Source organism: Parus major, chromosome 6 (assembly GCF_001522545.3).
Source record: "Parus major isolate Abel chromosome 6, Parus_major1.1, whole genome shotgun sequence".
In the NCBI taxonomy this organism is placed as follows: Eukaryota; Metazoa; Chordata; class Aves; order Passeriformes; family Paridae; genus Parus; species Parus major.
The window spans coordinates 7,905,404-7,977,492 of record NC_031775.1 but is presented as its reverse complement, the minus strand read 5'-3'; the positions used below and the strand labels follow the sequence as shown (position 1 = coordinate 7,977,492).

General features: G+C 39.7%; 3 protein-coding genes across 3 annotated transcripts in view; 2 read left to right on the top strand and 1 right to left on the bottom strand.

Moving 5' to 3' along the window:
- The window catches only part of CHAT (choline O-acetyltransferase), a 34,086-nt gene extending 31,800 nt beyond the window's left edge, over positions 1-2,286 (top strand). Inside the window, exon 17 of the mRNA XM_033515700.1 lies at positions 127-2,286. Within this exon, the coding sequence (XP_033371591.1) occupies positions 127-396 (270 nt within the window). The 3' untranslated portion in view covers positions 397-2,286. The remainder of the gene's footprint in view (positions 1-126) is intronic.
- A 3,828-nt stretch (positions 2,287-6,114) lies between these two features.
- Positions 6,115-7,817, top strand: C6H10orf53 (chromosome 6 C10orf53 homolog). Its single transcript, XM_033515699.1, has 3 exons — positions 6,115-6,195; positions 7,122-7,281; positions 7,756-7,817. The coding sequence occupies exons 1-3, from the start codon at positions 6,115-6,117 to the stop codon at positions 7,815-7,817; spliced, it is 303 nt and encodes a 100-aa protein (XP_033371590.1).
- An 8,882-nt stretch (positions 7,818-16,699) lies between these two features.
- On the bottom strand, positions 16,700-66,379 carry OGDHL (oxoglutarate dehydrogenase like). The gene is made up of 23 exons (XM_015633683.3): positions 66,272-66,379; positions 61,747-61,981; positions 55,189-55,362; positions 51,950-52,052; positions 48,561-48,676; positions 46,660-46,814; positions 43,908-44,054; positions 43,247-43,337; positions 42,567-42,746; positions 42,056-42,184; positions 41,511-41,690; positions 41,088-41,240; positions 39,641-39,743; positions 38,930-39,058; positions 36,777-36,927; positions 34,588-34,715; positions 28,189-28,367; positions 24,600-24,671; positions 23,662-23,787; positions 22,974-23,046; positions 20,780-20,943; positions 20,110-20,264; positions 16,700-19,392 (listed from the first exon to the last, which is right to left on the bottom strand). Exons 2-23 carry the CDS (start codon positions 61,951-61,953, stop codon positions 19,269-19,271), a joined length of 3,039 nt encoding a protein of 1,012 aa, XP_015489169.1. The 5' UTR covers positions 61,954-61,981; positions 66,272-66,379; the 3' UTR covers positions 16,700-19,268.
- Between the last annotated feature and the right edge of the window lie 5,710 nt (positions 66,380-72,089).

The window sequence follows — 72,089 nt, the reverse complement described above, 5'->3', positions numbered from 1 at the left end:
AGACAGCAATACTCCACAAGGCTGGACTCACCACATTACCAATATTTGTAGCTTTTTTTTCTCTTTTTCCTAATTCCTAAGCCCTGATTAATCAGAGATCACTCCTTTCCTTCTCCCTGCCACCAGGTTCCTACTACTATGGAAATGTTCTGTTGTTATGGGCCTGTGGTGCCCAATGGATATGGGGCATGTTACAACCCTCAGCCAGAGCATATATTATTCTGCATCTCAAGCTTTAAAGAATGTAATGAAACCTCCTCAGACAGGTTTGCAAAAGCTGTGGAAGAAAGTCTCCTAGCAATGAGAGATCTGTGCAAGAAATGCAGTCCCACTACAGCAAAGCCACCTGCTAAACAAGATGCAGCCACACAGCCACAGAGTGACCGCCAGCGCTAAGGGGCTGTGGCAATTACTCTCCCAAATCCACCTTATGAAGAAACATGACATAGCTGTTCAAAGGCAAGATAATACTAGTAATATAATAGTGTAGAACCAAAGTGTCATTTGTTTCTCATTGTTGCCAACATATACAACTCTGTATACTAAATCTACCATTTCTTGCTTACAAGTCAGCAAAAAAGATTTGGTCTCACTGGCTGAAATGAAGGAGGAAGTCATAAAAGTATGTGTTGTACCACCATTTCTAACCATAATTAACTTGTGCCATTTTACTATCTGAAAAATTGAGTAAGTTTGTATATGACATAAATTAGATACTAAGGCACACCAAATAATTAATATCCCCTGCAAGTAGTTCTAAAATATTCACATCTATTACTACGAGATTTGCATGTAAAGAAAAAGATGTAAAGATAAGATGTAAAGAAAAAGAAGAAATTTCCAATATTGGTAATTTCAAGAGTAACACTGTAAATAATAGGCTGATGCCATTACATCTTGAACTTTTGCATGAAGAGTATTTAATACCACCAGTCTATTTACCATATAAGAAAAACTGATTATTTTTAAAGGAATGGCCCCTGTGCATTTCCACAGAGTTTAAGAACATACCACGAGTGTTTGCATGTTTCCCCCAATTCAAAAATTCTGCAGAAATAATTTAGCTTTTATTCTGGTCTGCTCTGGTCACAAGCACCGTCCTGTTCTGAAAGCAGCATATTGGAGACATGATCCATCACAGAGAACTGGCAGAATTTTGTCCCTAATGAATTGACTTAATTATTTCTTTCTATCAGTGAGCAAAATCCAGCCTGACAGAGAGGCAAAGCACAAAACAGAAGTACTATTCAATCCTACTTAAGACCTTTTCTGTTTGCATTGGAATTAATTTAGTCACTGTGACTGGCAGGAGAGTGAATGCAACCACACAAAATCAAAGAGCAATAACTAGAATGAAGAGGTAAATTTGCAATATAAGTAAGTCTTCAAACTAGAGTTATACATACCAGTACTGGTACTCATATCAGCTTTGCAACATCCCGCTTGGAGGGACTTACATTTTTTATTTTTTAATAGCAGATGTAAGGTATCACATTCTGCAATATACAGTAAATTCAACCAGGAAAGTGGTAATATATAGTGTCTGGTAATTCCCATTTTATGTGAGTGTTATCCTGAGGTTTCTCTCATTATCTCTTTGATTCTCTGTGAATCCTTCCAGGGACTGATATTTTCAGTTACTTTCTCATGAGGTGAAACATGCTGCCTTACAGTTCAGTACTGTTGTTAGAACACAACTTGCTGACTGAAGACACTTAATTCCAAACTCCAGCGCAGATCCTGTGCTGCACAAGCTGGAGCACACTCTGGGGCCTGGCCAGGGATTGCTTCCTTGCCTATGGAGCGGTGGAGATGTTCTCTCTTCCTTTGTAGACCGAACAATCATACGTTTCAGCACTCTGAAACATAAAAGCAGAATAGATTTATTGCAATAACCTAGAGATGCAGATATGTTTCTGTCTAAGAACTCTAGATACAAATTCAGCAGATTCTATATGTCCATGGTTATTTTCCTGCCTCTTTGGAGTTGCAATTTAGCAGTCTGCTGGATAAAGGATATCCACAACCCCATGTATGAAAGCACAGCAGGCCTGATAATCAATTAGAGCAAGTAGCTATGTTGAAGTAAATCAACTATGATGATTTTCAAACATTAAGAGCTGGACTCATTTTTTTTTAAAGTTATTATATTTCACTGAACAATATGTATGTTTTATTATTCCATGAGCTGTGGTTCAAATAAAAGATGAAATATGTTTTTAGATTACATAAATAATATAATAGCATAAAAGCTGCCCCAAAGTTATCATAGAATGGTTTAGGTTGGAAGGGATCTTAAAGATCATCTTGTTCCCACTCCCCTGCCATGGGCAGGGACACCTTCCACTAGACCAGGTTGTTCCAAGCCCCATCCATCCTGGCCTTGAAAACTTCCAGGGATGGGGCATCCATGACTTCTCTGGGCAACCTGTTCCAGTGCCTCACTGCTCTGACAGTAAAGAACTTCTTCCTAACATCTAATCTAATTTAAAAGTTAAAATATAAAAATACATAAGCAAAACCCAAAGAAAACAGCCAGAGCAAAAGTTTGCTCAAAGAATACACAGTTCAAAATAAAACTTTAAATTGTTCCTATACTATAATTATAAAAGATTACTTTGAAATATTCCCAGTAATTTTACTTTGTCTCATTTCACTACAAAAGCATTCTGCATTTCTAACATAAATGTAGCACTACATATTTTTGTAGAATTATAGGTTTAAAATTGTACTAATATCTTAAGTGTATAAAAATACTGTGAATAGTTATTTGATAATTTATTCATTTTCTTCTAATTAAATATATACCTCTATTTTGCAATCCTAGCCATATAAGTACCAATAGTTATTTGCAAATATTACCTGTTTCTCATTTTACTTCTTTGCCTGGAATCTTAAAAGAAGCTCACTGTGCTCAACACAGTCACTGAGAACCCAGGGTGCATCTACACCCACATCTAATATTTTATACCAATTTATCATTAAGAGTCTACATTTAGACTCTTAATTTATCATTTAGTTGTCTACAGCTGCTGTAATGGGTGTTTTGCATTCTCCAGCTCTGGAAACTACTGGTGGTGGAAAATACTGATGCTATTTTTAGTTGAGGACCAGTGACCACCCATACTTCCTATTTATTTAACTAACCATTCTGTGCTTGCATCTTACTGATCTGGTTTTAGTGTTCAGCCTGAATACATGAAAGGAGCAGCTTTGATGAGCTCAGTCCCTGCAAGGGAAGTCCTTTGTGTACATGGTTTACCTTTGCCACTACCTGTGCTAAAAGCACTATCTGCAAGGTACCTGACTTTGTGCAGGAAGCTTCAAGCTCAGTTCAGGTCTGTTTAAATTGGAGGGTTCTGGTTGAATTACAGATGGATAAAATTTACAGGCATTACAAACTTCTCTGACAGCAGGAGCTTCACAAGGGACTGTACTGCTTCTCAGTTAACACAATTACCTACATGTATGTGCTGTGGTCCCCATGCTGCATCTGTGAAAGATTTCAGGAAATAGGTTTTCTTAAGTTCTTATTTAAAATTATTTGTGTTATACCGATCAAGTTCCTTTAAGAAGTTTAAAAATACACACTTTTATGCACTTACGGAAACCAAACATGAAGCTTTTAAAATGTTTCTAGCCAGAATACTATGGAAGAGATTGTTCAGTATAAAAAGAGAGAAAATGTTGATTGACAAGCTAAGTGTAATTACCTTAATGTAACAAGTGGCTATGATTTAATGAGCCCTCTTGGTGAGACCCGGGGCACACAACCTCCTGCAAGAGAACTTCCAGAAGGTAATTGTTTCGCTCTCCCCGTGGGTGTACATCAACGCACACGCAGTGCTGGGGTGTAGAAATGAAAAAGCAAATTTTTAAATGAAATTCCGTGGTGACAGCGATCAAAAGTAAAAGACGTTCGACTTCAAAACAGGGGTGTTTCAAGGGTGTGCGAGCCCGGCCTCGCTCCTTTGACAGGAGTTCTGCCAGAGCCCCTGTGCCACGGGTAACTTGGCAGGACACGGCTGTGTCAACACAGCGTGAGTTGCAGAAGACAGAGAAATATTTTAGTGATACTTTTATTTTTATAAGAAAGTATATATTTATAAATATATGTAAATGTAAATGTGTATTTATAGCACTTGTTGTTCCTGTTACGTTTTGTCTCTATTGAAATATATTTATCTGTCTATATCGATATATCCGCCCTGAAATGTACGCTAGTAACGCGCATCCAGCTCGGTCACGGACGGAGCTCCGCACGGCAAATAAAAGCCTCCAGAGGAAAGACCTTGTCGCCTTTTTGTGCCTGGCAGCCCCGGTCCGCTGAGCCCATCTGGCCCCGCCGCTCGGAGCCTCGGGGCGTCTCAGCGTGCGAGCCCCGCGGGGAGGGAGCCGGAGCCCGGCCTGCAGCTGCCGGGGCCCTGTCCGGGCTCCCCCCGGTGCCCGGCCCGGCCCGCCGGGCGGTGTGAGGCCGGACCCTGCCCCCGGCCCGCCGGGCGGTGTGAGGCCCTGTGAGGCCCGGCCCTGCCCCGGCCCGGCGGGCGGAGTGAGGCCGGACCCTGCTCCGGCCCGGCGGGCGGTGTGAGCCCCGGCCCGCCCGGGCGGTGTGAGGCCCAGCCCTGCCCCAGCCCCCCCTGCCCGCGGCAGGAGGCTCGGCCGGAGCGGGGGGGACTCTGCCCGCAGCGCTCCCGCCGTAGGATCGTGCGATGTAGCGAGTCGGAAGGGAGGCACAAGGATCACCGACTCCTGGCCCTGCTCAGGACAGCCCCAAGCATCCCAGCAGGTGCCTGAGAGCACTGTCCATACGCTTCTTCAGCTCTGTCGGGCCGGGGCTCTGACCACTGCCTTGGGGAGACTGTCCCCGTGCCCAGCCACCCTCTGGGTGAAGAGCCTTTTCCCGGTACCCAAGTCTAAATCTCCCCCGAAGCAGCTTCAGGCCTGTGGTCCGTGCTCAGGTTCCCCGTGGCCGCGCCGTTCCGGAGGCTCTCTCTCGGTGTTGCAAGGCTGGCAGGCTGCGAAGGGGCTCCAGCAGCTGTCACCGGTGAGAGAGGGGAAAAGGCCGCTCCTTAAACGCGCCTCAGAAAGCACAAACACCTCCAGATGTTCTGTTTTCTAAAATAAGCTTCCCAGTGTCTGTACATTTTCCATTTACACAAACCTCATTAAATACACAGACTGAAATAAACACATAAACCGAGGATGAAAACATTTAAACCCAAATGTAACTGTAAAGAGAAGTATTTGGGAGCAGAGTTACATCTGACGCTCACAGCTCAGCTATTATTTCCAGCAGCCAGCGCAGAGCAGGCAGCAGGTACCCCCAGGGTGGGGGCAGCTGTGCCACGTTTTGGAGCAGAGCTGCTCCGACCTCCCTCATCCGCAGGTGAGGGACCGAGCCAGCTGTGCGGCTCGGGGCGCTGCTGCAGGGTTTGAAATGGCTCCACGGCAGCTCTGACAGAAGAGCAGTGCCTCGGGGCTTTACAGAGTTTGCAGGTGCTGCAGAACTTCACTATTCAACTAAAGTTGCGGTGGTGTATAGCCCACAGAGAAGGGTTGTAGCTATTTTTTTCTCATTCATCTCATTAAGGACTGGTGTAGTCTATTTCCTGTTTATGAGGGAATAAGCGACACTTTTCCTCTGCTCCGATGCTCTCCAGCTGTAATAACTTTTCTGCCTAGCAAAATTAATCTAAGGTTACAAGACAAATCAAATTGCATTCATGTGAACACAAGTATTCAAATAAGTACAAATTTTTGTGAATTCGTAGGCTTTAGGTAACATAGAGGCACCCCCATACACACACACATACACAGATAAACTTGGTATCAGAAAAATCCCTATTTGCTTGACACTGAAAATTTACAAAGAACATGAGTCAATGCAGTAAGTGGGCTACTGGCAACTCATTCCAATTTTTTTCCCTGGGGTTGGTAGATGATTGCAATGTACCTGTCACGGCCCTAACCTTGGGAAACTAGTCAGGTGGGCTTTTTAATTTAGAGACCACAGTATAGAGATGCCATCTCTCTCACCTATTTTATAAGTGTGAATTAATTGTCTGAGATTACCATCAAAGCTTCCTAGAAAGCAGCAAGAGCTGTCTGATGAGAATGGCAGAACAGCAGCAGAAGCTGAAAGCACGGTGCTTCATGAAACAGACTCTGTCCTCAGCCACTTCTCCTGCTTTTTCAGTAAGTTGAATTAAAATACTGCAAACAGCTCTCACAGGTGGACACCATTAGGTTAAATTTTTGAGAGATGCTGACCCTTGTAAGTCGTACAGCTACAGTGGAACCGGGACAGATGAAGTACCTCCACCTGCCAGAATAACTGAGGTGTCAGCACAGCCTTAACATAGCTGATAGAAACCTGGAAAGGTGAGACCCTGAATGTTTGACTATACAGGAATCTGCTTCTGCCTTGTAAAACAACTCAATAGAAAGTGATTAATAAAAACAAATTTAGATCGGGGTAGTGCCCAGGCAAGTACTTAGCACTTCTGTGTTCCTGGAACTGCATTATTAGCCAGTTTTCTTATTTCCCCAGTTCTGATTAATATTATACAATGCACCATAATAAACCTGAAAAGCACCTAATTCATCTAAAAAATTATGTGGATCAAGAGATTATTTTGTCCATTCTGATTTGACTCTCAGCTTCACAAAAATCTCAAATCTTGAATGTCCTGAGAAATTACTCTTTCAATAGAAGATGAATTATGCGTCAATGAACAATTGGGTTATCAAGGTTGTTCAGTTAATGTTCCAGCTGTTCTATAACACCATCTTAATGCTTATTGGAGAATTCTTTTGAATTTAGTCTTATTCTGTGGTACTTACAAAAAAATGCATTGTGTTCCTTACAGCTGCTCTGCCAGTTAATAGCAAATACAAGCACAAAATTAATTTCTTGCCTTTTATCCCTAGACCTAGAAATGACAGAGGGTGGAGGCTTCATTCAAAGGAGATCCATTAATGTAATAATAGTGAAGATAGAGACTAGAGCTGGTAGGCTTTGTGGGGAGTTTTGTACAGCACTTAACTACATTAACACTGGGGTTTTCTCCTCTTCATAAGGGCTAAAACTTAGGTATACTCAAAATTCACTGTGAACCAAGCAAATACAGTACTGGGCACTGCTGCTTTGCCCTTTTCCAGCTGGTCTGAAGACAGATGGACATCAGCTTATTCTGGAAGTGGTGACAGGCTGGAATGCTGTAGACCTGGAGGTCAACAGGGAGATTGTATTTCATTGCAACATCTATGACTTGGATTTTGGTAACTCCTGAATTTTATTATTTGCAGCTTTAAAAGCACATGCATTTTGAAATGAACACTTCCTAAGGCATAAACAGTCCAGGTGCTATCAACATTTACACTCTTAAGCTCTGTACTGCATTATATCCAAGGTGGTTTGAAAGGCACAGTCAGGAACAGAGTATGGCTTGGGAGTTAAGGCCATGCTTGGGGAGCACTGTCTGGGGCCATCCCACATGCACACAAACACAAGAAAACCTGCTAGGTTTCACAGAGGTATTAGGGCTTCCCTGTGCTCTCAAAATAGCAATTTTTATTTTTTGCTTGAGCTGAATCCATCTCAGGTTACAGAATTAACCACAGCAGAGGCAAACGGGGTCCAAATACTGCGAGGGAGGGCACAAAAGGACAATAGGTGCTGGGGTAAGAAGTAGAAATGCAAAATGCAAATATACTTCTTGCATTTATTTTCTAAGTTGTAGTTTTCTCCTTTAGAGGGTGATGGCAAGCTGGATCCACTTTGTGAAGAAGCCAGAAAAGCAGTGTTAAATGCTTAACAATTTACAGAGACACTTTCCCTTTAATCTTGGGTTTCTGTAAGGCAGTTTACTTGCATCACAAAGATACAACCAATTGGTTCTTTTCACTTCTAGGTCTCAGTGAAGAGGATAATCTGGTTACACCCCCATGTCAACCAAATAAGAATAGAACACCTTTTCCAGAACCAGCTGTATATTACTACCCTAAATATTGCAAATTTGGGCACATAGAACTGAGTTGTATGGCATTTTAATAATTTGAATTAAATTAAAAGAAGAGTGAAATTCTGGGTATCTTTCATTCTTTCAACTCTATAAAGTTTCTTATGTCAAAGATAGTTTCAAAATCATTCATATCTGATAATACTTATTTTTACAGATAATAATTATTTTTATTTTATTTTATTTTATACCAGTTTACAGTTCTGCTCTTCTCTTGGCAACAAGTATCTCAGAGAACATTTGTGCATCACTAGGGAGCCCAAAAGAAGAGAGAAAGAAGTTGGCATAGCCATAAGGACAGGATTAAAACTGACTGGGTGTTATCACAGCTGATATTCCATGTACCCTAAAAGTAACTACAGTACAAAGCTTCCTTTTTGCTCTTATTTATCAATACACATTCAACTTCAATTCTATTTTAAAAACAATTTACACTTAGGTAAAACCGGCTGTTGGAGAATAATCATATGGCAGAATGCTGGTACCCTGAGCAATATTCAATTTGGCCCATAATTAGATATGAAAGAAGGGAGTGGTTAATCTCTGCATCCTAGCAGAGCCAAGGAACACGAGGATTTGCTGAGGCCCAGGAACAGCAGGCTGCAGTTCCCAGCAGGGCTGCAGGAGAGGAGGCTGCCCAGCACTAAACTAAAACCCAAAGAAAACCCATCACTCAGGATCTCCTACCAGCTGAAATCTGCAAACCACAGATAGCAAACCACATTTACAGTAACACTGATCCAACACAAAGGTGTGTCAAAATAACACTATCACTATTTCCCTAGAGGTGACAGAGCCATTAAACCAATATTACTTAGTAAGAAAAACAATACTCAAAGCTGAACAAAGCAAGACTTGTATTTCCCCTTTAATCCACTGAAAGTTTTCCTTTCTACCACTCTGATACAACGAGATCAGAAAAGTGAGAACATTCAAACTAAGCTGGATTGAGAAGATCAGTACAGTTAAGTTTGGCACAGCTGGCCAGGGGCACTTTTTGCAGGAAGCATTCACACAGACAGCAAACTGGGTTTTCAGCACTTGCCCTGGACAGAGGGAGTTTGTTCCCACCTTGCTGTCACCCTGACCCTCCCTGCCACTACTGAGCAGATTGTCCTGCCCATAAACCAGCTCCAGTGCAGCTCTCAGCAGAGGCAGGGCTTTCTCAAACACACCTACTGCATTCATCACTGGGACACCAACAAATAGGCTTTCTGCTCTGGCAGTAAATTGCTTATTGGCTTCTTAGGTAAATGCAATTTAATTAGACTAAATTATTTTAAATAATTCTAGTTCTGGGCAGGCTTTACTCCCTAAAATAGCAGAATAAACTCCCCAGATCTCTTAAGCACGGAAAGCTGTGAACATCACTGGAAACAATGCAAGCTGATGAGCTCACTAGTGTGACTAGACTTGGGATAGATTTGTTTGTTTGTTATTTTGTTTGTTGGGTGGGTTAATTTTTCTGTATTTGGTGCCCTCTTTAACTTCACTCTGAGGACATATCTGACATACCTCCAAGTCAGAATAACAGCAGTTTTGTAGGGAGATATTAGGCCTTAATAAATCAACATGTTTATCTGGAGTAAATACAAACAAGTTTTGAGGAACACAAAACTGCAGGTTTGAAAAAGCAAGCTTTCAAGACAAGCATGGGTTGAAGATAACTGCTCTGACTTCGCTTTAGAGTAATATTATGACCAAATTGTGAGAGTGAGACAAAAAAATCAGCTGTACCTAAAAGAGATCTCATAGCTCCACATGGAGAACTCAGGCCCTGTTACTGTGTTTTTGTTACAGAAGGACGAAATAAACACAAATTTGCAGTTGCCCTTTGAGTCTGGTACCTACCCCCAAACCAAACCAAACCCTACCTGCAGTTAGTTGCCACAGCACTAGCAGGCAGCTGGATATTGAAAGGCACTACAGTAGCCATGTGGACAACGACGTGTAATTTTCTTATAATGAAATATCCACTTTTTCCCCCTCATTTTTAAGGGGATTATCTGTCCTGTGGATAATCATGGCTGTTCAAAACTGAATTTAGCCTCCAAGTCTTCTCAACAGCAACTTTCAGCCAGACTATTGTGATAAAGTCAAAGCAGGAAAAAAGAAAGCAGCCGCAGCAAATTATTCCAGTAGTAACACCAGCTAAATTGCTGTGCAGCTTTTATGGTTTGACTAATTGTCTCATTAAGGCACATTTCTGATCACTGAAATGGATCTCAAGTATTATTAATCACTGAAAAAACAGTACCACTAAGAGCCTCTCTGCCTGCTATCCTTGGCACTCTTTGCAATGGAAAAGGCTCAGGGACTCCTGTTGATTGGAGCCCCACTGCTGCACAGTTGGCAGCCAAACGGTACTAATGGCACAATAACCCAATATAACTAAAATAGTTATGCCTTTCACAGTAACAATCTCTTATAACATGATTAAGCTCCATCATGTGCCTTTCCTTGTGTTTTGCAAATGGCTCAAAAAAATCTGACAATTTTTCCAGTAATTTCTTCAAAAGAGAGGGAAAATATATATAAAATTTATTAGCTATCAAGAAACAAATTAAAAATATTTGATAATTTTTTTTTAAATGAATACTGCAGCAAGCACAGGCTGCATGGCAGCATGGTTGTGTGGCACCCAGGGCACTCCCCCTTGCAGAACACACCTCCAAAGAATGGCTTTGGCTCAGTTATTTGCAGGCACTTCAATGAACCTGTGATTAGGAGCTGGTTTGCCCTGGGCTACCTCTCTGTACCTGATGGAGAGAGACACCTCCAAAAGGCGGTTCAGATCTCTATGACGTACACACTGCAGCATCTCTGGGCTCCTAATCCAGGTACTTCATTGGTGTTTGGCTTGAAACAACTTTAGGAAAGATGAAGCTTCTTCCTCATATAAGGAGCACATTTAAAAAGGAGCAAACCGGCATTATCCAAGACACCACTGATCTCTTCATTCTCAGCAAACAGGAGGACTTTGCTCTTGGCCAGCACTTCCAGTGGCTGCACAAGCCATACACTGCAACAGGACAGTTCCCTTTACCAGAGAGGCCTGTAGGTGTTTATCCCATGCATTGTCATATTAAAGACAGTGGGCATTTGAGTTCCAAGCAGCTAATTTTCAGAAGCCTAATGCAAAAGCAGCACAGTTCTTGCTGCAAGACATATGGACTTTTATGGTTACCAGTTCGATCAAGCAGAAAAATTGACCTGCAAAGGTCTGGGAGCTCTTCTGTGGAGATGGAAGTGGTGCATGGGAAGGAAATTACAATGGTATTCCTCAGTATAGGCTCCTTCAAGTGAGAGACAAGATACATCACTAATTTTAAATTCATTTACGATTGATTTGAAATGCAGTCATTGTTTGCTGCAGGTTTCAGTTTTGATCAGTTTTGCAAGGCAGTTTTAAGAAAAGACAGGGTTGTTCTGCACCAACACACAGGCACTTTTCAGGCACATAAACATTTGCTCACATATAGGTATATATGCAAATGTGTCCAGGAATGACCCACCCAGGTCCTATGAAGTATAGCCAGAAACATTGCAAACAAGTGGTCTTTGTTGTAGGCTTTGGAATTATTCTGGACAACAGAATGTGGCTACAGAGATCTCCTTCCCTTTGGGCTTTGTTACAGAGACAGGTGCCACAAAGCTGAAATCTGCATAAATCTATTGAGCTCCTGAGCTGTGCAATATTATGCTCACCATGACAAATTTTACTAATGAGTCTAATGAGGGACTTCAGGGTTGTGATAAAGGCCTAATGAAATAAAAATAGAAGTAAAAAAAAAATAATCACACTTCACATAGCATGTCCCTCATTTTTTAATGTGCATAAATATCAGAACAGTAATGCTGAAAAGAAGGAAAAACACTAGGGTTTTCTTTCCTGGCAGTCCCTTCAGAAGCTATTTATGAGCAGTCATAAAATAACATGCACCCTCAGATATATTTTCCTGAAGACTGTAGAGTTTTGTCTAAGCAAAAGCTTCAGAATATGTGTGTGCAAATAAATTAAAGACTGTCTGGTTTATAATGAGAAGGGTGTATTGTGGTATAAATATTGCAGAGCACATTAAATAAACATGGTCACATATGACCAGGTATCTATTAAATGAGCACATCACAGGAGAAGTTAATTATCTAAGAGTGTAACTAGGAACCGTTTAGAATCACTGGAGATTAAGTTGCTTTATTTGTGTTTATCTTTCCTTCTGAATAGGCAGTAGGCTGTTGCAGTGAAGAGTCCCTAAGCAACTCAGAGCTTCAGCTCTTCATCAACTCAAAGATGACAGTTTTGTCAACACCAGTTTGAAGTCAGGATAAGCCCAAAATTTTAATCAATGTAATTTTGTGCAAAATGGGTTGGCACAAAACAATATTTTAAGATGTAAAACTGCAAAATATTTACCTTATGCTGTTCAAGGGAAAAAAAAACTTTAATGCTAAGTATGTATTTGCCTCACATATTGCAGCTTTAAAAAGTATATAAGGACTTCTTCAAACTGATCTGTAGTGTCAGAGACTAGTATCCTGAGAGTAACATACAACTGTACCATAGCAATAAGATTTTTCTAGACTTGACAAGCTATTGTGTTTCAGTCCACATGCAAAAGCATCAGTGTTGATGGAATTTGGTTTTTCTTGGGTCATGAAACTCACAAAGAAACTGTCCACTATTCCTCATATACAAAATAGCCAACATTGCAAACACAGACTAATTAAGGATATGTTTGGGCAAACTGCTGTAACACAAAGAAAGACTGATGAAGAAGGATTTAATCACATAAAATTATTGAAAACTAGATAAAGCCAATCCCCTTAAGTTACTTAAGTACTGCTTAAACCCTGTAATTAACATATAATAATAAATATTTCATCTTTAACAAGCCTACTGGGAGCAGTTTGTTAAACATTTATTGCTAGTCATGGGAAAGTATATACAGTCATTTTGTCATGTTCTATATTAGACATTTTTATTTTATCCTCTTTATTTTACCCCCAGCAGTGGGCACACTAATTTGGGGAAATAAAATCGTTCTTCTAATGTGTATGAAACATACTCTTCCTTCATATGTCTTTTGGCTTTTACTAATTAAGTTTACCCTTGCAAAGTCTTGGCCAGCACACAGTGGCTGCTCACGTTTCCTCCCCAGCCTCTCCTGGGGGAACTGACTCACTCCAGATAGGGGAGCTTTAGTGGGAACCCCAGCAAAACAACCCAGGATAGACATGACTGCAGAACTGACCTCAGCCTGGGCAAGGTCACTGGGGCAGCAGAAAGAACCAGGTGTCCTCTGTGGCACAGACACAGGGTGCCAGGGGTGTGTTTCCAGGCAGCTTTGAGCACTGACCTGCACTTTTTCCTTCAGCCCAGGTAGCATCACAGGTGCATGGGGAGTTCTGTGAGAGCACTAAACATCACTGCCCTTCAACCAAGTCTATGTGCAGACATACTGCAGGTGGAATTCCAAGTGAAATGCAGTCACTTAAACCAGTACTAGAACAAACCCATTACAGGGATAATCTTAAACCTCCCAAGGAAAATAATCAAGAGCCAAGCTGAGCTCTCACACAAACCCCCTCCTCTTGTGGCAGGCTGAATGCATCCTCTCCTGAAGCAGAGGAGAATTTCACATTGTCTGTGTATGGCATGGGCAGAAAGTGTGTGCTTTTTTCATAAGAGTATCAGTATCAGAATTTATGGGCTACTGAACAGGAAGTAAAGATTTCTGAAATTATAATTCAGGGTTTCACACAGTATCTTTAATGATGACTACAACTGTTTTCCCCTCTAAACAAATTAGGTTTCCATTTGCCATTAATGACTGAATCACTTAAGTATCACAAAGGAACTGCCTGGTGCACTTATTAATAATTGAAAACTTTGAGGAAATCCGTGAAACATTTTCAATCAAAGCTAATAATTCTCTAAAATATTCTTTTTCCTGAATAATTACTCCTTTTGTTCTTTTGTTCCTTTTGGATAATAGCTTATATTTTAAATAACGGCATTAAAAAAACCTGAAGTAACTCTTAAGAGGCTTCTAAAACCAGAAGCAGTTTCAATGTTACAAAGCATGAATTAGAAAAGAAAAAAATATTCGTGTTTCCTTTCAGCAAGTATGCTGAATTTCTATTTTAGACTGCATGTTGTTCCCTGATATCTTACACCAATGATTAAGAAAATGTACTCACTCAATCTCTGCCCTCTTTCTGTATAAATATGAAGAAAAACTTTCAATTATCTTTTTAATCAGTAGAGTCCATGAAATCAAGACTCCTATTGCTACACAATTGGACTTTGCAGAACTACTCAACAGCCAACAAGAACAAAGAAATAAAAAACTCAGAAAACTTTTTAATCAGACCTCATAGGAATCTTGAACACCATATTGCATTTATTCTACTCAGTAACCTTTACTACTCAAGAATAAGGGCAGAAAAATATATGCAAAATTACCCACATCTGCAGGGATTTTTTTGGTGCCTAAAATGATGTATTTTCATCAGCACAGAAAGGTTGGATGACAGGTACTGAAAAAATCTCCAAGACCTGCAATTTTGTCCACAGGACATGGAAGGAGGGAGAAGTAGAGGTTCAGTGTCTGTCCATCCCAGCAGGTCTCACCTGAGGATGATGGCTGCAGCCTGGAAAAATCCAGGTTATTCTATTCCTCTCCCTAGGAAAGGATTTTTAATTTTTTTAAGTGTTTACCTTGTTGGGTTGTTTTGGGGTTTTTTTGCAAAAAGAAGAGAATGCATTTCTTTACCACTAACAGGTCCCCTCATGTTTCCCAAAGCAGCCCCACTGCACTCACACTGCAATATTTTACACTGCAAGTATTTTATAGCCTGAGCAGCTTTTGCCACTGGCTCACCTCAGAAATCCACAGTCACAATCCAAAGGTGTGTGTGCTTTACTCCAGGGCTGACAGTCCTCAGCAGCTCTGGCAATAATTCGAAGAACAGTGTTCTCTTCACCCCAGGGACAAGGTTTCCCCACCCAGTTCCCATCTCTTACCTGCCCATACTCAGCCCAAGTATCTGGGAGCCTCAGTCCTCTTTTCCCTCCTGAGCCTTTCCCAGCAGCCATCCTCAGCCTTGCTCCCTGCACCATAACTCCATAAAACAAAGTGAAATGCTTGAGGTATTTAGGGGAGGACAGCAAATTAGAGAGATGGGCCAGCTGCCAGCACAGGCTGGGCTTTAACCCCCACAGCACGAAGACCAGTGCCATCAGCAGTAATTAATTATCCCCACTGCACTGGGCTGCTCCTTAGACTGGCAGGGCCCTGATGCCCCCCATCACATCCCAGAGCCCAGCACCAATCCAAGGAGCTGCCTGGAAAATCAAAACATTCTGAATTCACTGCACCAATATAAAAGACAACAGTGACTCTTTTCTTCTGTCGTTGACCAGACTTGTTAACTTTACAAATCTATTCTATCTGCTTTTAGGGCTATTCCAGCTTTATGTGAGTACTGAGTGTGCCTCTATTTCATGTTTTAAACAATGTTTGATTGGTTGTCATCTATACCAGCAGCAATTGAAAGATAAAGATATAGATATATTTATACACACATACACACACCTATATATATATATATACATACACATATATATATACATACATATATATATCTGTGAAATAATAGAGTAGAGGTTCCCGAGCTTTCATTTTGTTGTTATCCTTAGCAGCAGTGGGAATTCCCAGCTCTGTATCAGAGGCAGCACATCTGCTGGTTGTGCACCCAGGTAAGAGCTACCCAGAGCTCTTGGAAAGGCAGCCAGGGAGTCTAGCAAGGGATACTTAAAACAAAACAAAGAAACAGACAACAGACCCCAAGGCACACATTTTCATCTATTCAGTTCAAACAATGCACACACATTCCTGTTTTTTTGTCTAGTCTCATACATTAACTTTTACCTCCTGGAACAAACAGAATGGTTTCTTTACTGGAGAGCAGGTTACTCCTCTGCTCTGTCACAGACTCTGACTGTACCATGGGCAGAGCAAGGGTTTCCATCAAGCACACTCCTGCTGGAATGAAGAACAGTGACAGAAGCTGATTGTCTTAGCAAGTCTTGCTGCTGGGGGCATGCACAGCATGGTGTGTCCCCAAGTAGATGAGGTGAACTCACTCTCACATTTGCTGTTTCTTCCAAATCACAAAGCTGTCATTTGAATTTCAGTGCCAACTTTTTTCACAAGAGGTTTATACAATCCTTCAGTCCTTGTCAAACATTATACAAAGATTAATCTTTTAATAATTTACCATCTCAAAGCTGAAGACACAAACTGTTTAGAGAAATTATTTCCAATGTTTAAAAATTAGAGACGTTAATTCCAGTCTAGCTCCAGTATTTTTATTAAAAACTCTCCTTGAAATAAAAATGCATTAATGTGTTATGTCAAAAAATTAGCAAATAATAAAACAAAATGTTCTAATATAACCTCAGTGTTATTGTCAATTTTGACTCAATGATTTTGAATAATTATCTTTTGCTAGTCCAAGTGCTGTCTATGTCACTGCTTCTACATTTAAATAAGCCACCACTGAGGAAACAAACAGAAAACAGAAAAATGAGCTGTCCTAGCACTCTTACAAATGGAATGTTAATACCCCCACTCAAAGGAGAAATCGTCAAAAAGAACAGCCATAACAGAGAATTTTCTTCTTATGTACTTTTATTTTATTGCATTTTTTTACATCTTTGATGGAATTTTTATGCAACTATTATGCCACAATCTATGATACACAATGAGAATGAAAATCTATCATTTACCATTTACATTCCTATGTTAATTTTGTTTTCTACCTCTGCATATACTGTGGCAAAAGTGCATTTATCATATTTCATGCAGCACTGACTGCCTTATGCAAACTGAGAATACAGCAATATTTAGCTGCACTCAAGTCTTGCTAAAGAAACAAGCATTTATAAAAGCATTAAAATACTTTGGGTGATGGTTACTCTCTATCAGCTTAATGTTTTGAGCTATAGAAATGGACAGGAGATGTTATTTGTGGCTGTCAACTGCAGTACTTTCCAAGTTTATTAGGTTTTCAAAGACTGAATTAGCTGTTTCAGTGAGAGAAACATTGAGTTAGAGAAACAAGCCCAGGGCAAGCAGCCTGATTTAAAAGGATGCTACAGAGTTTCACAAACATTAGACTAAGTTCAGTTCTGGATGCCATGGTAAGTACCTTATCACATCAATTCTATGCTCTGACAGGATTATTTCTTCACCATCGTGGCCTATCCAAGCAAAATAAAAGGACAATACAAGGCACACAGGCCTATTTGGAAACCTGCCTGGGTATGTAGTACCTGATCATAGCTAAAGTTTTTAATTGCAGCTTTTTATTTTGATGAGACAAGAAGCTTTCCAGCATCACCCAACTCTCTGAATCAGACATAAACTACCATGCTTCCTTATGTCACAGTCCATACAGCAGCAGCAGGACAAAACAGACTCCCAGAGCAAAAGCATGTCCAAGGAGCATGCTCAGGACAGGGAAGTGGAGATGAGGTGAAGCCTCATGGCCGTGTTTTCCAGTCACTTGTTATGCTGTCTCCAGGTGGCTGCTCAGGACATCCAGCCTGACCCTCAGGGCACTGCTGGGACACAGGGCCTTTGTGCAGCTCCTTCCAGCTCCCTGCCCCAGCACGGGCATAGCCATCCCTCTGCACCCCACTGACACTGCTCACCTCACCATTCCTTCTGCCAGCCAGTACAAAGAGGGGAAAAATCCTCCTGCCACTGCATAGGTTAGTGCTGCAGAAACCTGCAGTCACAAGGTCCACTCAGAGCCAAGTTCTCCTGGGGCAGAGGGAACAGGACTTCTGACAATACCAGCTCTTATGTCAAGAAAGGAGAGGAAAGCTGGGCTCACCTGCCTTCTAGCGCTGTGGAAGAACACAAGTGATGGTCCTCAGACTACCCTGCCATGCAGTGCCTCCCCAGAAGCCAAACACTACTCCACAGCAAGAGAAACAGCCCCTGCTGCTCTCTCCCCTCCAGCACTTGCTGTACATCAGCCCCCTGACACAGAGCAGCCCTTGAGGTGGTTCACTTTTATGTCCGTACTGAAAGTACATGGCAATTGAGATCCCAATTGACAGATAAACGTAAGGGACCAAAAAAAAATTAATTACTACTTGTGCAAAACCACAGCATGTGCCTTTGGTAAATCAGAAGCTGTTGTTTGCCCACCTTCCTCTAAAAAAAAGGGTGAGTAAATCAGGAATAGACGTTTCATAGCTGGATTAGTATCAGCAAAGTGATATGAGGTAGGGAATAGCACTGGACAAAGCAGAAAACCTACTACTTGTTGCAAAAACAGATTTCTTATCCAAACATAATCTTGGAATGGTCAAAGAAAAGCAGACCTTAGTAGTACAGCGAGGGAAAGACTGTTCATCCAAAACAAGGATGTTTACAGGATCCCAAAGCTCCCTAATACCACACAGCATGAAAGCAGGCAGCCCAGGAAGTGGGAGCACCTCTTACTTCTGAAGTCATTTGATGCTAAATTCTCCTGGTGATCACCCATTGGTCTGTCAGCTGTGGTCTCATGTACACTTCTACCCTCTTCAAGTATACCCAAACAACCTTTTCTTGGTCCCTTTTATTTCTGCCCTTCTTGACCTCCTAAGTGGTTCACACTACTTACTGTTATCCTCCAGTAGAACAACTTTGTGACTCCCTGTTTCCAGCCTCCTCCTCACATCTCCAGGTTATCTCACTATCTCCTTCCAACAAACACAGCTGGTACATTTCTCTACCAAAGCCATCTACCAACTCTGCTTTTCAGTTTCATTACTCTTCTCTGATACATAGACAGAAATAAGCAATTTCTTTTCCTTGTGGTAATGCCTCTTGTGTGCATGTCCATGGTGCTGTCCATGCCTGCTGTACTTACAGTAATCAGACAGTGCCCACAGACTGAGGTATGAGCCTCACTGAGCCACACACTGCATCCTGGGATAGGAGAAGCTTCTTGTGTCAAAGAGGTGCCAATTTAAATAGACAAGTGACAAAAAATGGTGGAAGGTAAGATGGAATTGTTTCTTGCTTATAAACTAGGGAGCAAGATACAGAGTAATGAAGTCAGCTGCTGGATCCTTTTATTTGATAAAGCAAAAATACATAATTTTCAGTATTCTCCCCACTTTCCTTCTGGATGCAGGTGTTTTGAGAGACTACCAGTCAGAGACAGGTCAGGGCCCTACAGTTAGAATGTCTTTCCCTCAAAGGCCTCCAGGTTGAAAGCTGTATCCAAGAACCTTCTGAGTGACACCAGATGCATGTTCTTGTTGCCTGTGGCAGCTGCAGCAGCAGGCTCTCGGCCAACATACCTTCATGATAAAAAGAATTAGGCAGACACATGAGATGAGAGGAGACACTATTTTGACAATAACAAGCATGAGAACATGCTGTTTAATGCATTCAAGTCAGCTTGGCAGATTTGGATATTTAGTCATCTATCTTTCTTAAATAAAAATCAATCTAAGTTGTACTAAGTTATACCTTCTGGTCTGCTTCCCTCTCTTTCACCCTCCCATCATTGTTAAGCTGTGTCTTCTCCCCATCCCTCCCAGGGCAGCCAGGTACACTGTCTCATAATTAGATAACTTGCTTTTGGCAATGAAGACTCTCATTCCTTTGACAGCTGCACAGGCAGATCTGAGAGTCAATCATCTAAAATAAATGCAAAGGTGCCTGGACTGAGCTCTTACAATAGCTGTTTCCTGCAGAAACCTAACAGCTGGACTGAAATTCTTAAAATAACAGAATCTTAGCCAAAAGAGTTAAGCGCTGCGTTAAGTATAATAATTATATTAATATAGACCTAGTTGCTACTGATTTTTTTAGATCTACAAGGAGGAGCAATATGTGCATCTGGTACTTGAGAAATAGTAGTCTAGATTTTCCCCTCCTTCACCCAAGAACCCAGACTCAGGTTTTGATTTGTGAAGAACCTGACTTATCCATGAATACCTGAAAACAACCCCAACCAAGTTTAAAAGCAAACAAAACAGCCCAGGAGACACCAATTGTTTAAAGTCTCATACCAGATGGGTCGAGTGTGGTTCACAATAGTGCGGAAACGAGGTTTGACATAATCATAATATCCACTGTTTTTGTGCTCCTCCTGACACCAGACTAGATCAGCAGTTGGATACTTATCAAGTTCTTCTTTCAGCAAGTCAAAGGGGAATGGTGAGATCTGGAAAAAGAGAGTAATAGTTGCCAAGGCTTCCTCTTATGTGGTATTAGCCCATGGCAAGTCATTACTTTTTCATGGAGAGTGACTCATGTTTCTCTAATTGACTGAATGCTCAGAAACAAATACACAAGTATTTTATAGTTGTATTAGTATGAACAGAAGTAGTTCATAGTCCAGATCACCTGCACTCTTACAGCTTTTTTAGTGAAGTAGCTGTAGCATGTCCTCAATCATTGAATGACAATGTACCATCAAAGTGTACTATTCACAACATTAGCAGACTGCATATACAAATTTAAGGTGCTATCATATTGTAATCTTCATTTTGTTATGTTGTTGTGGAAAAGTCATCAAGCTTTCTGGATCTCATTGTCCAGTATGCTATTGATGTGTTCATTCTCCACAAGGCCACAAAGGAGTAGAATATGTCTTGTAAGATGCTAAGTGCTAGAAAAATGCTATCACCATCCATTCTAGGAGGGGTGTCTATTTAAAATCAGGATCAGGGAGCTCACCTGTTCAAGTCTGGTTATAGCTACTTGTTTCTCCAGGTCTTGGTTCTTTCTCTCTTTCACAAGGTCATAGTAGACTTTTCCTGTACAGAAAATCACTCGCTTGACCTCATGTGGTGCCTGAGCTGCCAGCCCATTCTCAGGAATCACACGTTGGAAAGTGGTACCTAGTTGGAGCAGAAATTAGAAACAGTGCTTTCAGCAGACCTGACATTTCAATAAAGCAGCCCAAGAAACAGTCCTTTAGTCCTTTACTGAGCAAGCAGCAGGTTACAGTGATCAAAGGGCTCTCCTGCCTCTCTGGTCCTATTTTTCATACTGGTAACTTGGCTAAAGTGACTTTCAGCAGCTCTGTTTCAAGAAGTTAGAAGGTTGTCAATAATCCAGTCTTTCACAATACTTAATAGACAGAATCATATAAACAGTAGACTGGGTTTCAGCTTTGTGCTGTGTATTACATCTTTACTTTTAAATTGATTGGACAGCTCAACTTTTCTTCCATTTTGGGGTTCTTTTTCAGAGAATCACCTGAAATAATCTTTCTTCTTTCCAAGATTATCTCAACCATGTAACATTAATATAGTTTTAGGAATTTCAGAATACTCTATAAAAACAAAACACACATCCATAATGCAACTAAATCTGGGAACTGCAGAAATATTTACCCAAGCACACACATTACTGGTGTATATTTGATTTAAACCTCTGTTTGAGAGCTAAAACAACAATAGCCAAAGCAAGAATTAGCACAGAGCTGAGCCATATGTCTAAATGCTAAAGTACAAGTACTATTTCAGATGCATATCTTAACTGCTACCACCTCCCGGGAGTACAATTTGCTTGGGATATGTAAAACTGGAAGAAGGACTTGATGATCTGAAAGATCCTTTTCTTTGCTCTCATATATGATTGAGTAGAACTACTTCCACATTAAACAACTGCAGGGTAGCAGACAGCAGCTCAACTTCCTATTCTGAATCAGCACACCCACTTACCAGGAGAATAAGCTCCTTTTTGAACCATTTATCTTGGGGAAGAAAAGCAACAGCACAAACCTATCAAAGAAGAACTGATTTATGTCAGAATTATCCTGTCCCACTGAAGTGCAGAATTCATCATTAAAAAAGACTGAATCTGTGCTTCATTGGGTCAGCTGGCGTCATTCTTCCTCTCAGCTTTCTATTAAAAGCAGAGCAAAAAGGATTAGCTGAGAGTCGGAACCACTTTATTACCTGCTGTCCTCTTCAGCAGAAACATGAAAGTATAGCAAAATTCAATGTTAATCTGGAGTTTAGCCACTATTGAGGTTAGCCTGAAGTAGAGGGGACTCCCAAGACAAAGTGACAAATCACAAAGCCTACAGAATTCCTAATCTGACCCATTCAACAAAGCTTTTAAACAGTAATAAAAACAGCGAACGCCTTTGCTTGAGAAGCAAATATAACACTTACAAAAATAAGATACTACAATATTTAAGCACACTTATACAGTGTAAGCTGCTTTTAAAAAACTAAGCAGTTGCTTTCTTCTGACAGCAGCTAAGACCCTCACTGGAACTGGAGACAGAGCAGCACACCTGCTCACATTCTCACTCTGAACAGTCACTTTAATCCCTCATTACATGCACTGCATTTCCCAATGCCACTCCAACATAGTCTAACCAGTGCAGTGTTTGGTATTCCCCCTGCCTTTACTGTGTATCTCTTGGTGCTGACAGCATGCCAACAATAGCTCTGAACTCACTGATCTCACTGTAGATCACTGCTGTGACACAGCAGCCCCAAACCAAGCATTGTAACAAGAACTGGGCACATTATTCTTCCAAATTACAACCTATCCCATAACCAGTCTTGGGATCAGGAGGCATGGGCACTACAAAGAGCTAAATTTTTTATATGAAGAGGAAAAAGAGTAGAGGGACATAGTAGCCTCTTGAGAGGAAACTCCCTGCAGAGACAGATATGCACTCTCCATTAAGATTAATGGCTGTTTACAAGATAAATCTGTTAAAATTAAGAATCTATATGTGAAAGCAAATTATTCAGCAAAAAGTCCCTGCTAGATCTCACTATGACAACTACACAGAGATTATGCCAAAAGAAAAGACAAACTCTGCAGAACAGATTCTGTTCTTCACAGTCTGACATGCAACTTGGTATAGCTAATTATTTTCCCACAACACTTCGAGGTGACCTACCAGGCACCATTTCATCAAAACTGGATTTAGCTTCTGGATGCCTCAGCAGTGACTTGGGTGTCAAAACAATCAGCTGTAAGACAGAAATTTTTCAAAACACTCAGGAACTGCTGTATCTCCATTACGCATGCAACATTTGTAACACTGTGCATACAAAACCCACAAAATTAATTATATAGAATAAATTAACATGAATAGCAAACACAGTAAATTATTTTTCCTGTTTTGAAAGCCATGAAAGTTTCAAAATTATTCAGAAAATATAGCTAGCTTACTCTTTTTACAGGTTCTCAAAACTCACTGCTTAGTCTTCTTTTTAACAACAAAATCAAATCACAGGCTATGAACCAGTAAAACATTCAACAGCTGTATCTTGGGTCTTTGAAGTTCCAGCAATTAGACATGCAGATGATAGTTCTACAACCTGTAAGCTACATCATTAGTATCTTGACAAGGTCATCCAAAGATCTGCACAGCCAGATGGAAGCAAAGCTGAAAATCAAGTTTTAGAGCCATAGTAAATCAGAGCAGAGTTTATTTCCATCAAACTGGCAACTTCAGCCTGTGTTCAGTTAAGGTTTTTCACCAGCAATCCTTATTCTTTTCAGCACTGTGTCACATGCAAAGGCCACTCCTTGTCTGAGGGCTAATTTACCTGGAATAATCAAGTCCATTAAGATAACCTTACCGGCTTTCTGAATGGCAGCAAGATCTGCCTTCGGAGGACATGAAAGTAATTGGCTGGAGTTGAACAGTTCACCACAATCCAGTTGCAATCATATAGCTGGGAAACTTCAAACTGCTCAGTGAACTCCTGAGAGAAACATTAAAGGCATTAGGAAAATGTCTTAAAAAGCAGAAAAAAACCCTTGAAAGCCATCCTTCCATTTCTGGTTTTCAGCAACTCCCTTCCTCAAAAAATTTATTTAGCAGCTCTCAGCTGAGATTGTTTTATTAGCTAGCGAAGCATCCCTACAAATATTTTCTTTCTGTTTCTACTTCCTAAAAATTGATGCAAATAAACACAAAAAGTTTCCATTAATACAGAAAATATAGGAATTCCAGGAATGAAGACCGAGGAGGACTAGGACATCAGCAGATGGAAGAAAGAAAATAGAACTGCTTTGAAAGAACGTTGAACTATAATTAAAATTTTGAGTGTACAGTTAGCTTTCACTCTCTCTCCCATCCTGTAGAGCCATGTACTTTATCTGTAGAAGTAACCAATCTATGAAAGTCTTAGCCCAATCAAAATTAGAAGTTCCCCATTTCTGTACTCCTAGCAGTACAATTTAGCTCCACTGCAAAGAGCCAGGGTAGTCTCACTTGACCTCCTTTAGAAATTGGCTAGAGACACCTATTTACAGTACACACAGCAATATAAACAAGCAGGATCACTGACACTGAGGAAGCCATAAAAAGATCATGCTGCCAGAGATTAATTGTATGTGACCCCAGCTTTCCAATGAGCAGCAATGCTGCATACTTCCATTACTTTTATTGGGATCAAGTTAATGTTGCACCAAGACTTGAAGCTAAATCCTAACTGCTATACCCAGCTAAAAAGATGCTACTAACAAAAAATCTCTGGGATGTGAAAAGCAAGGAAAGGACTAAACTACTTACTGGATAGGCATCAGAATCATCATTGCTCATCTGCAGAAACCTCTCAGGTCTGGCTGATGAATGCTCTGGACCCTGGTAAAGGTATTATTTAAAACCATGTTAAAGAGCCAAATGAGCAGTTGGACATCAGTCTAGATCACTCACTGCATGAGTACCGCCTGTCCCAGCTGCACACCTGCCCCCAGCCAAAGGCACCAACAGCAGCACTGAGAGGACACACCACAGAACAGGAATTCCTCATCTTCTGTTTCCACATGGAGATTTGGTTTCATATGTATTTCCAATGTTTCTACCAGCTGCAAGTGATTTCTACCCTCAGTCTAGCTGCACAAAATGAAGACCAGTGGAAAGGCAGTGGGTCCATGTGGGCACAACGATGACCTTGCTAATGAGAGCAAACAGGAGCACAAGGAATGTCAGGAAAAGAAACACTGGGTGCCTCAGAGTACTGCAGTGACTCACACTTCGCGCATGCTGAACCAGAGCAGACTCAAAGTTAACTGCTGACTACTTTTGCTCTATTTGCAAGAAAAGCAGGCACAGGATCTCTCCCACTGTTGTTCACTGTTCAGTACAGGACCAAATACCTAGATGAATGCTTTAGCTAAAATGGATCAAAATATACACACACATTATCTGCCAGACTAACCTATGATTAATTTCTGCCACCTTGGGGGATATTTTATGTTCTGTCATTACTGAACACTCCCATGAACTGTCTCACTAGCAGTACCCATGGCAATTACTTGAATTGCACAAATGCTGTTAACTCCATTTTACATTAGGAAAACATGCATGCTGGCCACAGAAATTATCAGGAATAAGGAATGTAACAGAATCTGTTATTTTTCCTTTTCATGTCCCTGTTTATGAAGGATCAGAGAAAGCTGTGAGGAGTGTTAGAATGCAATGTGCTTTTTCATGTATTGCTATTGCTGATAGCCTTGGCTTGTTGATGTGACAGGTACCCTTAGGAAGGGGTTTCATTTTGCACACAGCTGTAAAGTATTTTAACCCAAAGACAAACTATTACACCTCTCAACTCTCTCCATGTCTCCTAAGCTAATAATGTTCATAAAGAGATTTTTTTTCTTTATACGGTTATCTCTCATCATAAGTTCCTCTGTTGAAATCTTAATACATGATCTCCAAAATCAGTCATTATTCTGACAACTAGTAATCCACCTTGATTGAACACATCGTCCTTCCTAATTCCAAGTGCAGGATTCCAGATCCATAGTAGGAACACAAAGATGATCAGAGGAGTGGAGCACCTCTCCTGTGAAGACAGGCTGAGAGAATCAGGATGATTCAGCCTGGGGAAGAGATGGTTCCAGGGAAATATTTTACAGCACCTTCCAGTACCTAAACAGGACCTGTAAGAAAGCTGGAGAGCAACTTTTCACAAGGTCAGGTAGGAGTAGGACAAGGGGAAATGGCTTTAGGCTACAAGAGAGCAAGTAGAAGATTGATACAAGGAAGAAAATCTTTACTGTGAGGGTGGTGAGGCACTGGCATGGATTGCCTAGAGCAGTTTTAGACGCCCTCTCCCTGGAAGTGTTCAAGGCCAGCCTGGATGGGACTCTGAGCAGCCCCTGGTCTAGTGAAAGGCACCCTGCCATGGTGAGAGGCTTTGAACTAGATTTTCTCTACAGTCCTTTCCAACAAAAAACATTCTATGACTACATGATTCAGTCTGCTTCATGGACTAAGGAAATTCAAAGGAAAAAAATATTCTGTTGGCAACAAAGGTATAACACAAATAGCCTAGAGCTGTGTCTTATATCACTGCTCCTTTGAATTCTGCCTCTGCTTTTGAGGTGCCAAATAATCTGGTCACAGACAAGAAACTTGAGAGCAAGGAACAAAGCTGCACAAAACTATGGTGCACAGTAGCAGCCCAGTTTATTGTAGCACCTCTGATGTTCACATCTGCTGTAAATGAAATCCTGCATTAAGCATGGCATACACAGCACAAACCCAGTGCTTCTCAAGCACACTGAAGTCAGTACACTGGGAACAGAGATGTTACCAGCAAACAATTACAGGACAGGCAGGTGAGGCTTCCCCATCACTCACACACTGCCCCAGCAACAACCTCAGTCCAGAGCCTCAGTGTTCACATCTATCTTCAGTTTCTGTGCTGACACCACCAATCAGACTACCAGCAACTGCTGTGTGGGATGGGGTAGGGTTTATTTCTGCTGTGACCACCTATCCAGTGAGACCTATACTGAATCCATTAGCTACTTTCAAATGAGTCCCCAAGGAGCCACTAGGCTGCAGAGTCTTTCAATCACAGCCAACTTGCCTGTGAATGCATGACCTAGAGGTGAAGGGATCCATATCCCATTAAGAATCCTTCCCCAAATCATCTTGTCCCCAACACTGTAGTTATAGAAAGACTAGACCTCCTGTAATGAAAAGGTCCTCTGGGAAGGTAAAAGATTTCAACAGCCTGGTGGGATTCTTAAATATTCCAAACGCAGCTGACACTATTAGCAAATTAAGCATGTTTCAGAAGACCTGTGCAAATCTTCAATGCCAAGTGGCAATGGGAAAAGATTAAATGTATTTTAAGTAGCAGAGAACCAGCCCCTTAAGCCAAGTGCTTCCCTGCAGAGGACCACACCTCCTGCTGAGGGCTCATTCAGGCTGTCCCCTCAGGATACAGTTAAAAAAATTAATTTATCAAAACCCTTGTGAACAGCATCAGACCTTTTATTTTTTAAGCACAATGGATATAGGAAGCCATTCATAAGATATGAATGCACCCCAGTGTATCAGGACAGGATCATAACTGAATAGAAATAAACTAAATTGTTTGTGAGAATAGCAATGACACAGTTTGTGGTGAAAAGGTCTAAAGCATTAATACAGATGGAGATTGCCACTGTGGCACATACTATGCTTTATTTAAATAGAAAACTAGAAACATACATGCAACAATTCATGAAGGTTAATGTATTTGAAAAGGAGAAAATTAACCTTGCCTGATATGATGTTCATGTAATCTTAAAAATAATTTAAAATATTTGAAGAACAATTCCACTGCTGCTATGAACTTCATATAACTTTACACATAGGGTGTGCCCACACCCTTCCCTCTAAGACATTGTCTACTTTCTCCTATACACCAAAAAAAAGACAATTAACAGCTAGTAGAAACATTTTCCTTTCCAGAAAGAGGGAGATTTCTTATTATATCAAAATTAACCAAGGTCAATTATTTTTGAAGAAGTTTTTAAATTGTTTTATGTCATTTCATGGCAAGAGTTACATTACTGCAGAGTTCACACAGACATACTTTATTCAAAAAAAAGGAAAAAAATGGGGGGAAGTGGTACATGCCACTAAGGACATGAAACTAAGACCTCAGAAATATTGCTCAGGGTTTTTTGGTTTTCACCAGTCAATCTATCTACATTCTTCTCTGTAACACTGAGGCAGCCCCACATGCTTAATGGTGCCTTCCTCCCCTGGGTTCCTATCACCAGTGGATCCCCAAGACACCTTTGGCTTTTCCAGCTGCAGAGAAGGCACTGCAGCCAGCAGTCCCCTCCTGCACATGCCAGCCAGCAGCGCTCACCATTCCTTCCATCCCGTGTGGCAGGAGCAGGACGATCCCGTTGTGCCGAACCCACTTGGCCTGGCCGGAGCTGATGAACTGGTCTATGATACACTGAGCCGTGTTGTGGAAGTCCCCAAACTGGGCTTCCCAGCACACCAGAGCATTGGGACTCGCCATAGCAAAGCCAAGTTCAAAACCTGACAAGCAAACAAGTAGGAAAATTAGAAAAATTGATTTCCTGAAAATTCTGTTCATTCCTCATTAAAAATAACCCCAAAATTAGAGCATGAACTGGATTTCTAGAGCCCCGTTATAAATCATGCAGTTTACAGTAGTACCATTTCAAAGCCTGACTTCTATCCTTCAAACTTTTCCTCAAACATTTCAAAATCATAGGAGTTTTTAAACCAACTAAACCCCCTCCCTCCACTCCAACTTCAGTATAATGTTTCTCTAAGAGCTCACTACTATCTTCTCCTGTAAAAATGTACTTACAGCCCAGTTAAAGACAATGCTGTGTAGAGCTGTGGAAATATTAAAATTAATAAATAACTCTTCTTTCCCCCTCTCATAAGCAGATGATGAAGAAAATTACTGGTGACATCAATTTTCAGTCTACAGACATGATCCTAGTCTTCAGATCTTCCAAGAAACTTGAATGTAACAGCTGCATGGCAAACATATCTTGGACTTGGATAAATAATCCTTTCTTAGGCAGGGCTAAGGACCCTTTAGGTTTCTGCTTCAGCATTAAAGTATATGATCTCTGTTCATATTTTTCTTTGACTTTTTGCTATAGCAGAGCCTGGAGTGCTGAATAAATACCTGTACTCAGATTCTCCACCTATAATTTGGAGTGATTGCAACCAAAATTTTAAAGCCCTCAGTAAAAAACAGAGTTATATAGCAGTGCTCAGGGTATAGAGGTTCTGACTGAGGCAAAACTGAGTCAATATACACAGAGAATAAATATTTAATTGCTAGATAAATTTAATGTTGAAGCTCTATACAGAATATAATGATGTGATTTCAACTACAGAACTTCAATATGGGAATACTCTCTTTGAAGCTTACCCCTCAGATCAACTAACTTTTGGGTTTTCAAAGTCCTTTCAACTCCAACCCAGTCAGGCAATTCCAACCCAGTTTTTTTCTTACCATCCCCATGGCAAGAAATCTTTGAGTCATTTGGCTTTTGCACTACTGATCTCTGAACAGTCCATCCATGACTCCAGCAGATGCTCATGGTCCCACCAAAAGACAACTGATACATTAGAGGCCAAAAGAAGACTGTAAAGACAGCCCTTCCTCTATGAGTCCCCATGACAGAGAATGACTTTTGCTGGCCTTGCCTTTGGCCTGACTGCCTGAACAGCCTTTCCTTCATCTCTGGCCTCCTCGTTTGTGTAATTCCACTGCTCTTAACACAATGAAAATGGCGGAAAACTTTACACAACTTCTTCAATCATATTCCCAAAGGTATCTGAAAAAGATTTCCCTAGATAGACTTGAATCCCGTTCTAATTTTACACAAGCATTAAGAGACCATTTCCACTGATTGGGTTACATGGTTGAGAAAATATGCAATATGTTCAAGACTTATTTGTGCATATGCTGCTCTCTGTAAGGGTGGGGTAATCTAGCATTTAGACAAGCACAAACTGAGGTCTTGACTACTCAGAATTATCAATAATCAAACAGTGCTTTTCAAAGAATATGGAGCTCAGTGCATACTTAAAATTTGGTCACAGCATACACATAATTCTACTTCATATATGAAAGATCACCCCTAAAATTCACATAGAAAAAAGAGTAAAATTTCTCATTTCCTATCTTGCTGACAACTTCAAGCTAATCTCTACAGGGTAACAATGTTCTAGGTGAAGCTGCATCAAAAAGTGTGATCTTAACACAGATACCATTTGCAAGCTTTCTGACAGCTATAAAAATATCTAGGAAAATACATCCAAATGTAATCTATACATTCTGATTAGCATTTTGAAAACAATGTTGCTGAGACTAGTATTTCATGGCACATGTGTCTGTGATACACACATCTTTGGTATACCAGAACTCAATTTTCCACCAAGGAAATGGCAGTGAGAGTTACTAAATTAAAACTATCCCAATTGTGATTATAGCAGTGGAATAACTTTAACTGTTGACAGACTAAGGAGTCTGTGAAGAATTACTACTACTACTTTCATGGGGAAAAAATAGCTTAGAGAACAAAATCTGAACTGCTCAATAAAATTTTAAAAAATGCTGGTGGAGAGAGATCTAGACAGATGCAAGATGAACAGCCCAGGAGAGGGTGAGATGCTCTCTTGAAAAAGTGAATTGTTGGGGCATCAGAGTCAAGGTCAGGGAAGGTGACCTGAACTAGAAAATCTCCACCATGCTAGAGATGAGACATGAACTGCAGGGGAGCAGGTTCCTACCCAGGTCCCTCATGAAGGCTCAACTTCAGACCAGAAAAAAAGAATTTAAAAAACAAACAAACAAACAAAGGCCACAGCAGAGACCTTGCAAACTTTATTGTTTGCATCTGCAGAAACAAGAGCTGAACATTTAAAATCCTGTGCAAATTTTGTGGGTTTAAAGAATTAACTCTTCCACAGGTATAAACAGAAAACAAGTTGAAGATGAGGAAATCCAAGGTAACCAGGTAGCAACACAACTTTCAAAGAATGTCAGGTAAGGAATCCACACACCCAAAGGATGCTGGAAAGCAACCAGCCAACTCCAAACAGCAGGCAGCTGCTCAGAGCACACCAGGGCACAGGGAACCAGGAATCAGCACAGCAGTCTGGTAAACTTCTACACTGAGGGGACAGAGGGAAGAAAAATACACAGCACTTGATTAAGGCTGCAAAACTAATGTTTCAATTGCTGGAGTTCATTATGGTCCCTAGATGACAGACCTAGAAGAAATGCCTGTTTCTATTAGTCCATTGCCTGCTGTGCTCCCTCACTGTTCTTCCGTCACTCTGGCACAGAAAGAAGTGTTGTCAACCAAAGTAGCAGCTTACACAGCATACTGCACTGTGTTTTTCCCCACAGCATTTTCATGATTGTCATAAGAATAGCTGTTTTTCAATTAATATAAATAAGGCTACAGACATAACTTAATTCAATATGAATTTAAAGTGACTTAGGGCATTAATGGTAACTAATGGTTAAAAGGGATTATCAGTACATGGATTTTATGTCAGAATGAAGAACAGCTCAGAGACAGCTTTTTGCTATCTTTAACAGAAATTCTAAGCCCAGGGACTACAGAGGGATATGCATCCTTTCACAAACCCAAACACAGCTCAGGACAAAATGAAGCTAATATCCATCTGGTGGCTGACTCTATTAAACAGGGAGACTGATGCCTTCTCAGAAGTCCATGCAGGTGCCATTGATTACTACAATCTAGTAATCTAGTCCTAGTTCCTAACACAATTTCTGACAGGTATTTGTATTTACTATCCCCAACACTAAAAATACAGTCTTCTGACTGAGCAGGAATACTACATATTTCATCCTAGGTGTGTATTGCAAAAAAATAATTTTACATTAATACCAGTCTTCTTCCTTTCATCTTTTGCTTTAAACTTGATGTTTCCCCTTGAAAAAATTATACTCCAAGTCTCATGGTTCAGGAATTTCCTGAACTACACACTACTTCCAAGTCTATCTACCCTGATATTACTTGAAAGCTCCCAGTATGAGATGCTCCAGCCCAAGATCTCTCTAGGACAGTATTGAATCTGACAAAGAAACTCACCTCTTGCATAGAGACTCAACACTACACAAGTCATTCTGAGGGCCAGAAAGGAAATCCTTTCAAGTATTTAAAAAATGCTGAATAGGTTGAATGGAGCATCTGTTAGTTACTTTTGTTTTTCTCCTCTATCCTAACCAGCAAGTAAATTCAGACAAACATTTTTTGCTTAAATGACTTCTCACGGCCATCACTTACACTTCCAGATATTCAGTTTCAGTACAAGGAGAAAATTACAGCAAGGCAAGTGGATGCACAACTAAATTATAATAATTTGGGTGTAACTAAAAATAGTAGGCATAGGATGTCAAACAAAATTATCAGAGGTTGTCAAATACTCTAAATTAGCAGAGATTGCTAAGTACTCTCATTTAATGTTCAGGTTACACCCACTCCAGAGCTTCCCGTAGGCAAAACATAAGCAGCTGTCTGAACTACAATTGAACAAGACTGCTTTTGTTTTCTAAGTGAAATTAATCCTGCCAGAGTATCATTTTAATGGAGCAATGGCTCCCCAGGCGTTCCTAACTAGCTTCACTACAACTTGGTGTAAAGCTCACAGCTCTGAACAGATACCAGCTCTTGGCTTACGTACCTGCCAAGGAAATAATCTGTAGTTATATCATGCTGGGCTGTTTCATCCATTTTTACTTAGCTCTCCCTCACAGAAACTAAGGGAATTCCCAAAATGCTTCTGAGATGCTGTGTATTAACACAGTCATAAAATAAATTCCTAACATTTTTTCACCATTTTTCCCCTTTATACTATCTCACAACTCTCCTTACAGCCACCAAACACTTCAGTGCACTAATTCTAAACTGTTTCTTTTAACAGAATCAGATAGTAGAAACAGCAGTTAGAGAAAGTAGTGTACAGCAGTTTTGGTTCTCCTGAAGGACCAACTCCATGAATTGCAAGCCTTCACTTATTCTTCTATGTATTAAAAAGGAGACCCAGTCATGTTACCAGCCAAATAAATATCAATTCTGATACCTCTTCTTTGACTCAGAGCCTTAACTAGAAGAGACATGTTCAGACACTGCTGCTTATCCCAAAACTGTCTCTGTATGGAGGTAATACACAAGAGTAACCGTGTTGGAAAAGGGCAATATATAAAAGCCAGCAAGAGAGAAAACTTCATAATAAAATCACTTCAACACAGAACATGGCATATTCAGTTTAAAAAAAATCCAACCCAACAAACAAACAAAAAGCCACATCACTTAACTATTTGTATCAATTTAATCTCCTTTACTGCTAGGAAACATCTCAAGGGATTTAAAGCTCTTGAAAATTAAAGGTATCAATACTATCCGTTTTGAAGAACCTGTCATCCCATCTGTGAAGCAGAAGTATGCAAACAGTATTGTTTTCAGCATACAAACAAAACCCTCTTTTACCATATTGCTTGGATTCAGTGAATTTTATTAAATCAAGTTTTGCTGGGTAAGGTGCAAGAGCAGGATGAGATCAAGAAAGAGAGCAAGCCTTCTTGGTTAGTTTTTTAAAGAATGGAATCGTGACAGAATTGCCTTCACACCATATCAACACTAGGCTTCCTGCTGTGTTGTTATTTTTGAAACAAAGTCAGATTTCAAACATATCCAGACATTTGTCACTTCTTTTGGAAAGTAAAAAGAGCAAATCCAGAACCTTATGACCCACTTACCCATAAGTTTTGCAACGACACTGTAAACAAGCTCAAATTAAGAAACCCCAGAACACACAGTGAGAAACAATAGGAAATTAGACACGATCATTCTCTGAAAATAAAAATTCTCTTGATTTTTATCCATGCCAATTATTTTTCTCCTGTTTATAAACATCCTTGCTTGCACTCTCCTATTTAGAATTTACATGTTAGCAATACAAAAAATGTGATTCTGTTCACACCAATTCTGCCAGAGTTAACAAAAATACCTAAAAAATCCAGTCTCCAGCCCATGCTCCAACTGTACAATTTTATATCACTTTAATTTTAATATTATTAGCAGTAGGTAACACGTAGCATTGCAAAAATTACTAAGTAACCAAGTATTTCTGGAACTTTGAAGGAAGCAGCTATCAACTACCACCTTTATCTACGACAATGCTTCAAGTTTTTCCTTCACACAATATTTTATTATCCATCGAATCAGTAACACTTTTGATAAATTATTAGATGTATTTTTTTTGTGCTCCACATTCCTCTTGCCACCCTCATGTCAGAGTAAGGTTATCCATTCTCTGTGGCTGAAGGTAAAATAATTCACTATGATTAATGCTATCACTAAAAAGAATTTGTTTCCTTGAAATAGCACATTCAGAATAGCAGTTCAGATAAGGCCAGGATGGATTTGTTATATCTCTATGACAAACTGTGTCCAGTCTTCTTGTTAGTTCCTCCTCTTTTAAGAAAGCATCAGATGCACATTCCAGCACTGCCAAGATCAAGAATAGCAGATGGATGCTGGTAACTGAATTCCAAAATTGTAAAATGTGGAGATGCTAGTTTAAGGGATGCCAGAACCTGAGAGGAAGAGCTTTGATACCTGTTTCATATGTGACCATTTTACAGCCTCTTTTTTCCCCCACATTCTTCTCCTTGCTGACCTCTGCTTCTTATCTAGCAGCCCTATCCAACCCCAGGCAGATCAAGACGTACCCAAGACCCCGTACTCGGAGAGAGAACTGTTGCACACGGTGTAGGGGGCCTGCTGCTCCCAGAGGTGATTCATGGGAACACAAGTTCTCTTGTCAACTTCTTGATCGTGAAGCACATGGTGACGATGGCTGCAAAGAGTTGTTCAAAGAGATTTATTAGCCAAGAATCATTTTGGGCTTTAACAGAGCTATTTTCAAAGCTAAAGCATCAAAGCTGTGTTCTGGACAGCAAGCACCATGGTTATCTCTGCCACACACAACACCCTGGTCTGGTTGAAACCAAGGGAGATAAAATCACATGTCTAAATACAATTGCTGCACTGTAAGGACTTTCACTGACTATCCAAGGCTTCTCAAGCACTTACAGAAATTGAAAATACCTCATTGTTAGTAGAACTGGGGAGACAGAAAAGGATAGGGAAGCTGTTGCTATAAAATAGAATTATTAATATAAAGAAATTCAGAGGAACAAACTTTTTATGAAAAAATTTGTTCTGCATTCCTCACAAATTCTAACATTTTCCTTGAAACAATTGTTGTTCGTCTGTAATGGAAAAAAATGTAATCTAATTTCAGCACTGAAACTTGAAGGAGTTGTATCCTCTTTCCTGCTATTTCCACTCACATGCACCATTTACAGTTCTCTAGAACACCATTAATCAGCATTAGAATGGGACATCAAGGAATACCAAAACAGAGATGACTGAAGTAATTACTGCAATCCATTAACTCTGTGAGCAGACTGAGTGAATCACAGCAATATGTCCAGCTTTACAATCACTGACATAAGGCCCAGTTATTCTACTGGTAACAATACTGTGTGTTGTAGAGCTGCCAACATTGAAATCTGAATCTTAGTGCACTTCCCTTTGCTATAATGAATGCCAGCAAAAGAGCTCTGAAATTCATCTACAACTCAACAATCTAAAGCCAGAAAAAGACTGAACCTTTGAAGAGCAGCACAAGGAGGGGAGTAGACAGAAAAGCGGAAATTCACACACCAAACAGCTGTTTGGCATAAATCACTTTTGCTGCCATAATTTTCATTTTGTCATTAAGCCAAAGACCTAGTTATGTGTTAAGCTTCTTGAGTACAAAGTTTTGTGTTTCCCTAGCAAAATGTAATTAAGATGAGCATAGATGGCCAGCCAGAAATATACAGACATACAATTTGCACACGTGCAAGTGCCAGATTTTCTGACATCAAACCAGTACAGAATCAAGGCTGTCCCCCTTCCCTCTGTCCTCGAGAGTTTGTCTCCAAGAGGGGAAGGGGTCTGGTGCTTCTGTCAGAATCTAGATAAAGCTGAAATCTATTGATAGTGTTGAGGACTGAAACAGAAAGAAAAGAAGCCATCACATGGAATAGTGAAAGAAAAGAACTATTTTCTAGACATCACTTTAGAAGATCCAAAATAGTGAAAGCACCCCATCGTGCTGTTTTATTATGCCAACACAGTACATTCAGTTCTTCCCAAATTCTAGCCAATAATGTACCAGAGAAGACAGGCACCAAAATTTATTTCTCTCTTCTACAAACATTCACAATGGAGCACAGTACAGCATTCACCCCAGGAACTGGCATCACATCAAAGGTTTCAATTAAATACATTATTAACATTTTACTCTACAGAGAATCAGGTAAGGCAACAAACTGTATATATTCTACCAAGTGATGAGATCCTGCCTTCATATATAACCCATAGGCATTGAAAGTCTCAGTACAAAGGACCTTATTTCACTTTAAAAGCCTCACCAACTGGCAACATGTTTGTTCACAGAGTACACAAGTTCCAAGCAGCCACCACTGGAATGGTATTTAAAAGATTCAGGATCTGCTGCAGCAACTATCCTCTCTTCTCAACAAGTAGATGGAATGCAACTATATTTTTGGTTAGAAATCAGGGGGAAAGATACCATTTCTGCTTTTCAGCAAGAGAAGGTAAAAAGTGTCTAAAAATGTTTGTTCTGGCTTAAATATTATACTTTAAAATGCTGCTTACAGATACACAGGAAATTTGATTATTATTGACTTCTAGAACCTGTAACATTCAGATTAATGCTGAAGAAAGGGCCCAAACTTTCCCCTCCCTGCAGAAGACCATATTTTTTAAACAAATGCCAAGTTGTTTCTTTAAGTGTGGGACTTAAACAGTTTTAACAACATTTAACAGTTATCTCAGTACTGACCTGAAAGTACCTCTCTCCACATCCTGGCCACTTAGTCGGACATGTATCCCTTCTTTGAGAACAGAGCCAAAAGCCATGTATTCTGCTAAGGCCCAGTCAACAAGCCTGTTGTTGGTCATTTCCAAGCGGGCTTTCAAAATCCGAGAGAGTCCTATGTCAGAATAAAGATCAGAGGTGAATGGATCTATTCCAGAGAAATTCTCCATTCACATTTAAATTCACCTTACATTCTCCTTCCTCATTGGCTAAGCTAAACACAGATACCAAATCAGGTCTACAAACTGTTTTTATAGAACTAAACTGCTGACAAAATAAAACAACTTGCTTCCTGAGCAAACAGTTGTGTAATGTTCATACCTTGTTTTTGAAGAAGAAAGTAAGGTTGACTGTGTCAGAAACTACTGAGGACAATTAAAAAGACCCATGGTGAAATTCTTCTTCCTCAAGGTTTATTTTCACATCTCTAACTCCCAGTAGTGTTTTATAAGAGACTGAAAATAGCAATTTGGTTTCTGAATTTTTGTCTTCCTTTCCTAATTTTTTTCTTGGCATTTGTCATATTGCACTTCTGGAGATGTTGCACAGTGAAAGAGGCTGGACTGATCAATACTATGAATATCATATAAATAGAAAAACTGTAGCAGCTGCCAATGGATTTTCAGTTGGTACGCAATAGCTGACTTTTCAGTGAAGATTTTATAACCTTGTGAGCCAAAACACAAGTTAAAACACTGTAACTTTCAAAGGGAAGAAAACTTCACAGCTGTACACAGGTACTTCCAGCTTCGAAGCCACAAGTCTCCTGTATTCACTGTCAATTGACAGCATCTTATTTTCACATCTGCACTGGTGATTTTGGTAAGCTGTCCCATATGTTATTTTCCCATATCTTCTTTTCCTTACTTTCCACAATTTTACAGAAAAACACCCCACTTTCTTTCCACATAAAACTCTCATTAAAACTGCCTCATTTTAAGTAAAAAAAAAAAAAAATCTTGAAAATTTCCCCTTTAGAATATATTAAACATTTGATAAAAAAGAATAATCTTCCTGTTATTTGTTGCAAGACTATATGATAGTAAGCTGTTTCATTGTGAAAGGACAAAGTACTTCCAATTCCTGTTTCTTTCCCCTTCTATTTCTCCACAAATTCTCTCCTACAGCCTTTTAAACTGCATAAAAGAATCTAGCATACCATAATTGCTTTGAACCATAAATCTACCTTATATACTGGCAAGTGTTCCCTAGTGTCAATGGTTAATCAACTTACTAACAACAGATCAATTTTCCTTTTTAATTAGAATGTCTAATACTAAATTTTATTGGCCAACTATGATTTTTAATTTATCAGTGTCACAACAAAGTGCACAAATGTGTGCACAAATAAGAGTTAAATGTATCCATTAATTGTATCTGCACAACAAGCCTGCAATTACAAACTGGGAATGCCCTATCATCATTACTTGTGTTTCATTTCCCAAAGGAACACAAACACATAGCATATTTACAGAAGACAAACTTTACTCCTTGATGGATGACTCTAGAGAGGATTAGCTTTCTCTCTTTAGAGATTTTAAAGAGAAAAAAGCTCTTTATTCCTTATCTTTAGTATGTACCCTACAAGTCAACAAAAGAAAAAAAATCCCCATGTTTCCCCATGGAATGAGCAAGTTATTGTTCCCAATAGTTGCTAGATTTCAACCTGCCCAGGAAATAAAACTATCTCAGAACTCTGACACAGTGTTGGGGCTCCCCAGTGAGATAAGCACTCACTATAATAGATGCCAAAGTGAGGACTGAATCTTTTTAGAACAAAAGCCAAGACTTTTTTGGGGGGGAAATGCAAGGACTTGAAGAATGAAAGGAGTTATTAACTTAAGGTTGCAAAGAGACTTTTACCTCCCTCAGAGAAAAATCTATTTTAATGAGGTATGAAACAGAAGTGGTGTGATACTGAAAGAATATTATGCTGAGAACAAGCAGCAGGAACTTAAATGTCACATTCTCCTCACCCATAGAGTGGAAGAATCAAAGTAAAAACAAGTTGCAGATATTTTTTTCTTTGAGAAATGGCCCAGGAATAACTTCCGTGCAGAAATAGAGTAATGGAGCATGACATGAAGCCAGTAGGAGACACAAAGCCTTCAGCTGACCTGAGTGTATTTTGAAGTCTTTGACTGGCACTGAACTAGCAACATTGCCAATGTGAGTCAGCAGCTCTTCTGAAATGCCTGTTGGAGGACAAGACATGCTCTTGGGCTCTCCATCCACGTTAAAGAAGCCTGGGAGGAAGAGATTTGGTGAGATGTTCAAGGATTGTTTAGGAGATATGTATATTACTTACAATTTATTCAACAACTCGAGTGACATTCTAATTAGCAGACTAAGCCTAGCTCTTCACCTTTCACTGGGAAACAATAGTTTTGATTGTCTGCATGACAACAGAAGCTGATCTTACAGGCACACAATGATCTATTTTGTTTCTGCTTTCACTCCCTGTGATGTCCAACTATGTGGGCAGAGGCAGCCAATAAAAGGCATATGGCACCTCAATCCCTCAAACAAAAATAAATAACATGAGACATGCTGCTTCTTCCTGACAGCCCAGACAGTTAACAGTACGGGAAAACCACTTCTCTGCTAAACTGGAAAATGGCTTTTTCAAAGTCAAAGCTTACTTTGCACATTTTTAAACAGAAGCATTTGTTTCAAGTTGATCTGGGAGATCTGGGTGGCAAATCAAAGATCACATATTCCATTTTATAGGAACACTGTCTGATCAAATCTGCTTAAATCCTAGATTCTGGTCTCAAAATAAAAGCACGTTCAGGTAGCACTAGGATAAGTGAAAGGACATTCCTTACCAGGCCAAGGTGAATCCAGCCAGTGCTTGATATGCAGGATCTTATTATCTTTAGATCTAGTATATGCTTCTTCACATATTCTATCATACTTTGCAATTTCTTCCTGTAGAACAAAAAACTTCTAAAATAGATAAACATAATACCCTCATCTCTTACAGATGACACCTCTTGTTCAGCACAATAAAACAAGCTATTTAAGTCCATGAGAAAATTTTGTTAAAATAATGCAAATAAATAAATTTAATTTTATCTAGAATCAAACAGCCTTCCAGAAATACGCTTATATACATTGCTTTAAATAAATCATATAGTTCACTGGACAGATGTTACAGAGGAATGTACCAGAAGCTGAAGCTGCAAGCATTGCTCTAAAATGAGACAAAATGGAAATATCAAATATAATTTACAATCATACTTCTAAGATCAAAATAATCCAGTTCTCATACTCCCGGCTATGAAAGACACTAAAGTTTGGAAAAGGATTTTCCAAAAAACTAGTCTGCCTTGGAGTGTCTAGCAAAAAATTTGCTGGCCACACCTCCCAATGGCAACAGATTGAATGCCATATTCCATAGAGGCAGAATGCCTCTGCAATATCTGTGTTTCAATCTAGAAGTTATTGAGATAGCTAATCTTTAACAGCACTTTTGAGCTCAGTCTGTACAGCCAAACATCCATCCAGGATCCTAGAACCAGTCACCAAATCCCACGGTGCCTCTATTGGCACATGATGTAATAAATGATTCAGGAAAGCTACTTCTGCCTGTGCTGTGATCCTTCTTAAAGGCAACAGAATGCACCTACCCAAAGTGCTTATTTCATGATCTGCAATATCACATCACTACCCCATTCTCAGAAGGTCCTTGAAAGTTTCAAGACTCCTCAGAAGGTTTCGTCTGCATTCTAAACACCCATTCTCAAAAAAATTAAGGTAAAGATCTAACCAGCTTAATACAGACACCACAATCTACACTTCATCTTTCTGGAATACTTCAAATGATCTCTGAGCTTGGTTGAATTCTTGTAAGAAAACTAAAAGGTTAAATTGATTCGATTTCATCATTGCTGGACACAAACCTGCCAATGTTATCAATATGAAGGTATCAACAGGAGTGTTTAAATACTGTCTTGCTGCTGAATCGAGGTCCCAGAGATGCGGAACAGCTGAAAAATGCCTCTATTTTCCAATGTTCTTATTTAATCACCTTCTCCCTCAGAATTGAAGCAATTTTTTATGTGCAATATATATTAATTACTTCAGAGCACTTCCAGTCCTTTTGTTACAACAATAGTATTTACATGAAAATCCAAGCCAAATTGAACCACAAATTGTCAAAGGGTAAAGACTTATCACAGTAAGGAAGTTTTCAAGCAGGCAGCATACAGTGACAGTTGGGTCTTTCCCCTTACAACTCCTTAGATTCCCTCTAACTCTGCTGCTGTATACCTCAAACTCCTGCAGCGTCACAGTCCCATCTGCAATCAGTTTGTCAGCATATTTCTTCAGCACCGGCACCTGCTTATGGATCTGCTTGTACATCAGAGGCTGGGTGAACATGGGCTCATCCATTTCGTTGTGCCCTCTCCTACGGTAACAAACCTGCAAAGGGAAAGATTGCTTCTGCTGATAAATAAAAATGTAAAATGGAATATTTCCATTTCATAGTTTAATAGAGATCTTAAGAGGTTTACTGCAAAAAAAAAACATTCATGGCTTTTTGTGGACCTGTTAGTTGCTTGGTATTTTAAAATCAAGAGACTAAAGGCCTTTTAAATCAAATATGTTCCTTGACTGGACCTTCTAAGTCACAAAAAACTAAGGAGTAGTATTTAAGGCACAGAATGAAAAGTTAAGAAAACCAAAACTTACCAAGTCAACAACCACATCCTTATTGAAAGTGTTTCTCCACTCTGCAGCTACGTTGCACACGTACATCACTGCTTCAGGGTCATCAGCATTCACGTGGAAAATGGGAGCATTGACCACACGAGCAACATCAGTGGGATATGGAGATGAACGGGCCATACGGGGGTCTGTGGTGAAGCCAATCTAAAAATTCCAGAAACTTCTATTAAAACAAATTTCAGCACCTTCCTCTATTCTGTTTTAAAGTTTGCATTTAATAGCCATTCATAAAGCAACATCAGCTTTTCATTGTGGCTAGCTTCTTTTTGCTCCCTTAAAAACCAAAGTAAGCTTAATCCAACTAAGTATTACAATTTGAATGGAATACACGTAGGTGATGAAATATTATCCACTCAAGAGCTGCTAGATACTAGGATCATTTTCAGAAATATCTCAACCATTCTAATAAGCAGAGGGGGCAAGGAACCCAGTTAATGACACACAATAAAAAGAGATAGATGGGCAAATATTCAGCAGATAAGTTGATTGGAAAAGGCTGTACTTGTTACCTGGTTGTTGACCACAACATGGATAGTGCCATTTGTAGTGTAAGATGGGAGGTCACTAAGATGAAATGTCTCATAAACCACTCCTTGTCCTGCAAAGGCAGCATCCCCATGCAATAATATGGACATAACCTAAGAGGGAGAATTGTACACACATATCCACACACATATTAGAAAGGAAAGCCGCAATTTGAGTTTCTCCGCAAGATTTATTGGCTCCCTATTTCTGTAGTGCTTATTAAAAAAACACAGTAATTTTATAATAAAATATAAAATTCTCAGCATTCTGCTGCCTTTTCTCAGCTTGCAAAAGAAATAAAGCTTTGAGCCTACTTCCTGAAGTTACCCTTGAGGTTTCATGTCAAAAACCTTACCTAGTTCAACAGGTGATATATCCCTTTTGTGAAGGAGGAAAAGAGGAAGATTCTGTGATATGAAACTACTGGCAAACTATTTTTATTGGAAATACCATGAAAAATTACCATTAGAAGTTACTATATTAAACAATTTTTACCTTTTTCCCTGCCGTATCCCCTCGATAAAACTGTTCAGCTTTTGTCTTGCCTTGCACAACAGGATCAACTGCTTCCAAGTGAGAAGGGTTAGCCATCAGGGACAGAGTGATTTTCTTGTTTGTTTTTCGGTTGATCCTCTCATGGTACATTCCCAGGTGGTATTTTACATCTCCAGATCCCTAACAAGAAAGATGTAATCACAAATCAGACGTGCTGCATCTGATTCACTAGGCCTAAAATTTGTATTTCAGCCTGAAAAATGCATCTGGTTACCTGAACATCATTGTGCATTATGGGTTTGACACCATAATTTCAAACTGGGACAGTGCCTATTCTATTATCTTTCTGTTGTCATCAAACATTAAATAAATACTTACAGCATATTAATTCATTCTTAATCTGTTCATTCATATAAAAAAAAAAAGAGATGCTTAGAGGTTATGAACTCTGTCAAATGGAATTTATTTATCTACAGTCACTCCTGAGAGACCTTCTGCATGCTAGAAGTATAACAATTTTTAAATTTGTTAAGAAATTTCACCAAATCATGTTCCTCAAACTAGAAAAGAAGGCATTGCAGCTGATAATACTGTTTTCATAACAGCCATGACCAAAACAATTGAAAACTATCTTGAATGTTGACCTCTCTATAGAGAGGTCTAATGAAAAAGCATCTTACCTCATCAGCTGCTTCAAGTTTGGGATCAAACTGACAGAAGATCTGCTCCAGCTCTTTTCGGATTACATTAGCCAATACATTCAGCCGACCTCTAAGAAAATTCCAAATACAGTTATGTCTCACAAATGGTACTAAGAGAGTCAACAGTATAAAACTCACAAAATCTGCAAACCACCCTGTCAGAAATTTGCAAATGTTCTCTTCAAACTTTTGAGCTTGAAATCCTTGATTCAATCCTTCTTCCAATAACAAAGTTCCTCCAGTGTGTTCCCTCAGACATTTTAGAACACCTTGTTATCCAAGTGAATTTTGTAGCTATCTAGCAGTCTTTAAATAATCACATTATAAATTAGTTAAGGCAGACTGCAAAAGTAAGTTCAAAATTACCCCACAAAGCTTTCTCAGTTCTCTGCAATAGCAGATATACCATGGCTGCTTTCACGTTTGCTTGCAGCTTCAACATACACTTAGGAGAGTTTCTCTACCCTTTGCTTTTGACACCTGTAGCCTCTTACTGACAGTTCTGTGTTCCAATTACCTCTTATGACTGACTCTTTCTACTTCAGCTTCACTAATATCAACTTTTAAAACAAAATTCTAGAACCCAAAACTTGTCCCAACGCTGTATGCCTATTTGTTGGGGTGTTTCCATTGGCATTACCTGTGAGGCATTCCCATTATAACATATTCAATTCCCATTTCACTGGATTTATCAATGATAGTCTTAAGTGCTGGAATCATTACTTCACATCCTTCCAAACCAAATCTCTTTTCAGAAGACCACTTGCGAGCAAGGAAGTCTTCAAACCTTTGCCAAAAAGAAACAAAAAACCAAGAGAAATTATTTGTATTAAGGTAATGTAGCAAATACTTATTGTTTACCATTTTACAGCAAATGAAGTTACATTAACTGTTTTAAAACATCAGTGAATACAAGTTATATGCTTCTGGAATTCAGTCACATAGAGAAGGAAACACAGGAGAGAATTCAGTCTTCTTTCTCCCCCATCTGAAAACCATTTACTAGGACTTAGAAACAATTAAGAGTCCCCATCTCAAAGACAAAATTCTTTTGACTTCCCAAGTCAAACTCTGTTCTCATGGATACAAATCTGACCACTGGGAAGGCAGAGTGACAGCAAAGAAGTCTCTTCTGTGAATTAAAGAAAATATAACAGAGAACTTGTATTTTCTAATATTTGTAAAAAAAAAAAAAACAGAGCAGAAAGCACACCTAATCCATATAGCAAGGCTCCTAAGACTGTGTGATGTAACACTTCAGAATGAGCCAAGAATCAGGACACTGGTATTTCTGCCTCAGCTTCAGCAGCAGAATGATGTCACCCCCTGACAGCTCTAAGCTCTTTCATTCTTTAATGCATTTGGGCCAGAGGCAATGTGAGTTATTAAAAAGTACCTTTCAACAAACACTGAAAGGATTATACATTGTAAAGCCTGGAGATAGGACAGGCAAAGAAAATACATCTTCATGAAAGTAGCTGTATTGGTTACATCATCTGTGCAGTGCCTCGCCTCATAACACTGCCATAATCCATTAATACTCAGCTTATTCCTCACTTAATCCTGACGTTTACCTCTTTAGACTGAAATCCTAAAGGATATGAACTGTTGCCAAAAGTGTCTCCTAGCTCACCCATCAATACCATACAATCCAGCCATCTAAACATGCCAGACCCACAACTGAGCTAGTCTGTCAGAATTCCTCAGGGAAGTCTGTGGGGCTATGCCAGTTTAGATATAAAGGGAAAGCACTGTGCCATGTGAACAGCAGGCCCCACAGGGTGAAGGAAAGCAGTGCACACGCTGATTTCTTCCTCTTTGCAGCAGCAAGTTAAGCCACTAGTGGACAAGCAGCAAGTTCATTACTTGAGGCAATCTGCCACTAAGTGTACAGAGCTACAGTATTTCAGTCACACCTTGCCAGTACCCCACACGCCACTGGGAGTCTCAGAGACCCAGCCTCTGACACTGCATGCATTTTCAGTGAGGAAAACATCTGGTGAAAGCTAGTTGCTCTCTGGAAATCTGGAAATGCTTGACCCTGCCCAGATCAGGCTCCACATCAGGGTCTAACATGTTTACTAATGCATTACAAAGTAGCTCAGAAATATACAAGTATTTTACATAAGGAGGACTTTAAAATGACCGTTTGTTCAACAACCTACCAGAAAACCATAAGGATGAGAAATCCAACTTTAAAATGCAGTTTCAAGTACCTGAACTCTGTAGTTCTTGGAATGAACATATTTTAAAAACAGTCTTGAGCAAAATAATGAAAACCTGCTTCATAAAGCGACAAAGCTAAAGTGGACAACCAGTTTTCCACAAAACTAGACATTTTTCCTAGGCCGTTTTCAAACAATAAAATAAAAAGCACTCTAAAGATAGCTGGATAGAAATTTTTTATAAAATTTTTTTCCCCATTCAGCAGACAATTAATTTGGCAGAAGATAAACATTAGGCTCCTTCATACCACTAGACCCCTTGATCTTTCCACAGCTTAGGCAGGAATAAAAGCACAAATTCTTGTCTTAGTATAAATGGAGATGGTTCATACTGAGGGACTTTTAAACAAACTTACTCAGTGTAATATTCACTTGACCATTAAGTGCCATTTTTGTTTCTGTTTAAATGAAACATTTAATGAGACATTATAACACTGGCAAACAAAACATCTGGCAAAAACATCTTTTGGCACCTCCTTTGAGCACTTCATTTTTAGGTCTTTGAACATAAAATCTTAACCAAAAAGTGTGCCTTTAGAAATCTCTGTCTCTTGTGTTTCACAACGGACATCCACAGTGTTTCATATTGTAAGGACTGAAATAAATCTTGTGTCTGAGAAGCCTTGTTCCAGGGGTAAGAGGATAATTCAGTCTCTGGGATCACAGTATTTCCAGATAGCCACAATGGGAGTAGTCAAAAAGCTATTTCCAAAAGTGCTTTCTTGTAGATACTAAAACTGCGGCTGCCAGGTCATGCAACAGCACAACACATCTTGGCACATCTCAAAATGAAAAGGGCAGAAACAGGACTTGAAATCACACACCAGCATTGCTCTGACACTTATTTTCTGAAACAGGCTACAAATCTTTAATACAAATGTATATTACTAGCGAGTTGAAACAATTTTTCCCTAGTTTAACTCCTTAAACCAATGAAAACATTAAAAGGCCTTTAGTGGCATGCCTGGCAAGATAACAGAATACTAAGTCACAACACAGACCCTGACAGATTCCTCACAGCACACACTTTCCTTTGATACAGCCGCCAGGTTAACTACACCCACCTGTACCCCAGATTTCAGTGAGACTGTTCCCCCCACATCAGCAGCTTCCAAATCCCACAGCTCCCAGGCAGCACACACAGAGCAGTATCCCAGCCCAGCGTACCTCATAGAGCGCACCAGCCTTGCCAGCAAAGTCCTTTTATCCTCGTTTGAGAACTTCATGATTCCCGGCGTCTCGAACTTCTGACGGATCCACTGGCACTGCTCCACATCGTTGATGAACATAAACTCCAGGCCAATGTGTTGGCAGTAGGTATGCTAGCAAGTGGAAACACCAACAGAGAAGCTTTAGGAGATAGTGGGCCACAAAGAAACTAATATATGTTTTAAATTATATTCTCTCCTGAATATAATTTACTCTCCTGAAAATAAGTTACTCTCCTGAAAGCTACCTTGTCTTCTTCTTCCACAATATCTCCCCCAAAGTAATTCTAAAAATGAATAAATTGTTTTACTGAATCTAGTTTTGTATCACAAAGCTTTCTCTACAAGGTAACAATTCAAAATATTTTAACTGGAAGATTCTCATCTGGTGCTACACTCAAAGTAGGCCAACAAACCTGCCTTATACTGACTGGAACATTTCACCTAACTCAGTGCTGTTCTTACAGGCATAGTGCACTCTTCAGATGCATCAGCAAAAATTTCAAGTAATTTATCAAAATTTGTGTATTTTACCACATCCTTTTTAAATGTCACCTTAAACCAAGAAATAAAGGCAGTGAGAAGACAGCTATGAAGTCTAATGTAAATTATCTGATAACTGTCAAACCTGGAAATGTGAAAAAAATCCAAGTAGCTGAGAGCAGAGAAAGGACAGGGAGAAATGCAAAGACAGTGGAAATTTTATCTCCTTGTTCATTTTATAAATTTTCTTTTTCTAACCTTAAAAAGATTATTTCATTAGGAAAAAATATGTCCAAAGTACAAGTCAATAGAAGTAAGACCTAGTGTGAGTTTGAGACAAAACTCTCAACACAGTGTCTGCTCTCTACTGCCTGTAAGGAGTTGAATGGTGACCTCTATTAAAAAAAAAAAAAAAAAAAAAGAAGAAAATCCAAAGCTCTAGATAGAAAAGCAGAGGCTTATCTCTCCTTAACAAAAACCAGTTCCTTAAGGCTCTTAGATTTTGCAATTGATTTTGTCCTTTTATTTACACATTACAATTTTAAGGATTATTGCTGCCCAGATAAGCTAGAAGTGCAAAAACAAACAAAAAAAACCCCCAACCAAATATAGAGCTCAAATTCACAACAAAGATAATGTGGTTTAACAATTTACCATGCCTCAGCTAATGTAACATAAAAGTCAAACCACTGGGAATACCTAACAATGACTCACTCAGCAGTCTACAAATTCATTACCATTCCTACTTGCTGCTTTGCTATTTGGAGTTTGCCTCTAATGATATTTAGTCCTTCAAATTAGTTTTTCTTTGAATTATTTTAGCTTTGATGACTTCTGATGGCATAAACCATGTCACCTGTCAGATAATTACACTGTAGAAAAAAGACTGGGGATGGAAAATAAGGACCATCACTGTCTACAAGCTACTGCTAGACTTCCATGAATTTGGTACCCAGCCTTCATATTCTTCCTCAAGGTCTCACTAGAGCTGGGGAACTGAAAGCAACCCATGAATGTCCTGAGCATCATGTGCACAGGTGTTTTATCTGTGGTACAACACTTAGAAGACAATTTCTAAAAGCTCTACTCCTTTTAAATAGTATCAGTTCTTTCCAGAATGAGGGCTGGCATTAATATTCTGCCATATTCACCTCTTTTATACTCATCCTTAATCCACCTATTTCTGATATCCAGCTAATTGCACCAGTGGTGCTGCAACCTCTAGAAAGAGTAGGTTATTTTTAATGCTGTTGGAATCCTTTACATTCTCTATTTATAACTGGCAAACAATAAGGGGGCTTTGTGACTGACACTTAGAAAAAGTTCACTTAAGTGTGAATGAAAACACAATCACAAATGAAAACATGTGCCACTGACCTCCAGGCGTTTGATGATCTCTCGCAAAGACAGACTGTTCTCATTTCCTCCTATGAACGTGGTTGTCGGCAGCTGAAAGACTTTGTCCAAATCTGATTCATGCAAACCATAAAACCCTACAACAGGTACATTTTTGATTTGCAAAGTAGACCAGGAGACAAAAAGGAAGCCAGCATTGTTTTTCAAGCCATGGCAATTATATTTAATAAAGCAATATTAGATTTAAAGCAGATTAAAAACTGAAAGTGAATATTTTGAAGGTATGCATTAGTAAAATGGACTTTAGTCAGGATTTAAAAAAGAGTCTTTGAATTAGTCATTATTTGATTCTTTCTTAAATGCTCAAATGAAACAACTGAAATTGGAATCATCCAAGCCTTTTTTATATTTTACCATATTCAGACACATGTCATCAATTTTCCACACTACTTCTCACAGCTCACTGTTTAACAAAATAACCGACTCTATCATGAGCAATAAACACAAAAAGAATCCCTTCTCACCAACAGAAGCAGTTGGTTGGAAGCATTTTACACTAATAGACAGACTGAGAGAATGCACAACAAGTTCAATAAAATGCTGTACAAGCACTATGGAGACCTTTCAAGGTATTTCTATTCACTCTCTCTTTTTAGGAAAATTAGTTTGAAATAGCCATGTAATGACCTGTACAGCTCTAGTTCCAGGCAATGGTCCCTTATAAAACACAGATTTCCACACCCCCACCATCTAAAACTTGTTTAGCCACATTGACCCACCTTTATTTGGACATATCTAAACTAGTTCTGGCTGAAAATATTATTTAAGAAAATATTTAACCTAACTATTATGCAGTTTCAAAAGGCAAAATACACAACAGACAAAACTGAAAGACTGGTACCAATGCAAATTAAAGGCCTTGTATAATACAAGTTTAACTGAGACTTGTTAAATAAAGGAAGGAAAAACAGTTCTTATAATTGTAAGAAGCAAAGGTATAACACTTATAATACACATTACCCACAGTTATGTAGTTTTAATGTATATATAAGGTTCTATATGTTCCTACACATGTAAAAATATTTGAAAAATTAAAAATTGCTTCCCATTTTTAATTTTCAGCTCTTTATCTTCTTTCCAGATAAGCTGTAGACATTTACTTTAACAATGATATGATAGCATGCACATATAACTCTCAAATCAGTAAGTTGCTTAAATGTTAAGTGACTTTTCTGAAGATAAAAGCAAAGCAGCAAATTAAGGATGAAATAATAACAGCACTTAGGAGTTGAAGATTGGCCATTGGACTGCATTACTACCACTTTTACTATACAGCACTATCAGTAAATAACACAATTTTTGCTTTAAAAATAATACATTTTAAAATGTTAATTTTGGTTTTAATTAAAATGTTAATAATATATTAAAATTTCAAACCTGGACTGGCCAAAAAAAGCATAGGTACCACTACATCTCCTTTTTGATATTGTAAAAGGTTTTTTCCCAGCAGGAAGAGAAAGTAACACAGGGGATGACAGAGCCTTCAGTGTCATTTGAAACAAAGCAGTGCATTTATTTCTTCACTTTTGCTGACTTTCCCTCAGACTTCAAAGGCTCTTGATGTCCTCTCATGCATAAACCAGAACACGTACAGGAGTGATTTGGGCACACACAGAACATCTGTGCTTTGTACCACAGCACCACATATTTACTGAGGCATCACCTCGTGTTTAAAGAGATATGACCTTATTGAAATCCTGAAAGCAGCTCTATACTGTGACTCATGCAGTGGGTACATCTGTAACTACCTGCATTTTTAGAAGCAACTCTCAGAAAAATGCCTGCCACAAGGTTTCTCAAAAAGAAACCAGAAGATGGGACAAAGAAAATACACAGAAAAAATTAAGTATTAAAATACTTTCTATCCTGCCAAGGACCTTTCAGAATTTTCTAGCCTGGAACATTCAAGCATAGGCATTTGAGATCTTCCTCTATTTCAGCTGTACCAAGACTGGCTTAGAAATTTAGTTTCCCCTCACAAACTGAAATCTCTGCAATTACACTCTCAAACACATCCCCCATCTTCATTGAGAGGTCAGGCATATTTTTTCCTATGGGCATGAGGGCTTCAGTGGATGCCTTCTGACCAGTCACAGCACCCTGTACTAAATTATTTGCAGAGTTTAAAGAAATGTGTACTGACATGCTAGTAGTCACCCATGCTCCAAATTAGTTATACTTGCTCAGTAAATGTCTCATGTGTTTTCTACTAGGTACTTTTCTTTAATTAAAGCTGACAAACTTCAGAGAGAAGACCCAATTTGTGTAAGCACCTCTCTATTTATTCTTAGGCATCCACTTCCTTAATATGATCAGAACTGCTTCTTTCCCAACACCATAAATAGAAAACAGAGCACCAAAGAGGCAGTAGATATGCTTACAGTAAAATTAAACAGAAAATGTTTTATTTACTTCCTGCACTATGTTTTATGTCTGATCGAAAAAGCTTCCCCACACATCAAAGAAAAATTGATTCAGTGTCTTCATCAAGTAGAAAACCACATTTTAAACAAACCAGGTAGATTGAAGAGCAGAGAAAAATCAATCAGGTGCTTTTTTATTCAAGTAGAGTGAGGCAAAGAAATTGATCAGTGCCAATTTCTCAGGCACAAAAGCCCTCCTAACAACGAAAACAACCTTTGCAAAAGCAGACCCTAGTGCACTACACTCTCAGTAGTAAACTGAAGTTTACAACAGAAGACATAATCTGCATTGGATTATATCCACAGATAAAGAATTCTATGCTTCCCACATTTTCTTCTGATAACTTCAAAGAGACTTCTTCAAGGTACACATAAGGAATAAGTATCAGACATTAGATTCCAAATTTGCTATGAAATTTACCCTAAGTTCCTCTGTCCAGTGCTTGCTTTATTGCTTGGTTTCCCTACTGACGAGCCTTCAGATGTCCCCAGTTCAAACAAGTATGAACAGTAATGCTGTAAGAGTAATTTAGATTATCAGAATGTATTGATTAATATTAATTTCTGGTGTAGTTAAAAAATAAAACATTTAGGGGGTTTATAGAGCATTTATTACAGTCATTCATCAGATGATGAAATCACAGGAACCTCACCTGTGATCTCAGAGGAGAAATTCCATCATCCTGAAATTTTAGCCTCCTTACAGATGCTGAAAGGCTCTATGTCATGATATCAGCAAACAGAAAAGGTAGAAGCATCCCTGAAATGTGGCATCCCTGCCCATAGAGGGGAGTTGGAATTAGGTGATCTTTAAGGTCTCTTCCAACTCAAGCCTTTCTATGTATCTGTGCAATGTCTTATTAAATCAACTCAGTCCAGTGATACACAAACGAGCATTGCAAATGAGAAGGCACACAGCTTACACACCAAGTTTATCGATTGTGGTAATAAGGTCAGATGGAATAAATGAATCCAAATCTGCATCCAGAATTCCAAGGGGATCTAGCTGAGCCACATGATGGCCACGGATCTGTAAAAGGAGGAAAGTAAGAGCAAAATGATATCACACCAGAAGTCAGACAAAGGGAAAAAGTTAAACATATCTCTCCATAGTTTGTATATCAGCCATTAAGCTGAAGAAGCAAACACCACTAATGTGATGACAGGGTTACATATTCCCCAAGTTTTCCTGAAAAACAAAAAATAACCATTATATTACTGATTACCTGTATACCTCTATCAAAAATTACACATTACAACATAATCTTCATTATGTCTGACACACAATTTTACTGGGATTACACTGATGTGTTAGTGAAGAAGTCTACTAGAGAGTACACTCTCAGTCTTCGGGTAGTATTAAGAAACTAAGATGAGCCTATAGATCTTACCATTTGCCAATTCAGTCATTTTGTACTTTTGCCTGAATCCTCCTTTCTGCACCTGCAGTATATTAAAATACAGAAATTCTGACTTAAAACAGATTGGTGCTGAAGCAGTTTATATTGGCAGTGAAGGGATAACTCTTCCTGAGCTCTGCACCACATTAGATAGCATCTGACAGCATTTATTTTCATCCATGAAATTTCAGAAATTTGATCTGATAGAATCGATATTCAAGACACTGAAGAACACAAATTGAGTGAGGAATTTAGACAGTTTTCAATGATCAGTGTGACTGGTGTTAATGCATGCCACAAGTTGCTACAAACCAGTGAATAATCATGTAACATTGCTACAGAAGAAATAAATAATTGATCCCAGAGAGTCACAAAAATAAAACAATTTTTAATATGCCTTTTATGTGTGACTTTCTTATACCAAATTAATTCATTAAAAGTTCTGTGTAGAGGAACATACTAACAATATCTCCGTATAATTTTTCTTTTTAAGAACAAATTTGCATCCCTTGGGTAGAATTTCATTCACACTACTGATATCCTAGTTGTCCCTGAAAAAAACCCCAAAATTATCAAGTGCAATATTAACAATGAAGTGCATCACACAGTAATAGAATATGATTACAGTGTGGTTCATCAAGAAGTGACCTGTAAAAACACTGTTCAGTTTTTGTATATTTGCAAGACTGTTCATAACAAAATGGTTTCCAGTCATAAGAAACCAGAAATACAGCATCTTTTTTAGAACTACCCTGTAAACTCAGCCTGATTTCTGTGATTCTTTGCATCTCATGAATCACCAGTAATGAAACCCTGACAGGCCAAATGACACCCACAGCAACATCTGTGCCATCTGACTGTTTACAGCAGCACTAAGTTTATCTGACTGGAACAAAGCAAACAATTCTGTCTTAAACATCATCAACAGGGAAGAATTCACCTCCCTAAACTACATCTGCTCTTCAGTATTAATAGGAAGAGGAAGAAGATCAGCAGGAATGCCAAAACCCAGAAAGGCAGACCAGTAAATGCTGTGCCATATTATTCCAGGAGCAGTTTGGTCTTTAACTGAAAGACCAACTGGATCAGAAAACTGGATACAGAAAAAAGTAACATCTGCAAAAATCAGAGATCAACCTTGTGAAAATACATACACAGAAAATTTTGATCAATTGCCATATGACTAAATGCAAAGTACAGACTACCAGAAACCAGACCTTGCTTTCTCCGGCCTTGCTTTTGTTAAGCAAACACATCCCACTGAAAATCCTTCTTTCAGTGTTCCCAGTGCTCTCTGCTAGAACAAGCAATAGATTAACTGCCTTCTCAAAGTCCAGCTCAACACACCACAAAGCAGTTTACCACAAAAACCGTAAAACACTGACAGGTCTGAGAAATTAAAATTCTGTATCCTTCTCCATTTCATTTCTTTATCAGGCAAAGGAAGGTCACAAATTATCATACCCCTTCAACACTGAACTTAGAAGGCACTAAATACCTTTTAAAAAGCAGACAGCTGCCTTAGGCAATCCTCTGTGACTGTTTGTCGCAGACACATGGGTGCCTGCCATTTCTACAGACATTTCTGTTCCATCACTTGACAAATACAGGGAGCAAAATGGCAATCCTTGAATTATTTTCAGATAAATTGTGTCAAAGCAGCCTAACTTTCTCCAATTTTCTCTAATACTTCACCAATTTTTTACTGCAAAATTGTTTATTTTCTACATATCTATTTCTAAGAAAATTTCACATACTTTATAATCACAAACATTTCTACTCTTTTACAACAACCCTCCAACTCAATGGTGACAATGTGATGTGTACAAAAAAAATATTTTAGGAAGTTCCTCTTCCATTCCTCTCATGGATTTAAAATACATAAGAGCAGGGAGGAACAGATCTGCTCAAATCAAACTGTTGGAAACTTCTTGGGAAGTTACTAATTTAAAAAATACTTGTGGAATATTTTGTTAAACACAGATCCAGTTTTATGGGTTGGTTATTTTTGTGGGGGGGTGTTTACATAATTTTTAAGCCTTTTATTGAAACTAAGCTACTAAATACAAGTCTAAACAAAAAATATTTAAACTTGTTTTTTCATTTGGAAAGCATCTAACAAAGTCCTATCCTAACCTGTCCTATTTCAAAGTTCCTTCTTCCATTAGAGGAAAAATAATGAAATTAGACTTAATTTCTCAATTTAATAAAAGGGTTAAAAATCAGAGTATTGAAAAAAACCAGATTTTGATGAACAGCTCTCTAAAAGAATCCATCAAAGTTAACCAAAACTTAGTAATGTCAGTCTCCCAAAATTCAGTTTCAGGTTAATTCATCATTTCTCCTGTCTCTTTTTACCTATAATCTTGCTCAAATCAGCAATCTCAAGATTCGCCACAGATGTACATTCCTTCCTTTTTAAAGAATGGCAGTGAGATTAAAACTGTAGTACAAATGTTCCCAGAGGTAAAGGCAAACTTTCACAAACCACTAGCTCCATAAAGTCCTTCTGGGCTAAACCAGATGACTAACATCAGGTGTGTGGGTAATCTGGATTATGAATTTGCTAAACCAGAGGATCACCCCAGTCTGAATCCAATACTTCCAGATTTCGACACTGTGTTGGAAAGAAAAGCTGTCTAGTTCAAGGCATTTTGGATCAGAAGCGAGACATAGTTAAGACCAGAATACAAATGAGAACATAGAAAGGAAGAAGGTTGTCTGCATAGAAGAGGCCTTCCCACACCTACCCCGAAATGCACTTACTTGGTATGCTCTTATCAATGACTGCACAGCAAGGTGATCTTCAACAACCTTTTCAGCTGTCCCTGGTGCTGGGGCCAGGCCGTGGCTCTGCAGAAATGATCCCTTTCCTTCCAGCTGAGCTGGTAGATGGGTTGCTTGGCCAGTGTTAGCACTTCGGAAAAACACATCCCAGGACTGGAAACGTGTACAGAGAAAACAGAAATATTTACTACTTCAAACAGAAGTCTAACCCAAAAGCAGCTCTTTCAAGCTGCAGATGGAACCTCACTACATTACAGTATTAAACACCATTAGCAGACAGCAAAAAAAGAAAAAAAGAGCATTGATATGTCCCAGTTTCAGTAGCAATTGTGTGTTTTATTTACACTGAACACTTTTCCTCTCCTTTCTTACACCAAGCTTGCTCAGCAGAAAACTCTCCAGCACACAGGACTGTAAAGCATCTTCATATATTACCCATTCACACAGCACTTTTTAATTGTGCTGTTTATTCAGGCAGCCAATAATGGGTACAATATAATGCTGCTGGTAAAGAGCTATCAAACCTATAAAACAAAGAATCTTAATAAACTAAATTAATCCGTTCCTTTAATGATATTGATAGAATTTATGGTACTTCAAGATACTCACTGATTATGCTAAATCAGAATCAGTCCTTAAGAGCTTTTCTTGAAGAAACTTTTAAAACAATCAGTTTTTTTGAGTGAAACTCTTGCTCTAATTTCCCTCCCTCAACACCTTAGGTTACCTTACCATGAAAGAAATTACAGGCCTAATTTCAGGTGCAAGTCATAATTTTAGACTACTTATCTCAAAAACCGAATCACAACAGACAAAAAATTCTTTTATCTCCTTCTGTGCTTCTACAAAAGCTACTTCACTCACATATGCCCAAATCTTATTTTCCTGACCTGTTTTCATTCTGATGAGGTGGTCACAATGCCAGGTTAGAATGGTACCAGATATATGAATGCTAACAGAGAGCAGCAGAATGGGACAAAACATGTGAGACACTTATACTCAGCAAAGAAGGAAGTCTGTGTAAAACACTTCCCATTGGCTAACCTCAGAAAACTCAGAAAAAAATGAAGCTATTTAAAAATGTACATATCTTTGTGACCGGAACAGAAGAACTGCAAAAGATAAATTTCTGCAAGGCTGCGAGCCTTGCAGATTTCCATTACATTTTAAATAACCAAGTGCCAGAAAAAAAAAGAAAAAGTAGCCCAAAGCAAATATTTTTAAAAGATTACTTAATATATGCATTACAGAACACACAAAAGAATCAAAATAATGCAATACAAGCATGGCGTGACAGGAACATATTTACAAAATCATTTTTGTTTTCATTAACAAAAAATCTTCATACTGAAATTTCTAACAGCTCTATGGTGCTCAGAAACACCAGGAGAGGGGCAGCATAAAAGAGCTAAACATCACCCAACCTTCTGAGTTCAAATTGTGGAAGTGGGGGCATTCATTCAACCTGTGGGTGGGAATTTCATCATTAAAATGAGACCATTGCCCAAGAAACACTGCTTTAATGCATCCCTCTTATTTCTTTATTCAGACAAAGCTACATCAATACAAATACAGTAAATTTAGTTTATCACCAACACACCCTGCTCTTCCACAGGCTTATCTAAACATAGCCTGACTTTTATATGCCCTGACAAATTAAGGCAGACAGATCATGTGTGGTGGCCAGTTCCAGACACACTGATGAAGAATTCATTCCTCCTCCTTTCTCTAATTTATGCCCATTTCCTATATCCTTTTTACCTTGACCTCTTGGCAGCCACATTGAGATTAGAAGCCTGAATTTACATCCTGTAAGTGGTCTACAAGAGCCTATTAGTGTGACTGTATTTCATCTGGGATTCTCTCTATACACCTTCTTGATCTGTGTTAAGAACAGGACTATTATTCCATGCCTACACAGCACCCAGTCTGAGAGGCTGGAGACCCTAGTGAAAAACAATTATAATCCCTTGTTAAACTACTGAAGTTACTTAGACTGGAGAAATTATTTGGGCCATACACAATTTTAAATTTTCATTAAACATTAAATTAGGAAATTCTCTCTGACATCTCTCACATTCTATGTTTTAATAAAGAATTTGCTTGGTTTATGTTAAGGTTTCTTCCTTACTTTTTCTAACACCATGGTACACATAAAATGATAATAATAACATAACTATTCCTTCGTTGAGTAAAACCTTTCATTTCAATGTAAAAGTTATCACAGTACAAGCCCACAAACAACTGAATGTGTTTTTAGACAAGAGCTCTGCTAAGAGAGTTGTTAACAAACTCCAAATAGACTTGCCCAACAAGTGATCTGTTTAAGGAGAATCAGTACAGGGCAGTTTCTTCATGCAAACTCACAAATATAAAGAAAATGTTTCCATCTGAAGATGCAGCCAGCTAAGATAGAATGGACCCAGACTATTTTTTCTAGCACATTTTTGAACTTATTGATTTGTTGGACAGCCTTGACATTTAATCAGAGGGGAGGGAAAATACATCATTTGGCTACAGAAAATTAGTTTTTACTAGATACACATCCATCAAAGCCTTTACAAATTTCTGTAGTGTCTTTCAAGATTGATACCAGATTATAGTCTTCAAGTTCTGTGTATCAATGTCAGTCTTTGGCAACAGCATTTGCCACGTGACTGAACAGATAGAAGACCAGCTTGCTCTCACAGCAAACCTGCAGCATCCCAACTAAATTAGTAAAGTTCTTCAAGAAAATGGTAGAGGAGATTTATAATACAAAATACATTCACCAAAAAAAAATTAATATAATGATAGATGATACATTTTCTTTCCTTCTGCCAGCAAATCTATATTGTAGTTAACCATTATTTTCTCAAATAATTTAATACAATTCAAGTGATTCAGTGGCAACATTTTACTATTATATAATAAACAATATTGCAATTAGAATAACAAGTAGTAACATATGCTTTGTCTTGATGGTTTGGGTTTTTTGTTCCTAGAGCCATCACAATATTCAACAACTGCAGTGAGTACAGTAAAGTCTTAGAGGACACACATTGAGCACCACTATATCATTTAAAAAAGAGAATTAATAAAATGAAGTCAAAGCAAAACCCCTACATTTTTTCTTAGTCCATAAACCAAGGAGGTGATTACACACTCACAGCAGAGTGGCTGCACACAGGATAACATGGCAGGGATTACGTACTCCATAGCCAACCATGCAGTTTTGTAATTAATCTTGTGATAGTAATAACTGAGCCTTGTCAAGCTTCTCTCTTATGATCTATGGCCCTGACACCAAGCTTCAAGGAGAAATAATGACGCCTTTTTCAGAGCACACGTCATTTTATTCTGATTGTTGTTTTAGCTGCTCTGATGATAGGAAATTCAAAAGGCAAGGAAAAGCAGGAAATCATCTGAAATGGATTTGTACAAAGAATAGAAGCTCATATATATGTGTATATATATGCATATTCCTTGGAACACAACCATGATATACATAGAAAGGAGAAATTCTTAGAAGCATTGCATGTGCTCATTGGAATGTGACAGCCATATTTCAAACAGCTGTAAATAAGCATATGTGAGAAGACATGTCCAGTCAAATCTTCTGAGAGGGAAAGCAGCTCAGCAGCCCTGATTAGTTGGAGTTTCTAAGTATAAGTAAATAGAGTTTAACTTTTAAAGCCCAGGAAAAATCAAGGTTTCCCATCTAATCAATGAGGAGGCACATCCACTCTGAAAAAGGGTTATCTAAGAAAAAAACAATGAGGAGAAACAGGGTATAAAAAGGAAAATTACGAAAGAGAATGCAATGTCTAAATGCACAAGTTGATTCCTTAAACCATGCTGGACATACTGAATAAAACAACAAAAACAAGAGGCCTCGAGAAAGCCAAATCATTAACAAAACCATAATCAACACCACCTGGTGTCTTTTGACATTATTTTCCAACACTTTCTCTCCTTTCCATACCCAAGTGACAAATGCACAACTTTACAGTCAAAATCACAGCACAAATTTTTCTGTATTTTAAGAACACAGAATTTTGAATTTGATTTCAAACCTTAACATTTTAACATGTTTTATGAAAGCTTGTTTATTCAAGCTTCATAAATCAGGGACACAGTGAATTTACTTCAGTTTGTTACTGTCCCAAGTTTATTAAACACAGTTAACCTAGAAAAGAATTCACAGTTTTATAATTGTGCTGGGCTGGGGTAGTTAATTGCACAGTAACTGGTTTGTATTTCAAAAGGGGGTTGGCAATATAGAGACGTTTTTGTTATTGCTGAGCAAAGCTTACACAGAACCAAGGCCTTTCTGCTCCTCACCCCACCAGTGAGGAGGCTGGGGGTGCACAAGGACTTGGGAGGGACACAGCCAGGACAGCTGACCCCAGCTGACTAAAGGGATGTTCCAAACCACATAATGGGGAAAGAAGAAGGAAGGGAGGACATTCAGAGTGATGGTGTTTGTCTTCCCAAGTCACCATTAGACGTGCTGGGGCCCTGTTGTCCTGTGGATAGCTGAACACCTGCCTGCCCACAAGAATTGGTGAATAAATTCCTTGTTTTGTTTTGCTTTGGTTGTGCATGCAGCTTTTCCTCCCCCTATTAAACTATCTTTACCTCCATCCACAAGTTTTCTCACTTCTACCCTGCTGATTCTTTCCCTCATTCACGCATGCGTGTGTGTGTGTGTTTGAGAGAGAGAGAGAGAGAGAAAGCACAAGTGGCTGCGTGGTTGTCAGATGAAGTTAAACCACGACAAAAATGCATCTTGAATCACCTGGGATCCACTCCCTAGCCCACACCCTACATTCCCCTGCCAACTCATTTGTGCCGATTTATTGCTTGCTGTTCAACCCACAACCTGCATCACCTCAACAGGGCCCATTATCAGACTGTGCCCGAACTGCCAGATGAGTTGGATGGCCTATCGGCAGGATTTTTAGTATTTCTGCCTACCACGAACACCAGTCCGTAACGCGCAGGAGTGCATCTCCCGGCCGCCTCGGTTCAGCACCCTGGCCAGCTCCGGGCGGCGGCAGCGCTCCCGGCTGCGGCGGACCCCGCGCTCCCCTGCCCGCACCGAGGGAAACTTCCCACCCACAGGGATGCCTGCAGGGATTCCCAGCAACAAAATGCACTCCGCTGCAAAGGGGCTGAACCAGGAATTTCATTCATCTAAAAGGAAAGAAGTTAGCCAGAAGCCAACATAAAGTAAATACAATAAAAAACAAGATGTCACCTTGATGCCACCACACACTCCTTCTGCATGAATTCATCCCCAGTATAAAAGGGTTTATATCGATCCACAGCCTTGACACATCATGAGGGCTTTGCAGAAATTCAGTGCACCCACACAAAGTGCTATCCCATCCCACACTCCTGGAGCTCAGCTGGCAGCTACAGGACAGGGGCTCAAAGTCAGATGAGAAAGTGCCACTCCTGGAGCAGATTTCTCCATCCCAAATTCAGGTGTAACATAAAAGACCTAGGATCAATGAGCTATGTGAATTACAGTCAACCTTCAGAGTTGGCACCGCATATGTCACCTTTGAACAAAGCTAAATTTATACACAACATCCAAAGAAAAAAAAAAAAAATGTTACAAAACCACTCTTTTTGGTTTCCTTTTTTGTTTCTGCCCACAGCATGCGTCACTTCCTCACACTCTAGACAGATTATCAGACTTAGAACAACAACTTCTAAGTGACATTTTGATATACGTGCCTTGAGAATAAGGGAACAGACAACCAATTTGGTAAACATTTTGGGCACAATTCACATTACTTCTTGGAAAATGATTTGTCCGTCTTAGAATTGATCAGACTTCCCATCAGCTTCTTTAGTTACTCTATATGTATCACCATAACAGAGCCCTCTTTGTCAGCAGAAAGCTTGTTAAACCATAAGCCTATGTATTTTGTCCACAAGGAAGGATTTGGGTAATAGAGGTTTGAGAAAAGCAAACAAATGTCTATTGCCTGGAGAGAGGAGAGACACAAAACAAAGACTACTTCTCAAGATACTTCAGAAGAATATTCTGACAATTTCTGATTCAGTTTTAGGGTTACAACTTCCATAGTTTAACCCAAAGGCAACTGAACATTCACCTTTTTCAGTTTAGAAGTACCAACATTAACACATACTATTCAAATATAACATATTCGCTGATACAGTCTTACTATAAACCAAAAGATTAAATATGTTTTATTCTTGGGTCTTCTTCTGGACATAACTAATTACTTAACTGACTGCTTGACCAGCATTTCCATGGAGGAACAAAGTTTCAGAGAAGCTTTCTATTTCTGGTCTGGACTTCTCATTCTTTCCGCTCTGCTCACCATGCCTGTGCCTCCTCTGTACTTTCATAGTTGCAATATCACATCTTACACCAATCAATAGGTGGGAAATTAATTTCACGTTTTTCATTTCACACAAGACCTTTTCCTGAACTTTTTATTAAAAAAGCAAGTAAAAAAAAGTAAAAGAAACCTATTTCACTCTTAACCCAGCATTACAGTCATGTTTTAGACTTACCTTATGTACACTTTTAGGGTTTTCAAGCCATGCATGGTACATTTCCTCCATGTAATTGGAATTACTCCCACTCAGGGATGGCTGTGAGGCTCCTGATGAAACATACCGTTGGCCATGTAAAAATGCCCTTCTGGCTATATCCTGCTTTTCCAAAAGTTTAAAGCCATGCCTCTTCAGCACAGCTGCAAACAACTTCAGATGACTCATGTTCGTTTATTAGCCAGACAATCCAAGTCTATTAATAAAATAAAACCAAACTTAATTAGAAAAAGAGACAATGAATTGCAAACACATTTCAGCCTCACAGCAAAAACTGAGGTTTTTTGCTACAGTGCTCTAGTACAAAGCTCAGGCCTAGGCACTTGAGTGGCAGCTGCTGGCCATCAGTCAGCTCCTCTCACAGCTCCTGTAAGCGGTGAGCAGTCACCACTGTACCGCCTGCCTCTGGGCCCAGTTTCCTGGGACAAATAGGGCTGTTAATCATTGACCTCTCTGGAGCTCCTGGCAACCCCAACTGCTTTCTCTCTGTACAGAAAGCTGGGGCCTTTTACCCAATCACACTGGGGTGGGATCAGCAAATAGTGTCAGCCACAGGTGCTGTGGAAAACAAACGGCTGCTACCTCAAATTTCTGCCACGAGTAATGGATCTGACTAAATAATTAGAAGTGTTAGTTAAGTGTTCATATTGACATTGGCCTTCAACCAAACAGCGGAACACTGAGAAAAGGCTCACTTTAATTTGTTTGCCTAACTGGCAACATTTATCTTGCACTTCAATGATCTCTTATGAGCTTTGTAACAAGGATAGCAGACTCCATGCAACTTCGAATTGAGACATTCAGTTTTCCAATTCAATTTCCCACAATAAGGGCTGAATCTTCTGAGTGCTGAAGACCATCAGCTCCAGTGCTAGCAAACAGAATCAGAGCTCACTTTCAAAAAAAAAAAGAACAAATGCATCTTAAAATTAGTCCCGAAATAATATAATCTCAATGTTCAAGTTGCTAAAACTGCAAGGTAAGAGCAACAATGTGAACATAAATTATTAACTTTATTTTCATTTTAAAAGTATTTAGAAAGCTACAATAACATGAAGGATGGGTAAGGTATTAATTTAGAAGAAGTAGAATTCAGATTTAACTCCAAAGTGTCTCTCATTTGTTTAGCTTTCCATCTGGAGAAATCATTTATTTGCCCCAAGGTAAAACCCAAGGTCTTTTGTTGCTTGGTGTGACTGAACAATTGCTAAAAAAAAATGTACTGAGTTGCCAAATGAACTTTAAAGTTTTTTTAAAAGCAACACTGTTATTTTATTTCATACAAAAAAATTTAATGTTACCTATTACAAGATTTATCTCTAATTCAAAAAAAATACCATAAAAAATTTATAAACATTTTCTATATATAAATACCACTGAATTATTTTCTCACTGTTTCTCCTCTTACAGTCTCCTTTCAAAAAACAAAATACATGGTTATAAAATGCCTAATTTTCTAAGGGATAGGAATAGCTATATTTTTCATCATCCAGTTTAAAAGTTAATATTGATATTTTAAAAAAAAAAGGGGGGGCTCCTACTAAATAAAACATCATTACTGCTTGTTCTTCTCTGGCATCATATTTTTAGCTCAACATCTATTTTAAAAGCTGATGACTAGATCTTTTTCTTAGTCACTACCTTTAACTGTATCATCCCAGCAGTGAACTGTCCTTGATCATACCAGTTTCCCTTGTCTACTCTTTCAAGACTCCAGCAGCCTTCTCACTCTCATCCACCAGCAGACCTGAGCTGTAGCTCCTAAGAGCAGCAGCCATCCATCATCCACTTACTGGATGCTCTAAAGAAGCACTTGTCCACATTCTCCATGTGCCCAGACATGTGGAAAGTGTTCTTCCAAGGCAGCATCACTGACACTAGCACCCAGTCCTCATTTAAACCTATGAGCTCCTCAAAACCACACACTCTCCTCTCTCCACCTGGCATTTGCAGCAAATTGGCAACAGTTGAGCTACTGGTATGCTGAATCCCTTCTCACTAGTGTTATTTTCTACCTGCTTATATTCCCTTGTCATTTCCCACTTCACAGATCCAAAGCTTATCACAACACCTGTGTCAACACCCATCTCTGACCAGGGCTACCAGGCAACTGGAGGAACACAAACACCACCAGCACCATTTTGGAAGCAGATTAAGTCCTGCAAGAGCTTAGTGACTGCAAGAGCACTGACAGAGCTCATATACTGTCTGCATACGTAATTTTCTGTAAGACTTAACAGCAAGTATACATTATGTCATTTTGCAAAACTGGGTGAGACTTCATGTTATAACAGTAAGAACAGAGAGGTCACCTTGGCACTTACAACTTTATGTCTGTGCCCACTCTCATTGACACTATTATTGTACCTACCTTACTGCATGCAAATCTCACCCTCTGCCACAAAACCTTTGCACACATACACTCATTCCTAAGGGATTACCAACTCTCTCTCAAAGTACTTTGTAAAGACTTGAGAGAGAAGGTAAAGAGAGGAACATTTTTCTCAGTTTATCATACTGCAGCAGCAAGCTCCTTAAGCACAGGTAATTTTACATTTTTTCTTCATAATATGTCTGCCTGAAGAATGTGTAGTTCTTTCTTCTAGAAGTTAGCAAAGAACACACGACAGAATAAGAAAAAAATTGTCAGGGAGGCTGAAAAACGGCTGCAAATGACATAATATATAACAGAAACAAAGAACTTCTAAGTGGTACCAGTCACTTCCTTCGGGTTCCATTTGAATTTCAAAATGGGGTCAGAGCCATACTTCAAGCAGTATCTACTGAATATGCAATCTATTAAAGCATATAGGAGATATGTCATTCCAGCCAGACCCCAGTTACAAATTAATATGACTCAAAACCCCTGACTTCTTCCTAGCTTTTACTTCTGCACACATTGCTCTTCAGCACAGATGTCAGCTGTCAGCAGCTAAACAAACCAGAGACCACCAGCGTGATCACAAACCATCCCAACCCACTCAGCCTTGAGACTGTCAGTCAAAAATCTGCACCCAGGACAGCATGCAGGAGTCAGGAGGAGTTACAACTGTTCCACTTCTCTATGTTTCCCAAACCAACCCTGAAATGAAAACAGTGATTGGAAATGGATCAAGCTGAGCTAAGAGCAACCTAAGGAATGGTATTAATTAAATCTCTACCAGAGGTCAAAAATAAGAAAGAACCAGTGAACCACAAGAACAATGTGATATTTAATGCACCACAGCACCCTCAAAATGGTGGAAGTAAATGAAAGCCCTAAGCGGCTGAAAATTCCTGCAGCTGTTGTGTCTCAAACGACGACCTAGCTTTCACCTTGGCACTTCCACCTCTAGAAGTGCCCTAATGTCACAGACGGTTATTTATTATTAACCTGAGAATTATTCTACCCAGGTTTCTAGAGGGTCACAGGAGCATGCAGAAAACAGGCAGCAGACACTTCTGATAACAAAGTTTTTATCCAGCTCTTTTCAAGTTCACTTTGAGTATAAATGCACTGCACATATGAATCAATATCCTCTTGGTATTGCCAGTGCCCTTAGTGAGTTTCTTAACACACATGAAGCCCTGCTTCAAATGTTAACAAATGTTCTTTATGCTCTGAAGAAGTGGTGGTTAAAAAGTCTGGTCTGTATTTCATAAAAATAATTCTTCATCCACTGTCATGGTTATTTCTCTGAATATTACCCACGCAGATTAATCTTAAAGTTCTTTCTAAGACTGAGCAATTCAAATAAAACAAGGTTGACAGTGGAAAAAAAAAATTGGATGAACATGATAAACCTTCTCCAAAAGATTATCATAGATAATTTAAATTAGAGACACAGGGAATATCCTTCTTAAATAAGGCTACTTCAGGGATACCTCCACGCATAAGCGTTTCTTTTCCCCCAGCACAGGTATGCTATGCTGTATACAGAGTCCTAATTCTCCACACACGAAGTTGACCTGCGGGAGGTTTTCCAGCGGCGCATTGGCCTCGAGGAGCACAGCGCGAGTCCCGGGCAATGGAGGCGTCTCGGTGCAATAAAACTTAACGGATTTATTGCCCTACCCTGAAAAAACGCGTTCAGCGGGTACCAGAAGGCTAACACCCCCACAGCCCCAAAGGAATGACACCACCACGGACTCCAGACTACCAACAGAGCAGAGGGGAGGATCTGGGAGGGTCGGGTTTGTTCTCCGGCCCCTCCCCGTAACGCCAGGACGCGGTGTCCCGGTCACCCTGGCCACCGGCGGCCGAGCCTGCCGGGCTGTCAAGGCGGTCCCGGCTGCGGCGGGGCTGAGGCATCACCGGAGTCCGGGCCAGGACGGGCCGCCCCGCTCACCCCCGCTGCGGGGCCCGGCCCGGCCTGTGGCGCGACCCCCCCTCAGCCGCACGCGAGACGCCCCGCCGTGCCGGGGGCCTGCGCGGGGACGGGCCCTGCACCGCGGCCGGGCCCGACCTGCCTCCGCCGCCCCCCGCCCCTCACCGGCGCGGACAGACCTGTGGGGGCACGGAGGCTCCAGCGCATCCGCGGAGCGCGGCAGGGAAGGGAGGGAAGGGAGGGAAGAAGGGAGGGAGCGCCGGGAGCGGCGGGGCGGGGGCCGCACCTGCATCACGTGAGGCGCGCGCGCTGAGGTCATGGCGGGGCGGGGCCGCTGCACCGGCACCACCGGCCCGGGACACGGGACACGGCACACATCCCGGGACAAGGCACACACCCCGAGACACACCCCGGGACACAGCCCCGGCCCCGGAGCCACCGCGGGGTCGGTGAGTGCAGAACGCGCTGTGATGCTCCCGCCCCTTAGCGAACGTGTAAATACAGGCGAGAGCACCGCTCCGGTGGGCACCTGTGACAGGGAACGCCTGAGGAAACCCATCCGATGGACAAGCTGCTCGCACCGCTCCTGGGCAGCAGAAGTTCGACGGGAAGAAGATGGGAAGTTTGACAAGGGACATACAAAGTGTCCCAAGGACACACACGTTTGCTCTGCAAAATTTGTACATAGACTAGACCTAGTAGACCTTGACAAAATGATAGTATCTGTCTTATATGACCAAATATAAAATGCAAGGGAATACAATTTCAAGTGTTCCTTTGCTGGTAGAATTCTCATTTACATCTTTTGTGTTTTCTTTTCTCCTGGTTGCCTTCAAATTACATGTCTGTCCATTTTCTCTCATAAATCAGAAATGACGTCTTTTTTATTTACCTGCTCTAAATATATACATATATATATATACACATACATACATACATACATACATATATATATGTGTGATAAAATTGGTATTTCAGATAACTATTGACACCACCACATACATTCCAATGTTTGGTAACTTTCTGGGCAAGTAAGATAAGATTGATTGGAAAACTGGACACGCCTTAAAAGGAAGGAAGATAGAAAGGGTTATAATTATTATTTTGTGCTAAGGATATAGTGCAAAAATGAGTTTATCGGGGTCAGGTGGGCAGAAATTGAAAGGAAAAACCTTAGGAAGGAACACAACAGGATTCATCTGGGGTTTTGTCACCTAACAGTCACTCAGATTTTCTTGAGGCTTACTGTTGATACAGTTGTTGATTAGAGTAAAATTAATTTCTTCAAGACGAAAAAACCCTTAATCCTCACATAAATACATGAAAAACCTTATTATCATCTCAGCAGTTTTCCTAGCAGCTGTGCACCTTCAGGGGACTGCAGAGCGAGGGTGTAAATGATGCATTCATGGCTTTGTGCTACAGTGTTCAGTGCAGGGAGCAGACGGAGCAGGGATGGGGCACCGGGAGTGCCCAGGACGGCCCATTCCTTGCTCAGTGCTCCCGGGGAGGGTGGCCCAGCACCCCAGCAAAGAGAAATGGGTACTGAACTGGTACCTGCAGCTGGCCAGATGCTGCCTGAGCCTTCTGGCAAGTGGTGAAACATTGTTAGATGCTGCAACTACTAATTGAGTCTTAACCTTATTATGGGCAGACAGAAGCCATCTTTAGAGCAATCATGTTATGCTGAGTGAATATAAATTCAATTAAAAATTATAGTGAGGACAAGCAGACTTCCCCTCCACTTTAGAGGGAAACCCACATGTCAAATCTGATTGTGAATACCATTGCAGTGTACAGAATAAATTAAATATGCTTGGATAGACACTAAGGTATTATAGCATGTTTCAAGTGCTTATGTTGTTCTCAAAAGCCTTTGCTCAGTTTCACATTTATGTTATTTTTCTTTATTTTCTTTCTTTCTTTTTAATGCTTCACACAATGGGAATTTGTGTGCTTGAAACAGCAAGATTCTGGTTTATTGGGATTTGGAGCAGGTCCCAAATTCTTCAGTATTTATTGTGACTTGATTGTCCCACCAGCCTGCCCCAGCAGCTTTTGGTGTACTGAGCTATTGCCTTATTAGTGCTGGCTTCTGGTGTCACTTTGTCACCAGTCTGCACCCCTGAGCAGCACCTCTTGTCACTCATCCATTTGCTCTCCAGTGAGTCCATGATGGACAATAAACTATTTGCTCACAATTCCTGTTTCAATTCCCACAATTTACAATTTACAATTCACATTTACCTGCCCATTCATGTGTCCATTTGTATGCTTACCTCTCCCTCTGGCCAGCCAAAGGGAGATCCACACACTGGCTTTAGTTCCTGCTAAACCATCACACTTTGAAATTGGCTGGAATGGAAATCCATCAGCAGAATGAAAACTTTGGAAAAAATTGCAATTCCCAGCATACACAGAGTCAGGTGTGTCAGTGTGCTTTGCATGGTTCTCGTGCCAGCTCCATAGTGAGGAAATATTATGCATTAGAAAAGTTTTGTACTGGATAAAATGTACCGCACAGGATAGTCACAACAGCACCCCTGTGCTGTCAGAGGTGAAATTGCCTGCTGTGCTGAAAGACACACTTCCTTTCCATTATTTATTTTATGTTTATCCTTATGTTCTGTAGCAGACCAGTGTGACTGTAACAAGTTTGCTTACTTATTTCATGCCTTTCTGTCTTAACTCAGACATGAGTTAACAAAACTAGATCCAACATGTTCGAAGAACCCAAAGCATGTTTTAACAAAATTAGAACCCAGCTGGTTTTGGAAACTCACTGTGCTGCCCGCTGAGGGCACGATGTGCTTGTTCCAGGGCATGATGCTGCACACCCCTCTAATGCCTTGCTTCTGTCTTTGCTTGGGTTTGGTACGAGGATTTTCCTTGGTGGATCAGCAGCCACTTGCAATCAGTGAGTTTCTGCAGTTAATTGCTCCACACAACCCTTTCTCCAACACAGCAGGACTTCTCAGTGGGCTTGTTTTTTCAAAGAGTAATCTCATAGGAGGTGGTCTGGGTACAGGATTACTCATAGAAGGACAATCTCATTAATAGCTTCCCCTCCTGAGATAGATGCATTTATGTATTTTTGGAAACTCTTCATTGTTGTTAGTAATGTAATTCCACTAGAGACAATGTTGACCAGAAGTTCTCTTTAAACCAAGCCAGAAACTCCATTTGCCTTTATTTCCCAATGTGTTTATTATACACACAGACTACAAACTAACAGAGGTTCAAATATAAAGCACCATCTCTTTTCAAAGCAAGGCAATTTGGAAACGGTGAAACCTGCTCTCACTTTGAGCCTAACATGGATGTCACACAGGACTCTGGTCATTATGTTTGTCTAACTTTTAAATCCGAGACCTAAAAGCCTTAGAGCCCAGATAAAACAGCTTCAACAAATGATTCAGTCAGTTTTCAAAGGAGAGGCTTTGGGGGGTTTCTTAGGCAGACATTTCAAACATGTGTTAAAACCCTTTTTTAATCCCTTTTTTGGTCAACAAATAATTTATCAAGCTTTTCTCCCTCCCCAGTCCTACATAAGAGAAGTATTTTAATTACATCTGACACCTCCTGCAGAAAAGTTCACATGAGGAATTTCACATGGGTTCTTTCTGTTCCCTTTGTTTTCTGAAACCTTGGCTCTGTGTGGCATAAGCTTCAGTAATCCCTGACTTCTGTGAATAAACTTCCTGTGGTAAAGGAGATGTGCTGCTGGATGTCTGAGGGACAGAAAAGTCAGTCCCAGTTTCACACAGCTCTTTGCTTTGGGCAGGTTAAATGTGAGGCAGCAGGGAAAGCCAACAGCATGCTGGTTTGTGCCAACTGAAGCACAGCCAGGAGCTGGAGGGAAGCAATGACTGCCCTTTCCTCAGACACAGGGCTAACCTGGGGGGGAGGGAGTTCAGGAAGACAGTGCCAGCAAAGCCAGGCTCTTCCCAGTGCTGCATGGCAGGAGGATGAGAGGGTGAAATAGAAATGGCTCCATCTAGACGTAAGGAAATCATTGTTCACTCAGAGGATAAAAAACATCACAACAGGGGCCCAGAAACAGGATTCCATCTTTGGAGGGATCAGGACCCAGCTGAACAAAGCCCTGGACAGTCTGGTGTGACTCCAGTCACATTTGAGCCCTAGATGACCTCCAAACTTCCTTCCAACCTGACTGCAGCACCTATGACTTGTACCAGTTTCACAACAGAAGTCATGTCAAACCTAAGGGTAAGCAGGCCATCGCTACTCGGTCAACAGACCAACTCATATTGATAGTTTCATCTGAATAACAGCTATCTTGTGTTTACTTTTCTCTGTTCTAAAATTTCAGGCTGTGATGCTCTGGAGAAAACAGGTACAAGTACAGAGTGTTTTATTGGAAGACCAGTAGCACCCAAGACTGCTCCTTGATTGATTCTGGCCAATAGATCATTTTCAAGTGATTTTATTCTCCAAACATATTTCTGGATAGAATCAAACTGCAGCAGCCCATTTGTCTGGCCACAGATCTATTAGAGAGAGACAAGCTAGACAATAGAGCTGATTGAAAATCAGGAAAACACAACTTCTACTTGGTTTCCCAAGTCTTTCCTAATAAACTAGCCCATTACAGCTACAAGAAACAAAGAGAACTGTTGCTGTAATTATTTCTTTGATACCTCACCATATTTTCATTAAATTCTTAAACAATTAATTACAGTATATACAAAACAGCGAGTGAGTCAGTAAGATACGTAGGTTAAGGAGGAACTCTGGCACACAATATTTATTATAGCTGCCAAGTAATGAATTCATGTGGAAATTAGCAAGAGCACCAAACTTAATTTGTCCCACTGTTTTAATGGGAGGTTTGTACATTGGCAGCCAAAACAGCAAGAAGTCTTCCCACTAACTGTGGAAACAGATTACCACTGGCACTGCAAAAGAGCCTGCCAGCATTTGGCATGATGACAATGAACAAAGCACTGCCAACTGCCCTTCCCTTAACCAAGAAAGCATTGAAAATATCATCATCTTCTATTTTACCAGTGGATTAGGAGAAAACTGCTAGAAAATGGATTTCAATATTTGCAGATGTTTCATTAGAGAATCCTAACAAAAATAGAAAAAAAATATTTTTGATACCTTTCTTTTGGCTACACTAAGACACACTGCATTTTGTTAGATGGTTGCTTTAGGTAACAATAAAATTTTAAGGTGCCCTGATTTCATCATACTCAACTGGAAAATTATCCTCATCTCTTTAGAACTATACCACTGGCTGTGTTTTCTTCAGGAGGATCTATTTTGATTTTTAATGCTATTTTATCCAGATGAAGGAATATGTAATTATCTTTCATTTGGAAGAAAATAAATAAGGGAAGACAGTTCTCCATCAGCTAAAACTTCTGGGGTATTTGAGATTTACAGCTCTCACTAGGAGCAGGGTTTGCTAATGAAGCTTTTGAAGCCACAGTGGCAGTGTCTGATTGTAATTGCTGAAAGGTGACTCTTGAAGAGCTTTATTTGCACTAATCAACACCACGTTGTGCCTCAAAGCTAGAGTTCCCTTAGAAGCACTGTCCCTACTGAGTTATTCTGAAATAACTAAACAGGCTTTTCTGTTTACTTCTGTTTTCCAGAAGCAAAAACTTATCTATGTTTTTCAATGGGATCCTTTGGAGTTGCACTCCAAGCCTGTTACGCAGTTAAAATTTCATCATTTCTTTCTAACACTTTTCTCTGGTATTCCCAACCCTTTCTCTTCTGGTGCCAGAGCCAGAGACCATCTGCAAAAGTGTTGATGTAAAATATCCAAGGGCTCAGGGGTGGCCTGGGAATATCAAACCTGTTAGCTGTAGAGTCACAATCATTTCTTATCTTCCTGATGGTGGCCATTTGGAAACTTTACATTCACAGTGCTGAACTCAGCTGGACAGTATTAGAGAGTGATTCTGCTTCACAGCTGAAGCAGCTCTGTGCTTCCTTTATGTTAAGTTGCCAGCAAACTGTTCA

What these genes read in the sequence shown, in the direction of transcription:
- C6H10orf53 (XM_033515699.1), top strand. Translation starts at nt 6,115, where the DNA reads ATGGCAGAACAGCAGCAGAAGCTGAAAGCACGGTGCTTCATGAAACAG. An exon ending in CCACTTCTCCTGCTTTTTCA is followed by an intron (nt 6,196 to 7,121) that starts GTAAGTTGAATT and finishes CTGTGAACCAAG; the next exon opens with CAAATACAGTACTGGGCACT. An exon ending in CATCTATGACTTGGATTTTG is followed by an intron (nt 7,282 to 7,755) that starts GTAACTCCTGAA and finishes TTTCTCCTTTAG; the next exon opens with AGGGTGATGGCAAGCTGGAT.
- OGDHL (XM_015633683.3), bottom strand. Translation starts at nt 61,953, where the DNA reads ATGAGTCATCTGAAGTTGTTTGCAGCTGTGCTGAAGAGGCATGGCTTT. An exon ending in ATGTTGTGGTCAACAACCAG is followed by an intron (nt 41,691 to 42,055) that starts GTAACAAGTACA and finishes TGGAATTTTTAG; the next exon opens with ATTGGCTTCACCACAGACCC. An exon ending in ATGATTCTGATGCCTATCCA is followed by an intron (nt 23,788 to 24,599) that starts GTAAGTAGTTTA and finishes TGTTTCTCTCAG; the next exon opens with GAGTTCACTGAGCAGTTTGA.